This window comes from Stegastes partitus, unplaced genomic scaffold, assembly GCF_000690725.1.
Source record: "Stegastes partitus isolate 25-593 unplaced genomic scaffold, Stegastes_partitus-1.0.2 Scaffold1125, whole genome shotgun sequence".
Taxonomy (NCBI): Eukaryota; Metazoa; Chordata; class Actinopteri; family Pomacentridae; genus Stegastes; species Stegastes partitus.
The window spans coordinates 145,865-217,953 of NW_007578856.1; the positions used below are offsets into that span (position 1 = coordinate 145,865).

Below are 72,089 nucleotides of genomic sequence, written 5' to 3' on the forward strand. Positions count from 1 at the left end.
AGTAAAACAGAAACGAGGGGCACGAAGGAGAGCTTCTTCAGAGGGAAAGAAACCTCTGATTATGACGTTGAATTTAAGTGGACTCTGGTACCAAGAGGAACAATCAGGACTTCTACTCAGGAGAAATGCCTCAGTGAAACTAATGATTCAGTTTCTTCCACAAAAACACACTGCAAAAAAAATAAATAAAAAAAGAGGAGACAAAAGTGGATCACAAAAGAACTCTCCCTCTGTTATGAAAACAGTGATTCAACAGATCAAATTTAATCCTTTACGCTCTGTTGGGAACATCAGGAGGCCTGCAATGGCGTGACACGTTGCTCAAAGCAGCATATCCTGCACTGGATGGTAAAGAAAACAACAAATCTATAAACATATTCTCCATAATCCAACATCCACAGTCTACTGGGCTTCAGTAAACCTGCAGAAAACTGGGTGTCAGCGTGTGTTTTCACCAGATTGGCTGAAATAAACAGAGGCCAAAAGGTTTCCAGTGCAAGTCTATTTATGGCAACGTTAGGAAATCATATTAGCGTTACAGTTAAGTGTGGATGAATGTTGATTCAGTGATAATAACAAAGATTGCGTCATGGTTTCTGCTGATGCTCCTTCAGTGATGCTGCTGCAGGTTGGACACTTTGTTCAACACAATTTATATATTTTGAAAAAGAGCCACGAATAAAAACTAAACACCGACATTTGAGATCTTCCTGTGGCTGTAAACACGTCTTATTCTGATCCTGCTGCGAGGAGCTGCTCGTCGCTTTTTTTTTTTTTTTTTCCTGCCAGCATTCATCTCTGAGGACAAACGTCCGTCGACAAACAGACGATCAGATGTGAAATGAGGATTGAATTGAAAAAGTCTCGTACCGTTTGGAGAAAAGAAGCGATGGTTTCTTCTCGTAATGATGCGCATCCTGGTTTCATCGACGATGCCTGCAGTCAAGACTCGCCCTGACTCCCTCTGACACATCCAGACGTAATAAAGCCTCCACCGCGTGCAGATCCTCCTCCGGCCGCAGGGGGGCGCCGCCGGCCCGGTCTGTGATAAAAACACATGCTGCTGGAGGTGGAGGGAGGATGGAGGGAGGCATTGGTTCACCTGGAAAATTAAAAAAAACAAACAAACAAACAAAAAAAACCCCAAAAAAACAGATGAAAAGTTAGATTTAAAAAAATAATAGAAAACTCAAGGAAAATCCAAATTATGGGATGTAAAATCTAAATTTTGACTTTGCATGTCATTTTGAAGTCAAGATTTATGAGTCAATAAAAAAAAGTCATGTTAGAATTAATGCCATACTAATTAAAAAGTAAGTAAAAGTGATTGAAATAAAATTACACTCTAAAAAAATAATGTTTCGGTTAAAATAATTCATGCAACGGTTTGAATCAATCTTTTTGTGATAGTTTCTACTGACATTACATTCAACCAACAAACCACGTTGAATCATACAAACTAGCTTTTCCACTACAATAAAAAAAAATCTCAATTGCAACTTATTTTATGATTAATGACATAAACACAAGTTTTTTTTTTACATTGAATACTCTTAAAAGTTTTGTTGTTCCAGCTACTGTTTCTACTATTTTATTTTTAATGTTTGTTTTTTTTTAAAAGTGCTATGTACTTAATTACCTTAATTACAAACACAAGATGCCAAACATTTTAAAAATCAAGTCGCTCCAATTTTATTTTTTTTAGTAGTTTGTGTCTTTTTTGTATCTTTAATCATGCAGTAGCTTTTAAGAAATTAATCAATTCAACAACAAAAATTAATCTTATTGACGTTATTTTTTGAACTGCACGTTTGAGCTAGCGATCTTGTTTTTAAAGTAGCAAAATTAAGTTTGAATGACATTCAATATTACTAATGATGCAATGACCAAACTACTATGTCAAGCCAATTTGTTTGAAACGTCAAAGTTTTATCTATATCCGTACATTTAAATCTTTATCTTGCAACCATTTTATTTAAGTAAGTGGTGGGAATAATTACTTTTTGGAGTTTATTTAAAATAATATTATTAAAATAAATGATTGTGTCTGATTTGCAAAATCTTAACACATACAATACAATACAAAGAAAAAATAAAATATGAAAAGTAGACAATCAAATACAGGTAAAAACAATAATCAAACTTTAGAAAAGACATAAACATGAACTTTTCTAACTGTTAGAGGAAGCTTATTCCACAGCATTGGGACTAAAGTTGTTTTAAACTCAGATTGCAGAGCTTCTAACAGATTCTCTGATCTGAAGGTCTAAGTGTAGAATAAGGGGTTAAATGTTCCAAGATGGAAAGCCAAGTCAGGCCATGTAGAGATTTAGATTTAAAATGTAATCAAATCCAATTCTGTAATGAATGTGGAGCCAGTGCAATTCACTGGAGCAGCGTGTTCCCTGTGTCTGGGGTTTGTGAGCAGTGAAACAGTAAAAGAGACGAGCACACAAAACATTCACAGCTACTGAAACAGGGCGTGTCCAGACCGCTGTACATGTGTATCCAGCTAAAGCCAAATAATAGAATGACATGTTTGGCTGCTATTTCAAATCTGTGTTGTAAAGAAATAAAACCAGAGCAGCCACTTAAAATAAAATAAAACTAAACAATAACCATTAACACAAACTCATACACACAAATAATAACTACAATTGTTCACATGTTTGTCTCCAGGTTCTGTTTATTTCAACCTGTTAGTGAAAAATGTGTTCAGCTGAAGCATTTTCAGATGCCTGAATAAGAAAGCACATTCAATAGTGCATACAAAACCATAGATTAAAGCAAAATCTGAAAATGTAAGCAACAATTTGTGTAGCCAATGTGCTACACAATATGCAATATGTTTCCTCCTGTGCTGTTCCTCCTGTGGCACCTCAGATTTATCTGGAAACCCCTTGATGGGCCTCCAATGGTTAATGGTAGAAGTTTCATACCACACAGCCAGTCATCACAGACAGAAATCAGAAGGTAAAGATACACAAACAAATATTTAGACACACAATCAGTGTCGATAAAGTTCCCGGCTAGGAGTGCATTTTATTACTGTGAAGTTCAAAGGAAACAAACTTCTTTGAGTTCATGCAGTGAAAGTCCATGTTGTTGTTGTTAGTGCTTCACTTTTGGTTTGCTCTTCTTCTAGTGGCATTTTATTTTTAGTTTGTGCTATGAAACAGGAGAAGAAAACTCCTGATGTTGCTGCAAAGAAGCTCTGGAAGCCTGCCATCATTTTCAGCTGCACTGCGCTGCGACTCCACATGGAGATCCAGATGTGATGGAGGCTGAGGGGCAAAACATGCGCAGGGCATCCATGAATATGAGTCTCCTGCGTCCCCCTGCTGTGCACATCCAAAACATCCCAATTTATCCTCTCTCATGCTGTTAATAAAACATGTTTCATAAGGTCTTGTGTTTTTAGTGCTGCATGTGAATATTGTAGAGTCTTGACTACAGTCGGCTTTCTCTTCAGGAGATTTTGTATCTCAAGAGGTATTCAATGATTTATTAATAAAAATACATTTTGTATATCACGTTTCATCTGTTTCTAGGTGTAATGGGGCTTCAACTCTAAAAATAAAAGAATACTGAGAAGAACGGATTTAACCAGCTGTCCGGTAACGCTGTAAAAACATCTGCTTGTTGGCATAACTAACTTTTAATGATGTCATCAGTATTGGATTTACATGATTGAATCTTTAAGAAACGTTTTCAAATGAGCATGAGCCATTAAAAAAAATTGAAAAATAAATAAAAAATCCCACATTTTTGTTATGTGTTCTGTCATGACCAGACTGTCCATGAACCTTTCACAAACAAGTTTATCACATGTAATCCAATCCAATTTAAAACAACCTGAGCTGACCAAAGTGTTGCACAAGTTAACAGTCAGGCAGCAAAAAGTTATGCATGAACATCAAGACAGGATTAAACTTGTAAAATCAATTAGTAAAACAATAAAATACTGCAGCAGGCATAAGAGGATAGCAGCTTGTATGATTATTGTCTAAAATAAAAATAAATATCAAATATCAAGACACATAAGAGCAGCCAAAAGCTGTTGTTTAGACAACTCAAGGAAATGAAAACTGAGCTGAAACTGCTGTCGTTTGGTAGCTCATGTCACCGAAACTCCACAGCAGCCCCTGAATGGCGCACAAACACCTTGTCCCACCCTTTTTTATCAGCCTCAGGTGACACCCAATCAGAGCAGGGCTCGGGGCCGCGCCCAGCCAGTATCGGAACTCACGGACGCGCCGCAGGTAAACCACAGGTGAGTTGTGCCGCAGTTTGAAGGAGACTCATCCGGATCAGCTGTTAAAGTGCACCGAGGGTTATGGCACCGCATTTGGAGAATTCAGTAAGGATGAGGACGCAAAATTAACTAGTTTTTTTATTTTTTTGGAAGAGAAGCAGAGTTTCTTCTCACTTCGGTTGATTCTTTTCTCTCTTGTTTGTGAAGTTGGATGGAGTGATTGAACCTTAACGACGTGGACATTCATCGGTTTCGGATAACTGTCCGTGATATTTGTGCGCAATGGATTTAAGCATTTCCAGACGCGCAGGAGTTTTCCTTGTTATTTGCACAGTTTTAAGTCTCCTGTATGGCTGCAGAGGAGAAATCCCTCCTAAACCAACCGGCGGTGTCACGATTGTTCCCCCTATTAAGCCTGACAATGTACCCCAGGCCTATCCAGACGCTGAAAAAGCAAATCTACCAGTGTTTACAATGGATTACCCAAGAATACAAATACCCTTTGAGATCACTCTGTGGATGCTGCTGGCTTCATTCGCAAAAATTGGTGAGTAACAATATCATATGTTCAATTCTAGGTGATTATATTGACATTAATAGGTGTGGCCCTTGTGTGAATGATGCATGCAGGTTCCTTTTTACCTTACCTCTTTCTGATTCTATTTTCTTAGGTTTCCATGTGTACCATAAGATCACCATCTGGGTGCCGGAGTCGTGCCTCCTGGTCAGCATCGGTCTGATAGTGGGTGCCATCATGCACTCTGTCCACGAGGAGCCCCCCGCCGTGCTCACCAGCAATGTCTTCTTCCTCTACATGCTGCCTCCGATTGTCCTCGACTCTGGCTACTTCATGCCCACCAGGCCTTTCTTTGAGAACATCGGCACGGTCTGTTAAAAGTCAGCCACAGTTTGCTTGATTAATGCAAAAATCCTGCTCTGATTCAACAACAATTTCACATTTTCTCTCTGTTTGTGCAGGTGCTGTGGTTCGCAGTGGTGGGGACTCTGTGGAACAGCATCGGCATTGGCATGTCTCTGTTTGCCATATGCCAGATTGAGGCGTTCGGTGTGCAGGACATCAACCTGCAGGAGAACCTGCTGTTTGCCAGCATCATCTCGGCCGTGGACCCCGTGGCTGTGCTCAATGTGTTTGAGGACGTGAGCGTGAACGAGCAGCTCTACATCGTGGTGTTTGGGGAATGCCTCTTCAATGATGCGGTCACTGTGGTGAGTTGGCGCTGGCAGGGGTTACCAAAGTGTGTTTGAATTTGCACTTCAAAATGCTCTTTTCACTGAGCTGAGACTTGCTGCAACATGCTGGCCTTCTGAGAATGCCTCAGGGCTAGTATTTGTCATGAAAACAAGAGACAGGTGCCATTACATACCGATCTTGTGTGTTAATTGTGTTGTTCAGGATTGTGGGGTGTATGTCAGGGACTAATATAAAATATCGGGCACGCTCATAGGCCTGGTTGGCCCTCATATTTGGAGAGAGTAGATAAAAACTAAATGCAACAGATGTGAATAAAACAACCAAATACAAACAACCTTAAAAGCAAACGTGCTGGTCACCGTGTCCAATAAAGAGCACGCATTTCAGCATTTTCCTCTTTACCTCACAATCATTGACACTTAATTCATTATGAACCCCACCTACCATTTAAGGCTATGTTTGAGCCTCTTAATGTCAAAACTATGAATACATGTCCACTGTTGTGTTGTCTGAAGCTTTTCCATTCTTCCCCGCTCAAAAGGCTCAGCTCAGATTTCATCAGATACTGTACGATTTGTTATTTCTCCTCTCTGGACTAACATGCATGTATGAGAACATAATGTGTGGGAGAGAATCGTCTGTGCGCTGGCAGGATTTTCCGAACAGATAACAAACATGAATCTTAGAGAATGTCAGAGACATCAAACAAATGTGTCCACGACTCAGAGCCATGTACCATTCAGGGTCTGTTTGCTCAGATGCTGTCAAACCAGTTTCTGAGGTCACTGTTACATTTGGTTTTAGAGGAGGAGTTAACGCATACTCGTGCTCAAATATCCCCCCACCTTGTCCTCTTTCCATTGTGCTCAAACTCGCCAACCGTCCCGCCCGCCTGCATAAACCTGCCCTTAGCATTTGTGTGGTGACCCTTTTGTTTAGTACGCAGCAGTGGAAGACTCTAAAGCAGAGAGTAAAGATAAACACCTATCCAGGAGACTGGAAAAGCCCACGAGGAGATTTTGTGTTTTTTACAAAAGCACAAATATTTCTGATTTACGAGTTGACCAGCATCGTCACTAGTGAAGCCAAAGATGGTGACAGAACAATTATTTGATGAACAAGTGGGTTTCAGGTGACCCAAGTTCTTCTGACTCAATGAGCCCGGTTGATCCGACGTATAACTGGTGTCGATATGCAAATTAAAACTGGGAACTGGTACTGTCTCACTACACACAGATCTGCTTTAAATAGATGTAAAAAGGCTGTTTGTTTGTTTTGATCTTTCCTGTCTTTGGCAAGCTTGTCCCAGAGCAAAGAAAAAAGTTTAAGCTTTTAAGTGTTAAAATAACCTGGTAGATTTAGGACCTAGTTGAGATTTTTGCAGGGAGGATTTCATTTCAGTGGAGAAGAAATTTGCTAACAAACATAAAGGCACTACCTTGAACCAAATTGCATCTCACACTATGATATGTGTGTGTGACCAAATGATCAAACTAGTCAGGGATAAACCGAGTAAAAGTCTATATTTTTTGCTATTTTCTGGAAACAACCAAAACTAAGAATGCATTGTAGATTACGCGTTACATATTTTAATATTTAAAGAAATGACAAATCAGGTCTTAAAACAGCTGGGTACTGCAGTTTTTTTTAAAGAAAATGTTACTCATCCAGACAGAGCCCAACTGATGCTGGATTATTCAAGCTAATGCTGATACCAATTTTAGCGGTGTAATATAATTTTGATATATCAGCTGATGTATTTGATGTTTTATGAAAAAATAAATATATATCCACATAGCTTTATGTTTGAGTTATATTTAAAATGGAAAATAACGGGGTCATTGACTATTAACTCGCTGGTGATGTATTTCATAAACTAGTTAGCTACCTGACATGACGACACCGCTAGACTCCGCACCACTATCTGCTTAGCTAATTCATGAGCTCTGCTGCATGTGCTGCAGACAGTGCTGAAAGTGCAAGTAATGGTTTTGGAGGGACCCTGCTGTGCAATTTACACAATGATACTATTTCTAAATTACCCCAAGCATCATTTTCTGCCTTATGCCAAATAGAAATAAGTTTTCATCTTAGACAGCATACTGATATCAGTATATCTGTAATAAGTCTACTCATTGATCAGTTGAGCTCCATGTATAGGAGTAAATTGCACACATGTTTGAGACTAGTTTTGGCTACAGATTTAGTGCAGCAGTGCGTATTTACAGCATGATGGTGTGTGTAGGAGTCACGCTAAATGATATCCAGTGTTTCTTGGGGTTTTTCCACATAAATTCCACTATCTACAAATGAACCTAAAAGTGCTATACGCTCATGTCAGTGGATTTGTGCAGTCTAGTTTCCTCAATCAGCAGCAGCAAGATTTTAAAAAAAAAAGCCGACTTTATTCAGCAGCAGAATAAAACAGGAGTAAAAAGCCGGTTACTAACAGCTTCTTTTCTGTGACTCATTCAGGGTGCTTGGTGAAATGAGATTATCAAATTGCAAACAGTGCAGAGTAAATATTTAAATAAATCACTCTTATCTGGAACAGTCTCATTACAGGCCACAGCCGCTGACACCACCCATGACCTCTGACTGGGATGTGTGGGGGTTTGTGTGCATGCATGCCAACGTATGTGTGTCCGTTTCCAGGTGTTGTACAACATGTTCAGCTTCGTGGCGGAAATGCCGGTGGTGGAGCCAGTGGATGTGTTCCTGGGAGTGGCGAGGTTCTTCGTGGTCGGCCTCGGCGGGATGGGCTTCGGCATCCTGTTCGGCTTTGTGGCCGCCTTCACCACAAGATTCACCTCCAAGGTTCGGGAAATCGAGCCGCTGTTCATTTTCATGTACAGCTATCTGGCTTATCTGGTTGCCGAGCTCTTTGCCATCTCATCCATCATGGCGTGAGTAGACTGAAACAATTGTTTACGAGCTCAAATATTTGAGTAGCAGACAGTTAAGTCGCAGCACCAAAAAAAAAAAAAAAAAAAAAACTGGCTGTGCTCATGTGCTCCCTGCAGCATTGTAACCTGTGCCCTCACCATGAAGTACTATGTGGAGGAAAACGTTTCCCAGCGTTCCTGCACGACCATCCGACATGTTGTCAAGATGCTCGGCTCCATCTCGGAGACCCTCATCTTCTTCTTCCTGGGAGTCGTCACCATAACAACAGAGCACGAGTGGAACTGGGGCTACATCCTCTTCACGCTGCTGTTTGCCTTTGTTTGGAGAGGTCTGGGTAAGCAGAGGGCAGAGGGTATCTGGTTAACCTTAACCTTTAGAACCAGCAGATTCTGGACATTTCTTTGCTCCTGCCACAATTTTTACTCACTATGGGCTGATAGGGAGTACTCAAATATGTCTTTTGTGCAGTATAACATAGTTAGAATGCCATAAATCACAAAAAAAGGGGGAAAAAAGGAAATTCCTCTAAGTAATTACTTTTCAAAAATTAAATCAACATGTTCAACATTTTTTCCAAGTGCAGCAACACTGTAAAAAATGATGACTACATACTATAGATATTTTACTACTTATATTTTAAATTTATTTCATACTTGTCTCCTATTTGCACTGTGTGAACACAGCCAGCAGTTCAACCCTGTTTAGCCGAATAGTCCCTGAATTTTTTTTTATCGTGACTGTTGGTTGTAGCTGAGTCACTAATACCTACTCAGCCAATGAGGGGAGAATTTTGTAATTATTTTATTTTATTTATTTGTTTATTTTTTACATAATCCTGCTATTGCCAGCACTACTTTTCTAGCATTAAAAAAAAAAAAAAGACATGTAGAATAACAGGATTTTAATGGGGTATCAAGATTTTAAGCTTAGATTTGGCTGATTTTTTTTCCAGGTGGAACTACAGGGAGCACATCATTTGTTTACTGACCATCGGGAACTTAATAATCTGAGGATTCTTTCTGTTTTTACAGCTTCAGACTCTGATGAATTATGTAATTTGGTTTAAAAGATAACATGCCTTTCAAACCCATCGGTTGTTTTTTGAGTTCAGAGGGTTAACCGTTCACCTCTGTAGCTGTGAGCTGATCGTCTGCGATATCATAAATCACGTTTTAAATTTGCATTCATTGACTATATGAGCTGTCAACACAACATTGACATATTTTCACTATATGAAGCTGCTGAGCACCAACATCAACTCACCTGCTAGCTCTGTTTTGGTTTTTACTGAGTCCTGGCTAAACAAAGCTAAATGTTAAGTTAAGCTGTGAATTATGTGTAGCATCTTAATATATCAGCTGTTCGGTGTAGGGCAGTGCACATTTGGCTTTTAGAGCCTTTTTTTGCAGAAAATATCTACCTACTGCTGTTAGACACAAAATCAGTGAAGCTGCAGGCCACAAAAACAAAGCAATGAACTTCAAGTCGCTAAAAAGCCTGTTTTAGTTGAGAAGAATAGCAAAGTTGGATTATAATTCTCTGTTGGTTCAGTACTGTAAGTGCACCTCTGCAAGTTACTCTTTGCCATTTGATTTATTTTTTATATAAAATACTGATTAGTGCAGCTTTAAATTTGATAACAATTAAACATATTTTTCTGCTCCATCCTTCCAGGTGTCTTGGTGCTGACTCAAATCATTAACCCTTTCCGCACCATCCCATTCAACTTGAAAGATCAGTTTGGTCTGGCCTACGGAGGTCTGCGAGGGGCAATTTCATTCGCTTTGGCCTTTACACTTCCTGATAACATTGGTCGCAAGCAGCTCTTCGTCACAGCAACTATTGCTATTATCCTCTTCACTGTTTTTCTTCAGGTAAGAAACTGTCTGTGGGGTTATATTTGCATCACTGACAATATTTTGTCATTCTAACTTGAATTGGTATGATTATACACAATCAGGCACAACCTTAAAACCAGCTGCCTAATATTGTGTCGGACTCAGTTGCACCACCAGAAAAGCTTATTTGTCTCAAGAGCGTGAACATGGGACCTCTGGAGATGCTGATTGGATGGATTTCTGGGGAGTTTAGAGGCAGAGTCTTAAGCTCCTTGTCTTGTTCCTCTTGCTGTTCCTGAGCAATTTTTGCAGTGTGGCAGGGTTCTTCTGTCTACGTACGTGTCTATGTAACACCGTCATGAATGCAGGATCCAAGGTTTCCAAGAAGAACATTGCATTATGAGAACATGATCAGTGTTATTTACTTCTGTCTATCAGGGGTTGTTTTAATGCTGTGGCTGATAGGTGGTGCATATTGAATCCTGCAGAATAGTCAGAAGTCAGACAGAATCAGTGGTCTTGAAACAGATTGATGACCTGTGTTGTGTCATGATTTCCTTGAACCTCCAGGACACCACATGATGTAAAGAACAGATCAGAACTGATTTCATTATCCTGTAGGTCATGCGGGCTTTGAATTTAATGTTCTTACATTCCAGCTCAATGTCAAAGCAGTCTGAGGTGTCATAAGGATATACAAGCAGGTCTTTGTCCACCTTAACAACCTGGTTTGAAAACAAATTTACTGAATTAGGAACTGAAAATTCTGTCTCTTCATTTCAACTGTCCATGTGAAGAGAGAAAGAATATCTCCACTTAGAGAAAGAATATTACTATGAGAATGAATATTTATTGTGTGATGTATCTGTTTGTATGTTGTAGTGCTCACACGGTGTGACTGAACATTTTTTACAACAACTAACTGATCAGATTTCCATTATAGTGAAGTCAAGTGAAACGTAACTGAGCCTAAACGTGTTTGTTGTCTACATCTCCAGTCTGTTGTGAAGCAGAATTCACCAAACGTTTGATTGTTCACTCACAAATAGGGAACATGAGCTGGATTTAGAGTTATGACACCGGCTAGCTTTACCTTACTGACACTTACAATATTATTAGTATTAACGTAATATTAAACGTTGTGCTTTCTCCACAGGGCATCAGTATCCGACCTCTGATTGAGTTCATCAACGTCCGCAGAACCAACCGCAACCTCAGCACCATCAATGTGGAGATTCACTGCAGGGTACGACACCGACTCCGACTGGTCTAAATGTGGTGGATAGTATGTTTCTGCACACAGTGCTAACAGATCTCACTTTGCTCTCAGCTCATGGAACACACCATAGCGGGAATAGAGGATCTCTGTGGACAGTGGAGCCACTTCTACTGGAAGGACAAGTAAGGAATTTTCTCCTCCTTTTGTCGGCTCATTCGGCTCAACAATAAGTCAGTCTGTTAACAAATATTACCTACTGACACCCATGAGCAACCTGGAAATTGTATACTTCAGTCTTTACGTCTCCATCTGCTTATACAAACAAAACAGAAAAAGCGGCTGCAGTGGAACTGGAAGAGAAGTGGAGGTTTTAGTTTACCTGCCCTCTGTTTCCTCCTTTGAGGTCTTGCTTGACGCTGCTATTGTTCACAGTGGGACTGTGTGGGAATGTTGACAGCCAATCAGACTTTGGTGTCATGTTCAGCTTCCGCAGTCAACAGCAACACTCAAGTTTTTCTCTTCAAAGCTGTGAAATGTTTTGCTTTCGCAGTTCCTCATTGTCTCTTCTGACTCGCCAACCAGATTTCATTCCAGTGACATTGTTTCAGTGCTTTAAATTTAACTCCAGTTTTATTCTAAACGCTTTGACGTATAATATTTTTAATTTTAAAATACGTTTGCCACCACATGGTCTGACAGAATCATAGATCTCGAAGGATATTCTTCTCCTCCAGCTATGATCAAATCAATAACTTTGAAATATTATTATTTTTTAGTTATAAGTTCAAGTAAAATGCTAATATTACAACTTTTTTGTGGGGTTTTGCCACCATGGGATTAGTTGTGTCGTGAACATCTCCAGTCAGTCATGCCATGTTGGTTTGCAAACGTTTTCCTGCTGCTCCACACAGAAAGATAAAGAGGTTTTCTAACTCTAATGATTGTTTGTGAAACCTGTGATGGCCACATTATATTTCGTATTCACAATGAAAGCATCCAGTGGTTTACGGGTACAAAGCAGCAAGAGCAGAGGAGTTTCAGATTACAACGAAGCTGTGATATTGTTGAAAACAATGAGAATATCACAATATAATAGGGCAAATGGGCAAACAGGGATACATGAGTCAAAGTATAAACTCTAAACATGCAGATAGAAGCTACACAAACACTGAGAGCTGAACACAGAGACTTTACAAACACATAATTCACTCTAGTCACCAGCACAGTTCAGACATCCACTCTGCAAGTCATCACGGTTTGCTGTGACTAATACCTGCGTAAATGGGTTAGTAGGAAAAAAATGTTTCATGTTCTTAATTAGCTTTAGCTCCAAATTGAATTTTCCAAAAGACTATTTTTGACCATTTGCTATAATGGAAAATTAACATTACTTCCACAGTCGACAACAAACATTATTTGGTTCACTTAATGCTCATTTTCTTTGAGCATTATAAACACACATTCTTTTCATATAACCTGTGATATGCTATTCAGTCAGTGTTTATTTCATTGCAGGTTAAATCAAGAAATCAGTGTTTTGTTGTTCCATTTTTTTTTTACATTTTGCATTTCTAATCAGAAGCAATGTCAATTTTGCAGAATTATGTCATCCGCTTCCTTAACAGTCATGTGTTCCCAAATGTAGAAATTAAACATTTTCATTTTGTCCATATAACATGACATGAGAGATACTGTATGCTTCATGTGCTACAGGATGTACTAGTTTAGTATCATATACAATGTTTAAAAATACATACAGTATATGGAATACAAAATAAGCACAGAGAGAACATACTTTAATGTATTCTTGCTCGGAATGTGCATTACAGCAACAATAGTCATGTGAGATTGAAACACTTAGAAAAACATATGTTTGCACACAAAGCTTATACATTGTACCATTTTACTGTTATATTTACTTTCATATTTTATCTGTAACTTTTGCCTTTAATCTAGACTCCCTCATGTCTCCCTGTATCCCAGGCCTCTTCCCTCTTCCTTCACCTCCTCCCGGTTTTATTGACACTCGTCATGACTGTCTTGTGAGACGGGTTCCTCAAGTTTTTAACTGTGTTTTAAGTTTGATTTAACTAGTCAAAACATGCTGAGAATATGAACACATCATACAGAGGAACTGTTAGGAATGTTTGGTTTGATATGAGTGAAGGAGCTGTCACTATTAGGTTTTCTGACTTTAGGCTTCACATTTTTTTCCCTCAATTTTAGAATATTCCTGCAGGATGCTGATCTTAAACTTACAAACAGCGAAACAGTAGAATATATGTCTTTTATAGTTTTGTTATTCTTGTGATTCAGCGCCAAACCAAGCAAACATGACACAATCAGACTGAAACCAAAAAGCCTCGTAAACAAGCAGGAAGTGCAGATGGCTGCATTACAGACCGATCAGATCATCATCAGGGAACATTTCAGGTGTCTGCGATGTCTTTAGGACAGAGATATTATCCAGTCACCAACTGCAAAAGATTAAAAATACCTCAAACTTACTGACTACATGTTGGGGAGGTGAAGTAAATGCAGCTGTACAGTGCAAAATGCACAACATACAGTAGAAAATACCTTAAATAAAATACTAACAAATATGTTTGTTCCTCCTCCCATGATTGTCAATGCATCAATTCCCTTTTATTTTTGATTATTTTTCATTTTTTAAGAAAAGCCTAAGTGTGGGATTTTGCAAAAACCTTAATACACCTGCTGAAGTCCTGTTTGTTGCACACAACTTGCTGGGTGTCACAGTTTTTTCTTAACTTTAACAATTACCTGCAGCTTCACACAGCAGTAGAAACAATAAGTACTTCTTTAAACAGAGAGTGGCACAGCATCGATAACTTCATTAACAGGTTCAGAAGGTAATTCATGTTCTTTGCTCCTCTACATATCCACCATGTGAGCTGTTCCACACAGATTTCAGGTTTAAACAGTGCAGTTATCCGTATTAAAGCTTCTCTGGATGAATCCTGAGCTCCATCACACCTGTCAGGACATTTTTATTAAGATAAATTCATTATGTACAAAATTACACATTTCAGTGTTTTAGTTGCGTTCGGAGCTGCAGTTGAGGAGATGAACTTTTCAGCATCTCATATAAACCTGGGGCAGCCCCAGTATCTGACTGAAGGTTATAACTTTGACCTCAACTCTGAAATTAAAGTTGAACATCAGCACCTTTGTTAAAGCTGGTAACCGCTCACAAATACCATTAAAACACAAAAAACAACTGTAGAATGTAAACATGTATGACATGTTTTATCTCAGTAGAAGTGAATGGGGGGAGATGAGTGCCACAGACAGGTTAGGAAATATTTAAAGTAGTGAAAGATTGATATATTGTTTTATTTGTGGTTTCACATGATTTGTGTAATGTGTTTGCCTTTGTTTTGATATTTTTTAGACTGCATTGTTTGTGTCTGCAAAGTTGTGAGGACATAAGATGGCTCGATAAAGAAGTTCTTCCTTGTTTCACACAAACTGTCAGCCTTAATCAGTGTAATCTCCTGTCTCTCAATCTCAGGTTTATGAAGTTCAACAATCGCATCCTGCGTAGGATCCTCATCAGAGACAGCAGGGCTGAGTCCAGCATTGTGGCGCTGTACAAGAAGCTGGAGCTGCAGAACGCCATGGAGATCCTGGACACGGTGTCTGGAGACATCAGTGCTGCTCCGTCCATCGTCTCTCTCTAGTATGAAACCTCGGCTCTGTCTCTGTCTGACTCAGACTATCACACAACCTCTTTAATGTCTGTTCAGGTCAACAGGAGAGTAACGAAACAAATCTGCTTTGTTTTCAGTGAGGAGAAGAAAAGCTCTGCTAAACCTAAGAAGAAGTTCTTGGCTGCTGATCTAAGGAACATGCACGACATCTTGTCCAAGAACATGTACAAGATCAGGCAACGGGTGAGATGAAGGATACATTTCCATTTCGTGCTACCTTATATTTCACTACAGTTTAGAAGCAAATAAAGTACGTTTATGTGATTTTACATAAAAACCAAAAAGCCTATAAAATACCATCGACTGTAACAGATAAAACCACACCTTTGGCTCGTGACTAACGCTTATAAAAACACAGTGTCTACTTGGAAGTGCTCGTCATGTTTCAGATCCTATTTATAGTTTCACCAAAGAGAAATTTACCCTCAAAACTTCCCAGATGATTCCATTTCAGTAACTATTTGACGCCAAAGAGATAATTTGTCAAAAAAAAAAAAAAAAAAAAAAAAAAAAAAAAGGTTAGAAAGTAAAGTTTTTTTCCCCTGTAAAAAAAAAAAAAAAATGTAGGAAAACTTGTCTTTTCTTTTTCCCTGTCCAATTAATCATCTCACAGCCCCTCGGATTCATCAGAGGACCCTTTAGAGGGGCCCGGACCCTAGATTTAGAACCTCTAAACTAGTTCCCCCTCAAACTGCTGCAGTTGTAAATTGCTGCCTGTGGATCGATGCATAAACATTACCAATCTAATAGTGACGTAGTACATTGTGCTAATACTTAAGTACTTTTACTAAAGTAGGATTTTCAATGTAGGATTTTAACTTGTAATTGGATACTTTACAATATTGAATCAGTGTCTTGTGCTTCTTCCGTGACTGATGCGGAAGTTTTCCCTACAGAGCAAACAGTACATAAACTCTGCAGCCTCAGTGAGGAAACACGGACGCTAGAACCAGTTTTTTATGCATTTGCATTTTAAATGTTGTTGTGGTAAACATTCAGGAGCTAAAAGTACACTTAAAGTGAAATTTGAACTTGTGTTTGTGTTGTGTGGATGGTTCAGCCTCACCAAGTCGCACACGTGCTCAGTGACTTTAAAGTTTATCAAAAGCTGGTAAAAGCGTAAAAAAGCACAGTACCTAATTCTTCTACATAAAGAAATCTAACAAACTAAATAAATCCATTTTCATCCTAATTTGACACAAAAATCAAATCAGTGCACATTTCAGCGATGTGTTATTCAAACCTGCCAACCCAAAGCTCTGCGGCTCGGTGCTGTTTTGCATAGCCACAGACCGGCTGTACTTTTCCATTAGTGGCATGACATCACCCTTTAGAAAGGCCTTCAGAGACGCTTTAATGTGTAGACAAATAGGGAGCATGTGCTTCTGTGCTCAGGCTGACAGTTTATCTGATTATCTTAATAACCCCCCTTTCAAGTCTCTCTTCACATATTTACAGTTCCGTCTTTCACACTCAAAGCCAGCGTCAGCGACCGTCTGTGATGTTATTTGGTTTTCACTCGAGCTTCTGCTGAAACTCAGAGAACTTAATGAGCCCAACTGGTCAGATGTGACCTCATTAAACTCACATTATCACATTTATCAACAGCTTGCCTTGAGGCTTCTTTAATTTATTTGATGCCATAATAAATAAAAATACAAACTGTGATACAGTTTTGGCGCCTTGTGAAATAGACAGAAGCATTTTAATGTCATGAGACGTCTTTCTACAGAACAGTGGTGACCTTCAGAGTGCTGGAAAGGCGGTTGTATTTGTTTTAGGTCCAACTAATAGCAGCAGGATAGAAACGGCGGCGGTAAGAGGTGGCAGCTTGTAAAGCCCAAACACAGACACCTGCCCCTGTGGCTCAAACAGGTGTGGCCAGTTTTGGTTGAGTAATATGAGCTTTAAAGAATGCTGTCTCCTCTCAAAGCATCTTATAGCGTCTGTTGTCTCCAGTGGGGTCGCTGGATGGTGCTAATATTAAAGTTGTAGTGATAAATTACATCAGGTAGCTTTGAACTCTCTGAACAGCTGAAGGTGAACTGTTTATGAGTAAGAAGACAGAAACGAAATGCTGCACCAAACTCCATTCAGATTTTTATTGTTTTTATTACACAGAGGACTTCCATGTTGTGATTCCTGGTTACTTTCAACCTCTAAAAGTAAATTCAATCACTTTGAGATGAGGAGTGTCAAGATAAAAGTGATGCAGCCTGACAAAAACTGAAAATTACAACACAGTAGTCAAAATGGTAAAATGTTCTGTCTGCATCTAAAGTGTGATTTTGTCTGTATAACACCTCTTTTTGTTTTTGGTATTTAGACGGTGGCATACACAAATAAGCATGCACTGCCCAACGACAGCCAGACGAAAGAGATACTGATCAGACGCCACGCCAGCATCCGTCGAAGCCTCCGACCGGGCAGCTTTCAGTCAAACGTAAGCAGAAAAACACCAACTAAACCCGACTTTTTTTTGGTTGTGAAATGAATCTCTGTTAGAACATTTTCAGACTGTTTGCTAAAGGTGCTGTAGGTAAGTGAGAGTCACATTAAACACCTTGTGAGAAGCAGGTTGGTTATCTTCTTACCACACTGAGATGACGGCATTCCAAGTTAAACATAAGGTTAAATGTCTTTTTAATTCTGCTGTTTTCTTGTTATTCTCAGATGGTGCCCAAGTCGCACAAATACTTCTCCCTTCCTGCTGGACAGAGTTTGGATTTAAAATTTCCTCCTTCAAGGCTGAGCTACACAGGTAAGCTTCTGAAACTACATTTAAAACACCCACTTTCTCCATTTTTTTTGACTTAATTAAAAGTTGGAAAAATATATAATTACACACTAAATGACAATATCCCAACATGACGGTGTCTGACAGCCTCTTACAGTCAGTACAATCTGCCCACTTGTGTATTTAAGTATCAGATTGAGGAAAATGGTCAAAGCTAAGACAAGCTGGCCACTTTTGTCCAGACTGAATTATCTCAGCAACAATCGGAGAGGTTTTTTAAAACAAATTGTCCAGACATTTTTCTTTTTTCGTAATCTCATAAGGGTGTGCCTCCTTGCCAGGCCGTCCTCTGAAAAGAAACTAATCTCAGGAGACTTCCTGGTTAAATAACCTTTGTGTTCCTTGTGGGATGAGGCCTGTGGAATTTAGTGAACCACCAACTTTTTGTCTGCCGCTGTGAGGTTGCCATTTCTGTTTTTAGTGAGATGTCTCAGCAATGATTAAATGTATTTGTATGACATTTAGTCCATGTTATATTCTCCACAGGATGAATTTTTTTTTTATAACTTTGAATTACTGGAGCACCTCCATGAGGTCAAAAATGTACCTGCAAAATGAATGACATTAGCCTCTGCTGTACCCTGTGACTGGTTCTAATAGCAAATATTGTCATGTTAACATACTAAACTAAGATAGTAAACATATTTGGTAACATCACATTATTAGTAGTTTGTTTCGCTCAAAGCTGTGTTTAAGTACAGCCTTGGAAATCAGCACTTTTCATTAAATATTAATTTTGTAGATGTCCTGTGTATCATTTTTCTTCACTAAAATTCAAATAGTAAGTACTTTTGCATAATGTTGCACAGCACAAATTTGTGGCTTCATGTCACTGAAGCTGAACAGTTGAAGGTTAAACTCTGTGACCACATTCATCTCCTCCTTCATTGAAGTCCTCTCAGTGTTGTTTACGCGCATTCTTATAAAATCTAATTATTACTCAACCTTTCCTAGATGATCACGAAACCATGTCAGAGGTCGCCTACCCAAGTCGACGCTCTCGGTTCGGCCAGCCCACGCGCTCCTCCTCCAGAGCCATGATGCCTATGCGCCGGCTGGACACCCTGAAAGAAGCTCCGTCTGTAGACGCTGTGGATGAAGGCAGGAGTGACGGTGGACGGACTGGTCACGGCATGTCCAGAACAAACTCCTCCTACAGTGACTCCCATGTTGTACCCGCTCCCCGTCGTCACCACCCCGGTGATAATAACAGCGGCTCAGCGGATAACTTAAGAAACAGCCATCATGAAACACAAGAGGAAGAGGAGGAGCAGTCGCAGCCTTCTTCTCCATCTCCAGTGTGGGCTGCTGAACCCAGAGACAGCACCACTAGAAACCCTCTGCTCAGGCGGCCTCAGTGGAACCCGAAGAAGATGTAAAAAGGCTTCCTGGGCTTCGGCAGCAGCTGGACTGCGACGCACTGAGTCTCTAGTTGTCAAGCAGTTGCAGGTCTCAGATATGAGTGTGTCTTCATACCACTGAGTGAGTTAACTGTGGAAGTCCATTCATTTCTTATTAGAAGTGAACCAAACTTCAAAATGAGCCACATAGGACAGGAAGAAAAAGTCAGAGGCACATCAGAAGCACAGTGCACTACTGCGAAGGTACTGCACATGAACTCTCAGCAGTGAGTTATTTCACATGAATTTGATTTTAAATGCCTTTTACCTTCCTGTAGGACTTTCTTAAAAACAGAACTGAAACTGTTTTATTGTGAAATTGTACTGTTTTGTTGCTTACATGTTAATATTTTAGTTTTTCTGTATTTTATTGCCCATCACGTGTGACAGTTATAAGATCAAGGATATCATTTTGTACTTAGGTCATTTTAGGTGAACATGCTATCGCTGTGCAGCACAAAGGACAGTTAGAACCAACTGGGGGCTTTTTGAATGTCTGGGACACTGATGGACCCTCTGGTCAACTCTGTTATTGTTTTCCGTTTCTGTAATAAATTTTCTATGTTGTTCAAAACTGTTACTGATTATTCTGGGTTAGACAATGAATATAACTTAAGAAATGTCAGTTTACAGAAGAGGCCATCTACAGAGAAAGTAGAAAGTGGATATGTAGTTATAGGATCATTTAATCTCAAATCATCAGATTTGTTGAACAATTTGTCTTCTCTTTCATCTCTAATCAGGGCGGCTGTGGCTCAGGTGGTAGAGCGAGTCGGTCAACAATCGGAAGGCGGTTCAATTCTGCCCTGTAACCTGAGTCATGGTCATTGTGTCCTTAGGCGAGACACTTCACCCACCTTGCCTGGCGTGAATGCATATGAATGGATTGTTTGAGGTGGTGGTCGGAGGGGCTGTAAGCGCAGAATGGCAGCCACGCCTCTGTCAGTCTGCCCCAGGGCAGTCGTAGCTACCACCACCAGAATGAATGTGATCAATTATTATTAATTAGCCTGAATTTTTTTTTTTTTTATATAAAATATTTGCGAAATTTTATTTTGACATATCAAATAGTTTCAGAGATAAGTTGACCTTCAACCCACTTTCGACACATTTTTTTCACGCATTGAAAAACACTATCTCAGGAACCATTAAAAGGCAAAAGCTTTATTTATTTTATACTAATAAGTATTCTATATGTTTTGTATTATTGTGAATGTGGTGCAGCAAATACAACCAGTTTAATTTACTGTTAACGTGTGGTAAGATGGGACTTTTCATGATGCCGTCAATCTTTTTCATATTTCAACCTACCCATGATCAGAGATTGTTTGATCTAGTAGTTCAACAGCATGATAAGGAATAACTGTGAAAGTTTCAGGCAAGTATATCTAAAAGAGCCCCAAAGATACTCACACAAAAACAGACTCAAACACTCAAAAAGCAAAAAAAAAAGCGAAAAAAGGGGCGACACAGAGAGACAAAAAAAAAAAATATCACAAAAAATATCACATAAACCAAAAAAAAAACAAATACCATTTTAAATATCCATAGTTGATGCTGGCCCCTAATGATTTGAAACTGAATAACCCAATGTAGTGTTGGATGTTAACATACAAACTGAAGTACTGATTTCAGTGTTTCATACACAGTTCAAAAGACCACAGACTCAAACATACAAACTGTTGTTTATTCCTTGTGACTTTTTTGGCATTAATTGTACTTTCTAGGATTCAGTAAGGTCTTTACACAAATGTAAAAGACAAATCTTCCTTCTTATCACAGTAGTGTTTGGGCTGTTAAAAAATAAACAATACAAAGATTTACTACTTTAAGTATACATTAAACAGCTCCTCAGATAAATAAAATCTCTATAACTGTAAAACCAAAGAGTCAAAAACTAGAGCAAACATTCACTTACATACCACCATAAGAACCATTTCTGATATTGGAAGAAACACCTGAGGAGTGTACTATGATGCAATGTTACACAGCCAGGCTTTCTATGAATTAGCTGGCTGGACAAAGCTTTTCTTTATCAGACTCTGCGTGCACTTTTGTTAAAGAGGGCGTTGGAGGCCGTCATTTGCCTCCTTTTCTGCACAAAATGTACAGATTGTGCAACACCAGTGTCAGTAAAAAGGAACATGTCTAAAGAGAGCTATGAATAATATTAACTTTTGTTATGGTAAAAAAAAAAAAAAAGTGCTGTTACTGCAAATGATGCAAGAGAGGAATGCTGGTAGAACATTGTTAATCGTGTAATAATATATTTTCTGCTCTCTCAAAGCAGCGGCTAATTGCTAACTTAACAGTTGTACATTAGCGCTGTAAACTTCAAACATTTTAACATGATGCTAAAAAAAAGTGTATTTAGGTCTGATGATGTCTTGTCCAGAACAATACTGACAGAATATTCTCTATGCTAAAACCAACTATTTTCTAATCTGTGTTCTATTGAACACAATATTAACTGTGTAAAACGGATGTGAAAAACCTGTTTATGAATTTTCTGCATCACCATCTGAATGCTGTAGGTCCTCATGACAACATGCAATGCATACAGTGTGTGATACTATAACTGCACGGCTTGCTTCAGTGGAATTACCAACGTACAGCTCAACAGGTTTGCAGAAGCAACTTCTTACTTCAGCTGAGAGTCAATATCGCTGATTGAGAATCAGCAGGAAACAAATTCGGAAAAAGGATGGCACGACTATCAGCCGCTTTAAACCCCAAACTCTGAACATAACCTTCCCTAGAGCAGGTTAGCTTTGCAGCATCAGTTACCACGGTGATCTAGCAGGTTAAAAGAAGCCCATCTTTCTGACATTGAAAACTCTCAACATATTTTGCTAACCCATTAGTCTCGCTTCGTAGTACACCCTTCAGGGATTGAGGTAAAATATGTACAAACCAAGTGTACATTGTTGCCAATCAAGTGGTCACAAGTAGTATGTGCCAAGACAAAGCTCATATATGTTTCTGTCTGGTCAAACTTCAGCATGTTGGGAAGCACATGAAACTTAAACAGTCCTGTCCTCACCACAACACCGCTTTGATTTCTGATTCCACTGTCCCTGAGAGAGGGACTGCAGTGCTGGTTCTCCTGTGATGTCACATCTACAGATGCATTTGGTGGAGGCCTCCTGTTAATAAACACCTCTACCACTGTGAGTATGCTGTTCGCCCTCACAGCTGGCCTCCTTCAAATAAGAGCACTTCTCAGAGCATTGGTTTTTCAACATTTAAAAATTCAGCTAGCGAGAGGTTCAGAGTTTGGCTGCTTTGTTCATCCCTCTCCCGTCCCATTTGGGGATTCTGATGAGCAATAAACCAACGGCTGCCAGAGCCAGCACCACTCCCAGACTCGGGGGGCCGCAAGGGCTGAACTCTTGGGCCAGACCGGACAGTAGAGGGGCCAGGACTCGACCCACAGCTGTGACTGACTGCCCGGCTCCAATCAGAGTCCCGCTGGCCTGGACCCCTCCCCTCTGCAGCTCCAGGTCTGTGATACACGTCCGTCCAATAGTGGTAGAAATGGCAAAGAAGGTGGAGGTGAGCAGCACCTGCCACACGCTCGGCGCAGTGGCGTAAAGGAAAATAAGCGAGCAGGTGAGCACCGTGGAATGAAGCAGCAGGGCAGGCATGTTGTTCCCATAGAGCTGGGTGACTGGCCCCACCAGGAACCCGGCCAGGGCCCCTAAGGTGCTGCTGTAGCTGATCAGATAACCCGTCACTTTTGGCTTAAGTAAGAAACGCTCCTCCATGGCCAGAGAGAAGTTACTGTAGTAGAGCATGATCGCTATGGCCATCAGAAGACGCACCAGAAAGAGGTCCCACATGTCAGAGGAGGCCACCGTGTGGATCTTGGAGCCTACTGAGGACAGCTGTCTCCAGGCAGGCTTGGACAGAGACACGTCCCTCCACCTGAAACCACCATGATGCTGCCCAGGAGCTCTGGAATCAGTTTCAGTCTTTGCTGTCAACTCTGGGTGGTGGTTATTTGCATGAGAACCATTGTGTACAGACTTGCTAAAGTGGTTGTCAGGACAACCTTTACTCAGGTGGTTGCTGGAGTTAGTGCCGTTACGGATGGCTGGCGTCTCACTCCACGGTAGCATCGACACCAGCCCTGAAATGATAAACACACCGTATTAGAGATACAGGAGATTTCAAATACAGACTCTGTGTTATCAGCTACTTCTCTCAGTTTGTCACCTACCGGCATTGATGAGGAAGATGATTGCACAAGTAAATGAAGAGGTATAAAAGCCTCCTTCGTGCTCAGTGAGGTATCCTCCAACCACAGGACCCAGGATGAAACCCACGCTGGAGGCTGCGTTAAAATGTCCCATCACCAGAGGGCGCTCCGACTCCGACACCAGGTCAGACAGCAGGGCTCTGCAGATGGACAGGGAGTGCTTGAACAGCCCTGAAACAGAAAACAAGCAGGAAATTGGTAACTGATTTTCTGTACACCGTATCCTGTCTTTAGGGGAAATGTGTAAAGAAAAACAATTCTCTTCATTGAGATGAATTCTCAGAATCAAAGAACCTTCCCTTCCACACTAGTTCGCTCAGTTTTTATTAGTTTCTTTTAAATTAGAAATGAGATATTCCAATATAAATTGTGATGCTGAGCAGGAGCAGTGTGCAGGATCTTCCTCTCTGAAGTGTAGAGACATGACAAAAATGACTTGAGGTCACTTAGCTGCATGTAGTAGCATATATGTGTGAGTTCCCCTGGGCCCTGGGAACGTGTTAAAGTGAAAATTATCCAAGCAGATTTTTAAATTTTAGATGTTTTTATAGGACGAAAAAAAAGAAAGAAAGAAATGATTTCAGGTTAACAGCATCTTTTATAGAAAGAGTATAAAAAGATACATGTCAGTGTGTTTAGCAAAAAAAAAAAGCATTGTCATTGTATAAAATATAAATACACTGTACTGCTATAGTAGTACCGTGTGCTATTATTATGCTATCAAGAATTATAATGGTAATGCCTCTACATGAATTAATCATTAGTGGATAATAATTAATTAATAATGAATTAAGTAATTGATAAGGACGCTGGCTTGGCTGGCAGTCCCGACAGTTCCTGTATCCCCCAGTTATTGTCTTTATGTTTCTTGGACGGATGTAACTGTGAATGGAATTTCTCTGTAAGGGATCAATAAAGTATTATTATTATTACTATTAATAATAATAACCTGATAAAACGCATTTGTTCCTTGAGTTTGTTCTTGAGACACCACTTCTCCCAAAGCCTGGTGCATTTTATGAATAGAATTTTAGATGTGGTACATTTATTGACCGGGTGGAGCTTTAACAGATAACTTTATCAGGCAGAAGTGGAAAGGATTTGGTAAACTTGTGTTTTCCCCTCAAAAAGCACTGAAATGAGGTAAAATTGTGCAATTCCCCCTCATTAGGTTAGTAGAGGCCTTGTGATAGATTCTATGCTTGATCGAGGTCCCTTTAAAGATCACCAACCGTGCAGTTTCAGGTGAAACTAAACACTAAGGAGGAACACAATGAAATAAAAAACTATTTACATCTACATTTAAACTGGTATTAGATTCTGTGTTGTGTATTGAAATAATTTTTACCCATTTTATTTTTAACCTTTTAACACCATTTGTCTTTTTAGCCTTGTTAAATCAAGATTTTGCACATTTAGCATATTTTAGAATTTGTAACAGGACACCATAGTATTACCTTTTAACCTGCCACATAGTCTCAGGCAAATTAAGCAGAACTTGTCATCTTGATTTGTTTCTCGTGCCACCAAAAGTGTTGTAGTGCCTTTTTCACAACGCCTTTCGGAGTGTTAGAATCACAATGAGACAGGAAATGTCATCCGTCTCATTCTTCCTGAAGAGTGCAGTCAGAGCAAGATGTGCAAGATATGCAGTGATACATATCTGTGGCTATTTTAGGTAAGAAAGCTTCAGAGGTGAGTACACACTACATAACATAGTACAACGCTAGTCGAGATTTAATATGAGCTAATTTCAACAGTGGCTTTCTCTTTGCCCATAAACCTTTGACTGATAAAGAACAGGCTGTTGTGTGCACAGTCTCTCCTGTCTTAGCTGCTTAACTTGTAACTCTGTCAAAGGAGTCATAGGTGTCCTGGTGGCTCCTTCACTAGTTCCTTTCTTGCACGGTCACTCAGTTCTTAAGGACAACCTGCCCGAGGCAAATTATATGTGTCATATTTCTCCATTTCATTTACATCAGTTTGTAGAAAGCTCTTTCTTCTTTTTTTTTGTTTTGTTTTGTAAATTCTTGCCCAAAAAAAGCCTAAATAAATTAAGCAGGGATTTAATGTTGAAAAGCAATGAAGGGGAAAAATTCCCAACGGGGGTGAATACTTTTTATAGACACTCTAAATATCTTCTGTGAAAAAGACCAATTAGGCTTCAGGGTTGCCATATGCTTTTGCATAGCTGTCCAACTTACCCACAGGTATCCGTGCGAGGACAAATAAAGCTATGCTAGTGGACATTCCCAGGAGACCGTAACCCAGAGCACTGAGCAGCAGACAGGTCAGCAGAGAGTACCGCCGTCCCACCACGTCGCTCCAGCTGCCCTGTCGATCACAGAGAAAACGACACACAACCACAAATAGAAGTTGAAACTAAATTTCTATTCTCTGAAAGTTATTTAGAGATGAGATTATGGACATTTTACAGTCCTATGAAACATCTTAAAAGGTGAAGCTGATGTTAAATTCCATAATTAATTAATGACAAATCACAATAAATGAAGTAGAAGCTCAAAGATCACTTGATTCAAAAAAAGTGAACCACAAATTTCCAAACCCTGCATTTCGTCTTGACAAAGCAGCTCAGGCTGTTATACAAGCCTTTATTAGATTGTCGCCCTCTCTCTCACACACATAGCACAAAACCATCTGACGAAATAATGAAATTAGAACCAATTGGGTTTGCTGTGTTCTGGATGTAGCCTTGTGGGATTATCATAATGACCCAGCTGTTCACGTACGTCTACATTTGTCAGGATTCAGCCGGTCTGCACACGGGAACTAACAGATGACTCCTTATCTGTTTAATTTGTCGCATGACCCCTGAGAATTACGCTAATTTCAGGACCTCAGGGCGGCAGGAAAGAGATGTGAAAAGCTGAGAATCCTAATTCAAGTGCTACGCTTATTGTCGGGTGGAGTTTGTGCATGAATCATCAAGGTCTGTATGCTGATACAACTAAATCATCCCAGTGTCGAGTCAGAGGTGGTGTCAAAGGGTGAGAATCAATTTCTGTGTAAAAAAGAGTAAATTTAAGTAGCTGTGGCTCACTAGGAGTCTCTTGTGTGTGTAAAAGTGTGGAGACTGGGTGCATCGTGTGACCACAATCAACCTAAAACAGCCAGTGTTTATTGTTTTCATGAAATACCAGGGATGGCATGGAATGCAACCATTTTGGCCACTAACTCTGAGCACGTCCTGTCAGGGAGGACAGCCTGAATAGGGGGTTGGACACAGAGAAGCAAAGTCAATACTTACAACCACTGTGCTTGAGAAAAGCTGCAAGATGCCGTATGTGGATCCTGAAACAATTGAATGTTGGTTTGAATTCATATTTGACAGACAAAGCAAAGAGCAGACATCATGTGAGTCTAATGCTGAAATGATACCGAGAAATAAGCACTTCAGTCTTTAAACAATACAAGACGCTGACATACTGTTAATTTTTACCACTATTCAAGTGATGTGAAAGCAGAAAAATAACAATTACAGCACAGGACAGTAAGGTATCAATGTGTATTGCAGACACAATCCAGTAAAGTTAATTATAGCTTGGGATAAAATTCATTTTCAACTTTACATTTACGTGCATCACAAAAAACACTATTTTCAATCATTTATTGTTTTCTCTGCCGCTGCTTACTAAGCCCAAGTGACATTCAATTTGCTTGTTTTATCCATCCAACAGTCCAAATCTACAGGAGCAGAGTAAAAAAAGATGCAAATACTACCTAGAGGCAAATGAAGAAAGCGCCACCATACTCTTAGCTTTCCTGTATTTGACTATGTTTTGTATATTTAAAGTATGTCTTTGCTCGCTAAAGGATTCAGTGTTTTGTTTTGTTTTTTTTCCTCAGTTGATTTGTTGATTTATCAACCTATTTTTTCTGCACTAATGTTAATTAAAAAGACAGATATCTCTTGTTCTGCTTTATCAGTTTGAGCCTTTTTTTTAACTTTACAGTGTTAATATGGCGATGTAACAGAAGTGCTGCACTAAATCTTAGGATTTTCTTTAAACTCTGGCAACCAGAAAATTATCTGGCCAGTTGTTTTGCTCTAAGACTGTCCAAAGTTAGTGAACTTGCCTTCTAATTACACATTAACTGTTACGTAACTGTGGGGGCTGACCCTCAGTACATCTGCAATGTAGCCTAAATAGATTACTACACATTACGGACACAACTTACCTACTATACCAGCCACAGTGGGACTTGCCCCAAGAGCCTTCACGTGATGGCTCAGCAACGGGATGATCATGCTCACCCCAAACAAGTCCTAAAGAAAATAAGGGAAGCGGATGAAAATATATCACATTAGAAACCTGAACAACTGGAAACGTGAAATAATCAAACAAATGATCAAACCAATTAGCCAACCCAATGTGATCCAGCACAGACAGTTTGAAGGTAGATTCAGTGGCCACAGAAACACAACCTGTTTTTCTGCATTGCTGAGATCAGAGCGGCCCTTGCCAAAGTCTTAATTGGAGTCACACAGCAACTCATACAGTGTTCTGACACTGCCTATTACAGGAATCGCTTCAGCAGCATTACTCTCCTAGCGGTGTCTGTCTTTTCTCACAAAAATCTGAGCTTCATGGATTCTTTTGGTGACCTTTAATTGGTTAATCGCTTCTGCAGATTGAAATGTGAAAGTTCATTCTCTGAAGCATGACTGCAGGCCGGCTCTAAAAAAACATAAACATTTGGATTTTCAGCTGTTTTTTGTTGTAGGTTACCCACAATACAACTTGCATCAGTGTGTTTCAACATGTCCTTAAAGTCAAGGAAGTCTACCTTGCAGCATGTGTTACTGACAGTGATGCTGTGAAGAGGCGACTCTCAACAGACTCACAAGTGTGGCTGCATTTGTGAAGATTCATGTGAGCTATGGTGAGGGAGGAATTCTAAAATATCACAGGAGGGCTGTGCCAATAATTCTCCATGCTGAGTTTATATTAACCTAGCAACTGATACATTAGTGTTTAGTTGTTTGGATTTTTTTCTGCAATCCCAATGAAGGCTTTAGAAGCTAAAACAGTTGAACATTGCAGTGGCTCTTTATATCTTTGCACATGTAAAGATTGAGTGTTAGATTAAAGCCTATTCAGGAATACATTATGTATAATTATGCTACAAAGGTCTGCAGATAAGCATGACATTATTAAAAATGTTTAATACTTAAGAAACTTCATGGGATTCCTATTTGCACGTTTTAAAATTTACTCTAAGAGGCAGTTTCTGCTTTTTCTTTCTTTATTATTATAAATATTTTTTTTAAAAACTGAAGCTGTTTCAATTACTTGCATACACCCTAAATATAACCAAAAACAGCGCAAGTTTTGCACAGTTTAAACAGAAAGCACAACTCAAAATAACATCTGAAGGAGATTTTATTTTATTTTTTTTGGTTTTACATCACACCTGAGTTGTGAAAGCATGGCAGCTCATCACACAGCCTAAACCAGCAGGTTCAGGCTCTCTTCAACTTACTCACCATGAAGCCCACCACATAGATGCACTGTATAATCCTCGTCCGTCCTTTTGGTTTCAGGAATAAAGTGCTACATCTCTGGTTGTTCATCCTCCCGCTGTGAACGCTCCGGCCAAGGAGGAAGCGCTCATCCGCTCCACCGTAAACTGTCCAAACACAAAACACGGATCCGTCCCGGCGGTGGTCTCACAAGCAGGGGGGAAGCCGACACACTGCCGGGTTTTATCTCTGGGTGAAAATGCGGACAGGGTGAAAGCTGATGGATCTTACAGAAAAGCGTCAAGTCTGTGTCCGGCGAAAATGTTGACTGTCCGAGTCATGGCCGGTTTATGAGGCGTTGAACAGTCGCGTTGTCTGGTTGGACACCCCCGCGACTGCGCTGCAAGATGGTATCGTCCATTGACGTCACAGGATAGCAGAGATTTTTGTCTTTTTATTTCATTTTTATTTTTTTCCTCTTCGTAGTTGTTTTTTTTTTAAAAAAAACGCTAGCTTTCATTTTATACGTTTTCAAAAAATAAAAAAAGTATTAATATGTTTATTTTAATTTTTTAGTATAAGACTTTACCAGCACTCCTTGCACACCTCGCTAATTTATTACAGTTAATAGCAACATTTGTCTTTCTATTGACTGCACATTAAACAGTTTTTACCAATTTCCTAGTATGTTCTCTGTTCTCTAAACAGGCCTTTAGATTTTCTGAGACTGCGGTTACTTGTCCACCACCTGCTGGGGCATCCAAAGCATTACAAAAGGCACACTCCTTTATTCAAGTGCACTTTTTCTCTGTGTAAACAGTAGCAATGCTGCCATCGACTGTATTCATATAGACATGACAGGATTCTAAGGATGCAACAAGTAAAATAAATGAAAAATAAACATTATCATTATGTTATCTTCAGCAGTAGAATTTGCTGTCTCATGGTTATATGCCTCTGTCAACCAATCAAGTTGCAGTTTACAACCATATCTGTCAAGACTTGACCTTTGACCTTACTGGATAATAAATGTCATCACTTGATAATTTTATATGAGACATTTTGTCATAATCAGTGTGGTGAGGTGCTGTAAGTGGCTTGAACTTTGATCTCTGACCACCAAAATCACCAGTTCATCCTGGAGTCTGTAGCCAGAGAACACTTAATAGACAGACTCCAGTCAGTGTGAAGAAAGTAACCTTAAAAATGCATTCTAATAAAATATCAGTAAAGGTACTAAACATGAGCATCTGTAGCTTTCTTCTAAGTGACTGTATAAGGTTAGTTAACCTAATGTAGCAGTATGAAACTAGCAACAACAAAAATATTAATCAATGCTTATCAATTGTTCGTCACACTTAGTGTTGCTGGAAACCAACACTTTGGACTATGGACCCATAGACTCTATGACAAAGCGCTATTCAAATACAGCTTGTACTGTTACAAATACTACATACATATCTGGTACAATGTAGACTTATATTAGATGTATAATTTAAAAAAATCAGAAGAGTCACATTTGCATATTTACAAAATATGTCGACATCTGAGCTTTGAGGCCAAGAATCTAAATGGATTGTAGAACAAGCAATTCCTTATCGACAAATGAAACTGAAAATGTTCTTTATTTATGCTTCAGACGAGACATAAGTGATATTTGATAAGCCACTGATCTGAAGTTTTGGTCTTTTACACACACACACACACACACACACACACACACACACACACACACACACACACACAACAGTGGATGTGGGTGGAGTGCCTCAGGCAGACTGAGGGTAGCCTGGGTCACATTAGTGTGTAAATTAGACAGTGTCTACATATAGGTTCGCTGTTAAATATTCCCCTTAGATGCTAATAAACAAGAAGCTCTTCTCAGCTCACACTTACTGTGATTGATCACAAAATCTGGTTTCTGAAAGCAGTTGTTGATGGAAGACAAATTACAACTTGATGCATATCAACTAACAAAACCATCTACATCTAAAACTGACTAAATTATTACTGGCTTTTTTTTTTTTTTGCCAAAAGAATCAAACTTGAAACTGCTGTGCTATTTCAAATATATTTTTTAGAGCAGTCTTCAGAACTTGCTAAATGGTAAGCTTTGTTTATTTTATGTGATTTCTTTCTTTCTTTCTTTTTTTTTTTTTTAAACACATATATGTATTTTGTCTGTATAGTACATGTCTCCATCTGTGTTCATGGTGTCTGAAACAACTGAAAGTCCCATTGAAGTCACACAAAGGGCTGCATTTACTGTAAATTTCATCACCCTCTTTACGGGAAATGGCAGCTACTGGCGTGTGCAGCTGTTTATGTGTATGTTGTCCTGTTGGGGCAAAGGTTTTCGAGCAGGGTGTAGGGGGATACTTTACCCCTCTTCTGTCCTTTCGGTCTCACCCTACCCTGACATTCCCGTGCAGATGCTGGGTGTCCAGTTGCCACCGGTTATTTCTGCGTTGATCCCCTCCCTTCCCTCACACTCTTCGAATGCTCTACACACTCAGCTCTACATTGGAGAGGAGCAGCCGCCTTCAATCAGAAACCAAAAATAGCCCGGGGGGGTGAGCAGGGGGTGGTGCAGGGTGGGCTTGCTGCAGACCCCAGTGGAGGGTCCAGAGGAGTCATGTGCATAACTTTGTCCTCCCATAACACAGACAAGACAGACAGGAGAGGAGCGAAGATCCAGTAACCCAACAGAAACCAGCTGGACAGAGTCAACATCTCACCCAGTGGATATAACACAGCGCGAGAGGAGTGACTGGTTCTGCCTCAGCTTGTCACATGCACTTGTTTTAGTCGGACGTGGAAAGTCAGACAGAGCGTGGGCATTCAGTAGCCGAGCGGCTGGTCAAACTTGGACCATGAAGCTTAGCGTGGCGTTGTTTTTTGCAGGGCTCTTTGGGGCGTTGGCAGCTGTGTTCATCCTTCTTTCTTTTGGAACCGATTACTGGCTGCTGGCCTCAGAGAGCTGCCACCCGAACCCTGAAGGATCCGTTGGCCCCGTCACTGTGATCACAGAGGTGAGTGTTTTCACTGCTAACACCTGCAGATCAGAGGACAGAAATCAGTTATCTGTCAGTAGCATAAAAAATGTTCACATGTGTAACCCCCTGAAACTAAAGTGAGATGAATTGTTCTTGATGCTTTAATGATGTTATTTTACATTGTATTTAAGCTTTGTTATAAAGTTGCAGTCTAGACAATCCCAAATACTGATACTGAAACATATAATAATCTATTATGAAGTGAAAAACCAAAGTTGTTTCTTCTAATCTGGAAACTGTTGCTCCAGTCAGTCTTTCAGTAGGTGAGCTGCAGGGCGGAGAGGCATCCCTGCAGGACCTCTCCATGTAATGAGACACTGTTTAATGTAGCGTGTGTGCAGCTATGCAGTGATTGAGACATAGCTTGTACCATGTGCCCCAATGATAGAAATACAAATACCAGAAGTCTAAGTGGTATGATACTGGATTAAATATCACAGACTCGGACATACTTAGCTGTTGAGAGTGGACACTGATACTAACATTGAGACACGATAGCAGCACAATAAAACCAATGTCGCACTAAGGATATACTGTATGTTGTAATGCAACGTGATCTCAGTCTAATCGCTTATAAATGATTATTTTTGTACCAGTGTGGAGTGAAAGGATATCAGGATCCAATCAGAAAACAGCATGTTAAGTTTTTTATTGCACTATTTCAACTTTTTGGGGTTGGTTTTCCCTTTCAAACAAACCCAAATCCCAATATGACTGTCAGTTAGCTATTTAAAATAATGAAAGTTGTTAGAATTGTTGGGGAGAAGTTAATATATTTTGTGGGGAAGAAATGTGTTTGTGCTTTGATTTGTCTTGTGACCCTTTGGATTTGTCTTAAAACCTCTTTGGATGATCTGACCTTTCAAACAGAAAGTGAAAATGTTTGAAAAGGTGTTCATTTCACACCCTCCCTGGACAGAGCACAACTAAGCGATGCTCCAGGATTCATCACAGCCTGCACCTTAATGCTTTCATTTCTCTGAGATACATCCTATGAGTTACACAACAGGCAACTTAGGAATTGCTTTTATTTTCTCACATGCAAAAAATAGTGCCCACCAATGATAGACGGTTCCTAAATGAGAACATCCTCGACCTGCACGCTCACTTGGCACCAGATTGGAGCAGCCGGAGGTGAAAGGTGCTGGCTCAGCTCAACCCCTGACCTGCCTGAGCAGCTGCTCTGTGACACTGTGGCAGAAAACTGTACACCTGCCTCACTTCACTTTGAGGCAGCTCTCCTAGACTTCAATAGCATCAACTGATTACATAGAGCGCATCAATAACTGTATTTACATGAACCATATTCTGCTGTCTTTATAGAGTGAGAAAATGTTTGCGAATCATTCTGTCTTTTTTCTTTTTCTCTTATTGTAGCGTGGCGATGTGGTGGTGCAAGAGGGCAGTAGTGGTGTCACCCTGTACCATGAGGGTTTCTTCTGGAGATGCTCCTTTGGGGGCAACGCTGGTGATGAAAACCTGCTGTTGAAGCTCTGGTTCAGTAAGTGACACATGACATTAGTTTTATTTTCTCAGTGTTGGCTGTAAATATGTTATATGATATATGTTTAATAGAATATATTTTCATGTTGTGTCATCTGCAGACATAAATGTGTAATAGATTAGTTGTAATGCTTATGTTTGGGATTATTTAGACCCCAGAGAGCTCTGACTACCTGTTAGATCCTGTTAGGAGAATTTAGAAGGGCAGCTACAAAACAGACTAAATCCCCTTACATTTCATCAGCTGGTGTTGCTGAAACCCCAACCAGAAGAAATACATATTTTTCTGAAGTGGATTTCTGAAACATGCTATAAACTCAGAACCTCATTTAGAAGCAATTCTCAGGAAATTCTGAGAAGTCACGAAGTGTGTCGGTGATAAAACAGTTAATTGTGCCTTAAAGCTGTTACAGGGAGCCTGTTGTCTCCAGGCAATAGTGGACAATAACTAAATTGATTTACTCAAACACTATACTTCAGTCCAGGTTTTATTTACTTGTACTTTACTTACATTTTTCCATTTTATGCCTCTTAATCCTTAGAGGGAAACAGAATTTTATTTTACACTACATTTAAATATTGCTTTAGTTACTTTACAGAAAAAGAAATACACAATATGAGTCTTTCCAAACTCTTTGGCTTCTGATCTGTCAGAAGTCTTCTAAGCTGACTTAAAACTTCTCGCTTGGTTTCACTTCAATAAACATTCAAGTGCTCTGATATCTTATCAAAAATCAAGAGTCCAAAACTTGAAAACAGATTTGTGTATCAGAATTTAGTTTTTTCTTTTTTCTAAGCTCATTAATCATCTGATAAACCCTCAGAATTATCTGCTGTCCTTGTTTATGAAATTGTATATAAAGTAGTTTAAACTGGATCCAATTGCAGCAGCTACAACAGCAACATGCTGCTGACACACTGATGCTTCACTATTAATGATCTAGTGATGTTAAACATAATAATACATCAGTCAGAGGGGTCAAACAGTACTTTACTTTTATACTTGAACTATAATTTGTTGCCACTGCTGATATGTAGGATTTTTAATGCAGGACTTTTACTTGTATTAGAATATATTGACATGGCTCTGTTGGTATTTTTATTTAGGCAAATGATCTGAATACCTCTTCCACCACAGTCTCTAGCAAACCCAACAGAATATTAGAGATAAATTAGCCCTGCTGAGTGAAAACAATGTTTTAGAACACATAGAAGTCGAAGCATGATACGGCTCTGCTGCAGGATAAATGTCAGTTTTTAATTTGCTGCACTCATGTTTGATAAACTGTCTGACGTCATCGCAGCAGAATCGCCTCCCATGTGACTGTTTTAAGGCGGCACCATGTGATGTTATTCTGTCTGTTTGTCAGGTGATTGTGTGTCATCTATTTTCTGATGGGGACTTTGAATGGGTGGCCATTGTCAGAAACAGCCTCTAGCAATGAAAGGACCTTGTGAGGGTCTGTGGAATTTCACATGTTAGAAGAAGAGACAGAGAAAAGAGTAGAGAGAGGATAAAGAAACAAAAAACTAAAGAGAAAGAGTACACATTTATCACATCATTTGTCAGTTTAGTTAAGTTTAGCCCCATGAAAGACTTGTTGCCAAGTAAAACATGATTGTGGTTAGAGTCTCCAACAGAGAAAATAAACAACAAAAATCCCAGCGGTAGTTTTGCAATATTTCATGAGTCCATCTTTCTTTTGCAGGCTGTATCCAGACCATTCTTGTTTGCATGTATTGTAGTGCAAAAATACATTTTGTCTTTCTCTCTGCAGCAAACCAGGCTCACTCAAAAGTATGCATGCCTGCCTACCTCTTCCCATTCCCCGTGTCCCATCAGACCCACAATGCCACAGAGTATGATTCTGCCATAAGTGAGTATTTGCCTACATTTGTCTTTTAATACAATCATTTCATTATTTACCTCTCTGATCCAATGACTCTGTGTACAACATCTCTGTTGTCCAGTCTACAGGGGATTCTGGAGCATCTTTATGCTCATCGGAGTGGCAGCTGTGGCTCTCGGTGGCTTCTTCATCATCTGTGCTGCTCCGTTTGCCAGCCACCGCTTGTATAAAACAGGGGGAGGACTTTTCCTGACATCTGGTGAGTAAAAACCAGCAGTAGAGAGGAAAAAAATACACGTTCTTACATGAAAGTGCACATCAGACTTTTCTTCCATTAAATTTCGTATGGAAACCTTGTACTCCGCTGCATTGATTTGACAGCTGTAGTTACTGGCAACCTTTCAGAATATCATTTTACCTTCAAAACATATAATAAGCCTTTAAAATGCAATCTATTGGATCATTTGAGAGTAAATGTGTAAAGTTCTGCTTACCGACTGATGCAAAAGCAACCTAATAATGCCATTTGTGGTAATATGTCAGTTACAGGGAACAGTTTTCTGAAGAAAAAGTACCTTTAATGGTGATTTGCAAGCATATTTACCTGATTATACAATTCATTTTTAATTTTTATTGCACTGTTAATGGTAACCTACACCCTTTGATCTGAATACTTCTCCCAAAACTTTGTGTGTTTTCAATACATTGGGTCAGATCAAAAGTATTTGAATGAGTTTCAAGCACCACAGTCTCTTCTCTTTACTTAAATTGCATTTTTCTTCCACCACCAGGTCTCTTCCTGCTGTGTGTGGTGATCATGTACGTACTGTGGGTGCAGGTGTTGGACGTGGTAGACGTCTACATAGACCACCAGCGATCTTCAGTGTGTCCAGACTTCAATCTGTCCCTCACCTACGGTCTGTCCTTTATGTTTGCCCCCGTTGGTATCTTCTTCTGCTTCCTGGCCGGCCTTCTTTTCCTCCTCATTGGCCGAACCATCCAGATTAGCTACCACTGATCTAAAGCAGCAGCAGGTTAGAGGATGGAGATTAAAATGTCTGGAATACGAGCATCTTTTACAGTCAGATTGTACTGTTTACTGCTGTGTAAAAGCAGGACTCTGTAGATTCTGTTTGGCAGCTCTGTGGTATAAATGATCTGACAAGCTTGAACACGTTTCGTCCATTGCTGGGCTCAGAAATGGCGTCATGATGACTTCAACCTGAGCTAGTTTCAATGTAGTTACACACAGCAGTGAAACAGCACTCTGACCTGATTTTATATAAATACCTGTGGAGCAAATATTTATTTGAATCTCGCGTTTCGGCGGTTACAAGAGTTCAGAATGTATGTACATTAAATTTAAAGTTACCAGAAGTAAAATGTTGGTGAAGAAATTGTTGTTAATTGAATTACCTTGTTTGCTTTTGGGATATGACGTAAAAAGACTGCAAACGCTTTGAAGGAATGATTTAAATATATATTCTGTTTTGTATAGAGTTTGTAAAAAAAAATCTAAAAAAAGAAGTGTATAATGAAAAGCCTGCAAGGTGGCATGATTATTTTTATATTCTGTATATACAGTAATGGAAGTAAGTGACTTTGGAAAGAACGCCTGGACAGTTGTCTTTTCTGCATTCAGTTTAACACGTAGGCCGAATATGTTCTGTATTTGTGCTATTGCCCATAAATGTAACAACAACAACAAAAAACAAAAAAACTAAACCCGAACATCTTGACTCTCTCAATGTCACAACTTTTTCTGTGGCATACTAATGTATAATGATGCTGTGATTGTTTTAAACAGGTCACAAATACATCATTTCAATTTTTAAAATAATTTCATCTGGGGTTTGGATTATTGGCTGTGTATTAATACACATTTGGCATTCTGGTGAGTATTTACAACAGCAGGGCAGCATATGTGTATCAACTCAAACTAAACCACAGTGCACATGTTCATTATAATAACTGAATGTCAGCCAATAAACCTGTGTTGCTCTTTTTTTTGGTGTTTTTAAATGGGCTTTGGATACACAGAAAACATTTATTAGATCGGTCAATTCGTTTTTGATTTGAATCTTTTTTGCTAACAATAACAAGAATGCAGAATATCATCAATTGGTCCCACAATATAACCTAATATTCATATTTCCTGAGTGTATCATGTATATTTTCTGCTTTTTTTTCTGCAGTATTACTTTGCTGTTTGTGTACATAGCTGAAAACTGTACAGTTTCTTGGTCATATTGCTCCACTTTGACCAGATTAGTGGTTCAGTTCAGGCTGCTATGTTTCTAAATAAAGCAACAATTTCGTAATAATGCTGTAACATTTGTGTTGTATGCATTTCTATTATCGCTCTCTTCAAGTGTGTTGTGAGTACATAACATCATGTCTGTCAAATAAATGACAATTTTTTTTTTTTTTGTTGGTGTTTGCCATTAAAAGGACGAGGTGAAGGCTTTTAATGTGTGAAATAAATTATGCTGTCATTGCAACAAGGCATTGTGATCAGGTTTGTGCCCTTGAAACCAGGCTTGTCTCAAGATAGCGTCACCTGTCAAAATTAACAGTCCCATTTTTCAAGAAAAGACGAGGTAGAGGAGGAACTTAAGATGCAAAAAGAATCAATTGATATCCCTTTCATGTAGAAGGTGACCCAATGCAAAAAAAACATTGGGAAAAAGGGCCATTGAGATCACAAGTTACTGTACATGCTATAATGTAAGACACATAAAAAAGCTATGAGACTAAAAGCACTGACCAATCAGGACAAACCCTGTGCAGGGGGAATAAATTGATCCTTTTTGCATCTCAGGAGCCTCTCATTCTTTTATTTTGTGATACTGTAGGGACAGTTTTTCTGTGAAATAGCATCAAATGTCTGGAAAAATATAAAATATTCAGTTCAAGTACCACAAGATGGCACTGCTGTCTCACTCGATTTCCACGTCAACCTGCAGCCTGAGAGGAAGAAATCCCATTTTTGCTTATCTTGAGTCTATGTGGAGTGTATGTGGCGTTATGCATTTAATCACAACTTCAGAGGTAGGATCTGTAGATGAAAGAATTCACACCTTGGCTGACAGACGGATGGTAATTTCACTCATGAATGGAGCATTTGATCAGGATCTGAATGGACTCTTGTGTTGATTCTCATGTGTCGGCATCAACTCCGTGCCTTTCAAGATTTATAATGTACTTATCATACATAGGGAAATGCATCTGCGGTTTGACTCAGAATGCAGGAGAGAGGGGGACACAGTGTAAGGCATTGATTATTTTCTGTGATTGACTTTGCCTTCACAGGAAAATCTAATGATGGAGATTCACACTTCCAAATTTCTGAATTTTCAATTTACTGTGCTCACACTGAGCCACGTCAGAAGCTACACCGAGGCAAAAAAAAAAGAAGAAAAAAAAAAGCTGCAGGTCACAGGAGGAGGCCACATAGGTGGGAAGATGCTAATAAATCGTAAGATAAGATCGCAGGATTTGTCCTGTTTGAGGTCGGAGCGGCCCTTTCAGCCAAGTCTCCCCTAGGAAAGAGATTTCTTATCGGGTGGACTTCCTGGTTTAAATGAAATCCTAATAAGATAAAAAAAAATGTTTAATCATTTCTCTATCCATATCCAAGAGAGAGCGTGTGACGAAGAGAGAGAGAGAGAGGGGGAAAAAAGAGAGAGAGAGGTATAATGCAGGTGTGGAGAAGGCTACCTCCAGCAGAAGATGGGCCTTGCAGTCAGTAATGTCATCAGAGTGGGAGTCCCAGCTGAATTCAGCACTGTTCTGCATGATTGCCCATGATAATTGTGTGTTGATAGGGAGCGCCGGAGATGGAGTATAATTTCCACTGAGAGATTCCTAAACAAATACCTGTGCTCAGCAGAGGGATGGAGTGCAGCAGGAGGTGAGGAGGAGAATAGCGGATGAGGAGAGATGGAGGATGAGAGGGTAACACTTCCAGAGGAGGGGGAGGAGGAGGAGGAGGAGGAGGAGGAGGAGGAGGAAGGGGAAGAAGTGGTCTCGCTGCAAGTCCTGCACATAATGCAACCAATGACAGAGGCCACGCATTAAAAAAATCTGAATGGAAAACTTCTGACAGAACAGAACAAAGAATAATACAAAGACGAAGGCAAAGATTCCTTTTCAGATATGTTTTGAGAGGTATAAAATATTCTGCTTTGAATATTAGTTTGTATCTTTTTGCTCAAAAAATGAATTCCCCCATTAAAATCATTTGTCTGCTCAGCTGAAACCTTTCAGTTAACTATTAGACGCATACAAGTCCTCTACTGTATTTCACTGTAATGCTCATTCTCTATGTATTTACACTGGAGGCTTCAGCTTTCCACATCACAAGTTACACATGGCAGCACAACTCGCTCTTTGCTAGTTGAGCTGTTAATTAGATGTTGCAAAATCCTACTTACATGTCTTAAACTAAGATTCAAGGTGAGAACAGAGACAGAAACAGTCTTCCAGTATCAACTCTGGATGTGCGTCATTCTGCACTGCAAAGCTGCAAACAGCACAGTCAGGGAACAATAAGAAAAGAAAAAAAAATCTCTGGAGAAAAGTGTAAAAGAGCAATTAATGCAAAGATACACGTGCATAAAAATTAAAGTAGGGACTTAAAGGAAGTCACTGAGGTGGAAGAATGAATTTAAAAAACAAAGCGCTTGTTTCAAAGTTAGGGGCCTCCTGACGGAAAACGCATTTTAAGTTCAGGGTAGGTGACTGCTGGCTCTGAGTTTGGTTACGTTTAAGGCCCAGAATACGCTGGAACTGATCCATATGCCAGATGCTTCAAACAATTTTCAGCTTATTTAATCAGAAAGGGGAGAATAACTCTGCTTCTTTCTGTTTTGCATAATTTTAAAATCTTAGGCTCACAGAAATATCACCTGCGTACTGTAACTTTAAAGTTTTTCTAATCTGGGGCGCCGGTATAGCTCACCTGGTTGGGCTGTCGTCCCATGTGCAGGGCTACAGTCCCGATGTGGAGGTCATGAGTCTGAATCCTGCTCATGGCCCTTTCCCACATGTCCTCCCCCCATTCTTCTCCCCCACTTTCCTGTCTCTCTCTCACTTCATTATTAAATCAAGGTGCAAAAAAAAAAGTTTTTCTAATCTGAAATTTAAAGTGGTGTAATGAAATGCTCAAAACAATCTGATACAATGAGCTTATCTTTCAAATTCATGCAGCTTATCTTTTGAGTCTTATGTTGTGACACTGATACAGTGTTTTCCTGCTGGGAAAAGTGCAGCTTTCCAAGCAAATCTGCACAATGCATCATGTCCTGTTCGTCAGCCTTTTACGGATGACTTCAAACGCCAAAATATCAAATAAATCAGCAAAGAAATAAAATGATAAAACAACACAGATGTACGTATTTCCTTGTATATGCGTCACAAGTGAATGTTACGAAAACTGATTTTAAAAATTTATGTAATGAAAACAATAGTAGCTTTGGCATCTTTGGAAGTATACAATATGTGTTTTTAAGATATGTGTGGGAAGGGATCAAAAAAGAAAGTCCAGAGAGAAGCAGAAAGAGACACGTTGAAGTCCGTCACTCATCTGGTCAAGAAAAGAAGACACAGTAAGTTCAGCTCTTAGTCAACACTTGTATATTTAACCTTGAGGGAGGTTTGAGTTAATTGGAAAACACTCTTTGCCCGAGTGCTCTCACCTCATGGCGCGTAGTGTAGTTATCATAGCTTATCTTCCAAATGTATCATAATCCCGCATGGCATGCAAGTCAGATTTCATTTAAATCTGATTACTTTCAACTCTCAGAAAAAGCAAAGTATTTGAATTGCATGAACAATATGGCAAGTCATATTACACGCTGCTTTCCTCTTTAGAGATAGTTTTACATAATTTCCCATTCGTTTTGAAATAATGAATAGACAATGGGCTGTATAATTGTCAGAATTTACAATTCAGAGGACTACGTCGTATAATCACCATGCATAATTCAGAGAGTGGAGCACATAGGTCACCGGTGGCAGTGGCACAAAAAAGTAACTCGGGTCGTCAAACAAACAGTTGAGAATCTACACATTTATCGACGCCGAGCTCCAAGCATTAAAACAAAAATCTCTTTGATGAGGCGACGTATTCCTTAAAGATCACAGAGGAGATACAAAAAAGTACAAGCGCAGCATCCAATTATCTATATGCCTCGTCTTTCTCTGCGCTCAGATTGTTTCCAATGAAGTCTGCAAGTTCAGAGGAACCCACTGATGTGCAAAGAGGCGCTGGCAGTAGAAAAACTGTTATTACATTGTTGGCCAGTGAAAGCTACACCTGTATTGAGTGGATCCTTTCTGCCCCTCTAACATCCTCTGGCCTCACACCTCAGTTTGTGCATATAAATTACATTCCAAAGTGTGTATGGATAGCCCTTGTTCGTACACAAGGTCTCTTGTTTCAAAGGCATGCTAATGTCTCTCACAGTGAAACTCCTCTCAGCGGCTCTCTTTTAACTGCCAGAGCAACTGTGTAGGAGATGATTGGGACTCTTTAGCCATCTTCCCTCCTGAATATTCATACATTTTTAACGGCACATATGTATCCGTGGAATCCTAAACAAAGAGAGAGTTTGGTTCAAGACAGCGATACAGAATCTGAGACTTTATTTCAGCCTCAGAAGTCTAAAGCAGTGTTGCGGGTGTCTGTTAATTGTTAGATAAATTTGTAAAAATCCTTCCCTGCCGTGCCATTTGAAAGATTCGTACTGTGTTAGCACTCGCTGGTTACACATTTCTCACTTTATAATTCTTTCTTTGGGATTGCTGCGTTTCAGCACCGAGCGCTTCAGCTCCGTATTTGGGTTCGGCTTCCCCTCAAGCAATTAATTAATGCTACAGTACAAACAGCCGATGGATTTGGTCATGAATATTCAAATACACCTCTTGCATATAATTTCTTATGCAGTGTTGTAACACCAGGCGCCGGTGAGGGAGCCATCAGGGCTTCAAAGTCGCTGGGGGTTTTGTGAATCATATCTATCTGTCCCAATGTGAACAGTGAATCCGTCTCTGCTTTTATTTGACAGACTTAACAAGACGTCACGCTGAAATGTGACATTACATTCTTCTGATGTGATTATTTTCACATTTTGTTATTTCTCACACCTTCGTCTCATATTTTTCTATTTAATGATTGTATTTTTTTTTTTAAATATTTGCATTACTTTTATATTAATTTATTACCTAATAATCTATCACCCATGTGTGATACACAACTCTTAAATGCCTTCCATTAAAAAAAAAAATTTAAATACAGAGGGATAGTAGAACACTGTAAAAAGCCTTTTTTAAACATATGTTTTGAAAAAAGTTAAATATATATAGGAAATTGGTTGCTGTTTTTGCATTTTTAAAAAAAACATTGGGGTTATTTTTCCTCCAGTAAATTTATCCTTAGCTTAAACTAAATTTACTTTTCCTGCTCAACTTCAGTTTTCAAAAACTAAAGTCACCAACATTTTCCTCTTCACATCCTCGCTCACAGGTTTAAACCTCTCACCCTCCAAACTGTCTGAACGGGACAGTAAAAATGTTCGCTGTTCCGTTCTGCTGAACCAGAGTCTGCTCTAATGTTACACATGTTTATTAATGCCATTTTTTTTTTTCCAAGAGGGGACTGTCATATCTGCTAGTCTTAAGCATGTCACCGTGTGTAAATGCATTCAAAAATAAACAGGCACAAGCACTATTTACCATATTTAATAGAAAATAAATATACAATTCTAATGTAACTATTCAAATGATTTCTACTCTCTTTGTTTCGCTCTTCATGTGTATTCATAAGAGTTGCTTCGTATGCAACCTCATTTCATTAGGAGCAACATTTATGAAAATGATGTATTGAAATTACAGCAAACGCTAACACAGGCCTATTATTAACACTTGAGCTACATCTGTACGGACATTAGAGTCACATCGCCTTGATATTACCAACGGTGACGTCTCGCTTGAAGTTCCAGTGGAGTAACCAGACTTCTCGGGATCAGATTTCTAAAGAACAACGTGACAACAATAGAAATTCTTTCTGCTGCTTGCGGTAAATGTGTCTCCTACTTCAGAAAAAAGTTACCAAGAGAGTGGTTAAAGTTGTCAATAAAGCGTTAATTCTACAGTGTTTTGCTTTAAGTAGTGAAACAAAGTCAATGAAAACACTGAATTCAATTGTAAATCTAAACAATACAGTTTTCAGGAGTTCAGCAAAAATGATAATACGTGAAATTATACAAAGTAAAAGACACACAACAGAAGGCAGTAAACAAGAAACTACAGCTCAGTAGAGGCTGAATACTTTACCTCCAGATTTCCTTTTTTGCAGTGCCTTAGACAAAAAACAATCCTTTTTTGTAGTGCTGAAGTTTCAAACTAAAGTAAGCACGACTAACGTTGCAATCCTTTTACTTCACCACTGCAACCAACAGGGTTCACGTATGTCCTCGTCCCGTGGCTGCTGCTGTGCTTTTATACCGGCTTCAACTTGCAAAATTATACCTTTGACCCCGAGTAAGACTGACATTCCTTGAAAGTAAAATCTTGTGCAGAGAGTAGGGTGCTTTGGTTTTGCAATGGTAAAAGTAGACTTTGTATTAATTCAAGTATAATGACATCCCTAGCTTGGATGTTGGGGAAAGAAGAAAAGCAGTGAATAATGTATCTCCATGCAGATGATTAATGAATATGTTCATATATTCATTTATTAATTTATACATTTGAATTGCAATTTAGCTTGCCCTTATACTTGCCATTACTTAAAACATATTTTTTTAAGTCTGTCATTAAATCTGCTCTCTGCAACGCTTATTTGGTTGCAGGATTGTGATCGTTTAAAGTTCGGGAACACATTGAAGCTCTTATTGTTTCTGTCCCACCATAAGACAAACACAATGTTATACTTTTTACATGTTGTGTAAATCTTGCACCACATTATGTGATCTCCAGTACGTTCTCCTCCATCTTTACATCTTTCTCATATCTGCAGATGAATGCAAGAAGCCGGATAAACAGAGCGCCAAGTTCAGCGAAGTTTTACAAAGTAAGAAGGAAATGCCAGCTGAGGAGGAACTGCCGGGCTTGAGGCAGTTGAAGTCACATGCCAGAGGGACCATATGACGGCTGAAAAATGTTACCGTTGATAAATAAACATTATTTAAAAGATCTGTCAGCTCCTGTTAGAACGTAGCCGTGCTTCATTTGTTTCGCTGCTCTGGGGGCATAAGGAATATTTAATCACTCTTCTGAAAGACATGAATAATCACAGATACCTTTTTCTGGAAGCCACACACACACACACACACACACAGATGACAACTTGGGCAATGATGTTTAAGATTTACATACCAACGATTTAAATTTGTGCGCATTTGAAAAACAATGTGAAGTTTAAATGTTACATGCTAATACAAAGCATAACAGTTGTAGTTCACAAGGAGCTTTAACCAGATCACGTTAACCACCACTCCTCAGTGACCTATTAATTTATACCTAGCGTTTTAAGAGAAGATCTTTTTTTCATAAATAAAAGAAAAGGATCTTAATAAAAAAGAACTACATTGTTGACTCTTTTAACATATTTCAACAGGAAAACATTTGATCCTCTTTGAAACAGTGCCTATTAATAAAGGTGACATACTTAAAGAAATCACACATAAAATGGTTATTTTGTAGTCATTTGCATAATTTAAATGAATAAAAATAACATTTATCACACCTTTAAATCCATAAAATTAGAACCCATGATTCTAATTAAGAAGAATTAAGATTAGGTGCCAATAATTAGAACCTGCGTAGAGACGAACAGATAAAATCTGTCTTATTTAAACCTCTGACATGGAGGGTCTGCCATTGTCTTTAATGTTGAAGTGTGTGGTGTCATTATGTCTTCCTAAGACATTCAGAAAAAAAGTTGTGGATGCCTATGAGTCTGGAAAAGTGTTTAAACTCCAAAAACCCGCATTATTTGAAATAAATCACTCCCCCCATGAGGAAAATCATTTACAAGTGGTGTGGTTTTTAAACTACTGCCAGTTTGTCCAGAGCTGGCAACCACCGCAAAATACAACGAGAAGTCTCCAAGAACCCCCAAAATATAATCACAGGATCTGCAGGTAACTCTGTCAGCGCGAAATAGTCAAAGTGAACGTCTACAATCAGAAAGAGACGACAAAATATGAGCTGCACTGGAGGTGTGCTGAGAAAGAAAAAACATGAGAGCAAAACAACAGTTTTTCAGTAGACATACAGGCAGAGAGCACGCCTTTTGGAATAATATGATCTAGACAGGCGATAGTCAAAGATAGAGTTGTTTGGCCACCGTAACAGTGTATGTTTGGCTCAGACCAAAAGGCAGCTTTTCAGGAGAAGAACCTCACATCAGCTGTGAAGCGTGGTGGTGGAAATGTTATGGTTTTGAGGTTGCTTCGCCGCCTCGGGCTCTGAGCAGCTTGCAGTCATTGATTCAACGATGAATTCTGCATCATATAAAAGAGCGCATGAAGATATTGTGAGGCCATCTGTCTGAATGGTGAAGTTGGACTGGAAGTGGGCCTTTCAGCAGAATAATGATCTTTAGAACACGAACAAACCCGCTGAGGAACGGCTCAAAAAATGGCTGTGAAACGGCTTAGTCAAGAAAAAAAAGATTTGAATCCCACTGAAATGTTGACGGGGGATTTGTAATGCGAAGTACATGCAAGAAAGCCCATCAAACATCTTTCAACTGTTGGAATTTTGCAGAGAAGAGATGTCAGAAATTTCAGCAAGCCGATTTCAGAGACTGGTGGACAATTATGTAAAACACCTGCAAGAAGTTATTTCTGCTAGAGGCGACTATAGCAGCTTCTGAGGCCAAGGGTGTAGTTACTTTTTCCACTGAATAATTTTACATGTATTTTGCTTAAAAAAATAACTGAAAAAGCTAATTTTCCTCGTGGTGTATAAGCATACTACCACAAGTACACCACCTTTATCTGTAGACTTATACGTCTGCTCGTCAAAATGTGTCAGAAAAGCCAATAATTTTCCTACTTGTTCACATGGCTGTAGATCATGTGACCTACTATGTTTTGATAATGTGGCATTTTTCAGAAAGATTTCAAAAAATCTGAGCAGAAAACGTATAAATTGCTAACACTGCAAGAAGCAATATAATAAACAGGAAAAATACAAAATAAGTCAAGTTTTTACCAAGAATTACTGAACTCCTGACATGGATGTGCATTGAAAAGAAATCTGTAACAAATGAAAAACCTATACTGGTGAGTTATAATATTTTTATGATTAATGTAATTTATGCATTTAACAAACCAAGAGCTCAAATAATTGTAGTAAAGATAATTCCAGAATTAATTATTAGATGTTGGTCGGCGCTTTGACATCTCTCTGCTGTTGTTGTGGTTCTGCAGACTTCTGCTGGACTTCTTTAGTCTGATGCTGCCAGAAACCACAGCAGTAGAAAAGTTCAGCAGAGGATGTTTCTCCTAAGACCCATGAAACACCAGGATTACATTCAGCCTTGCCAAAAAGAACAAAAGCAGTCCGTCGTTTAACAGTGATTTTTGCTGCTGCAGTGTCCTGCTGCAAGTTGTGGTTCTCTGACGACAGTGTAGCTCTGAGCATACTGCGCTGTATGGATCTGGTGTGGACAGCTTTCCTCGCTGCATTAGGGTTTACTCGAGGATCTTTTCAGTTTTTCCCTCCAACAAACACGCTTAAACCGAGCGCACAGATCGGCCCGCAGACACCAACGATTCAATCAAAGGGCTGGTGGTTATGTAAAAGGACTGGACGCTGAGAATCAACACCCAATCTGCAACTTTGGCAACAACGTAGAGAAAAACAACAAACTCTGTGGGGTAATAAACACACTTTGTGACTTATCCACTCAGTTTGTATCAGCCTTTTTGGGCTAGCCTGTGTGTAATCCCTGTCCAGTTCCCTGCTCTGCCCGTTCGCACTCTGCAGAAGATGTCATGCTAGCCCCATGCCCGTTGGCACACAAGACACCTGCTCGTTGGCATGGTGACATCTGAGCCTCTGGGACGACCAAAGGGGCATCTGTTCAGCAGACAGAGGGGCCGAACGGGTTGCCCTTAGCAACAGGCTTCTGAGCAGGCCTTGGCATCTGCACACATGCTGGATAAATGAGGAGGATTTTCACAGTATGGCTGGGAAATGATTGGCCTCGTTATGTAACAGACTATCTATCTATCTATCTATCTATCTATCTATCTATCTATCTATCTATCTATCTATCTATCTATCTATCTATCTATCTATCTATCTATCTATCTATCTATCTATCTATCAGGTGTTGATATGATACTGTTGGTCACCGTGCTAACTCACATGAATACAGTGAATTTCCCCTCATCTTGCATCCCATCTTGTCGCCCGTCCTGTGCACCAACACAAATGTGCATGAGCTTGAATGTGCACACAAAAAGCTAGAGCAGAGTTGTCTGGAGCCACTTTGTTTGTTTCCCATTTTAAAAAACACCAGGGTCATGTACCAACACAGTTTCTTTTTTCAGTGCGCTGGCGGAAATATACACTGAATTTCATTTAAAAAAAATGCACTGGATTAGAATCACTGACTCTACCTTTAATACAGATTTAGACAACAAAAAAGATCAGATTACAATAAAGGTGATAAGTATTAGCATATGTTGACAGCGTCTGACTAAAAATGTAGTGTTTTTTTTCCCCATATATCGGTTTTGGTCCAATGAACAAATTCTGCCGATGTGAAAAACCTATGATTGTCTGACATTAATGCCTGCATCTCTACATTTGATATTGCTGCTATTTCACAGATGTTTTTACTTAAATGTTCCTGGACTTGAACGTTAAATATGTTAAAATATGTTTAAATATGTTTTACTTTAGTTACGTAATAAAGAAGACTATGTGGTCTAATTAGGTATGGGCTTCTTTTGAATGGTTATCACGTTCTCACAGTGCTTACAGTACTTATACTCATTTTAATTGAATGTCAACATCGGTAATATCAGTTATCAGCGATATCAGAAATCTTAATATCGGATATCGCTATCGACCAGAAATTTTAATATCGCGCATCACTACTAAAAATCCATTTAAAACCAGCTTTTCTCTGCTATTGTCTGCACTTACCAGCATTTTATGCATTAAAGGTTCTCACTTTGCATCCACTTAGTGTCCATTCTAGTGTGAACTTTTTCTTTTTTGCCTCTCTATCTGTCCCTTCACATGCTCTTTGTTGATTACTTTGGGAGCCTTTAACTTTGCAAAACACATTATTGCTCCTTCTCTCTTGTTTTGTTTTTCTTCTTACCTATATGACTTTATTTTGGAATTAAAGCAGCAGAAATTGATGTGAATTATGATGAGTTGCTATGGGTTGCTCAAGTTGATCTTGACACTGAGATGCAGATTGAAATTTATAATGACTGCCTCCCTCATCTGTCACATTTTTGAAAGCGGTGCACAGTGAAGCTGACATTCTTACTTTAATATTCTCCAGCTTTATTACAATAATAATTTGCATGTCATTCGCTTATTGCAACTCTTTTTCGACAAATTCATGTGCGGCCAATTTCAGTAAATAAAATGTGCATCTGCTTCTGATGAAGTTGAGAATATGATAATATGAATGAATGTAATAATAATATGGATGAATAATTCCGACGTCAGGTTTAAAGGTGCGTCACCTGCAGCCTTCTCCCTTTTTAACCTTCACCAAATGCTTAAGCAGCATTTTATTCTCATTCCAGTCCCTGGGAATACATTTTCTCACAGGGAGTTTAATATCTTTTTTTTTTGCATTATGTGCCACAATGATGGATTATCTTGATTGTAGATCCGAGCGTTGACAAGCAGGAGGTGGAGGGAAGGGAAGGAGGATAAACCATCTTTTGGTGGCGTTTGTCCAACTTCACAGACCTATCAACGCAGGACAATAAATCTTCTAAATGCATATTTAACACTGAATCAATGTACAGTGTAGCTTGAAGGTTAACCTGCTTTTTTGTTTAAATTTGTTATTCAAATACCGCGAGCCTGGTGTGGCAGCATTTGTCCATCCACAGCACTTATTCATGGTTCACTGATGGTCCGTGAGTAAGAAGGGGATAATAAATAAAACAGGGCTCCCATCTCAATGTACGTATCTTTTTAAACCAAATTGATTTGCTTAGTTATAATAATGTCCGCAAGCCAAAGCTCAGCTGATTATCAGGACAACAACAACTGATCTCAAACCTCAGTGCTGCCTCTTGTATCTGGAGTGTCTCTGGTCCCTGACAGTAATACTAAGAGCCTCATTTTGCATCAAAACACAGTTGGAGAATCTTCAGACCTAAAGACAAATTCTTTATGTTTTTATGACTTTAAATTCATTTTTATATGACTCTAGATCAGCTGAGAGTGACTGACTGTACAGTAAAGAGCTATGAAGGTGTATTTATTTCTCAGTAGGGTAACATAGCGCCCAAAAATGCCTAATTCATTATGTTATGTTCTCTCAACAGCTAAAAATAGGTTGTTGCACCTTGTTGATGCAGCAGAATTTGATATTGTCTCCTTTTTGCCACAGCGTAGCACCTAAATTAGCCACAATGCAACTTAACCATGGATGGTTTGTTTGGTATTTCAGGTGTACAATGTTGATTGTGACTAATTTAGCATCCAGCTGTTTGCCACAGTCAGAAATGAGGGGTGGCCTCTCCTCATTATAACTCCACTTCCCCACATTGTTGCTTTTTAAAAATTTGCAGCCTTCATCCCCGACTGATGTGAAGTAAAGGGATGCCAGTCAAAACACATTCTCTTGCAATTCCCTCTGGAGCCACAAAAGAAGCTTTTCAAAAATATTCAAATTCCCCTTCATGTTTAAGGGTGAGATTTTTGATCATATATCCTGTAACACACAGTTTTAAACAGCAATTTATAACTTTATGTCGGTTGCTTTTTAAGACTTTGGTTTAAAACTCACTGTAGGAGTCTAATAATGAGGACCAAGCAGAATTGTGATTTACTTAATGCACATGTGGGGTCGCTGGGTTGACAACTGGGGCTCAGGTGTGCAGGGACGTATCCCATTGTTGTCGTCAGGTGACCCCGGAAGAGTTTTTGACCACTATGGTGCCAAGAGGTACCACAGCGTCTAGGCTATGTTTTGTAGCCGCCGCTGTCAGAACTACATCCCACAATGATTCAATAATCCAATCCTAACTTGCCCGCGTAGTTTGAAAACAACCTCGAAGTAACCCAGTCAGGTTTACCTCGGCATCCGATCGTGCGTAAAAGTCGTGCGTTATTGTCGCCGCTCGGGTTCAATAATTAGCTTCTCATGCCGTCAGTGTCAGCAGCAGGAACAGACGTGGACTGAATATTTCCTTGTCGGATTTTACCAGAAATTGCCAGCCTCAGTGGAGATAAGGTGATGCTGCATTTTTGCATTTTTGACTGACGGATCCATGGTACCGTGAGTAACCAGTCTAAACAATGTACATACTTTCACTGTTATACTGCGCAAAGAGACGCTGTGTGAGTTTGTTCATAATTTGGTTTCCTGTTCTGGATTTAGTTTTTTAAAGATCCCAAGTGGCTTTTTTGAATTGTTAGTTGAGTTGTGATTGGATTGAACTGAAGTGTGTGGGACTTTAATCTGGATTAGATTTACACTACAATACACACACTCAGGCAGGTGTGTACTGTTAGTTTGCTGTTTTGTTTCTTTGGCTGAATTTATTTACTGTCTGATTTAGTTTTGTATGGTTTGACAAACTGTTTTGTTCTGGTTTTCTTATTTGTCAGACTTGACTGTGACTGACAACCCTCATTAATAATCAGTGTCTAACCTGCTACAGTTTGTCCTGTGGATTGAAGGAGGCATGTCTTTGTTCACATTTATGCATGGGTGAACCAACAGCAGTACTCTTTACTGAACATAGCAAATAGCAACGCAAAACACACATACATTAAAGAGGCTGAGCCTTTACACCCACAGTGAACTTCAGTGTTGCTTACCACATCCTTCATGTTGCATGTAAACGATTTTTGCTTTTTGAACATGTGTTATTTTCTTTCGTTTTTCAACCCGGCAAAACAAAACAAACCCGCCCCCTTAAAACAAGGGCAAGACTGTATTGGTGTCATCGCACAAAAAAAAAATGAAACTAACAAAACAGCATTTCAAGTCGTCTGAGAGGAAACTGAACTTCTGCACCTCCTCTTGGCTCTGCTTTGAGGCTTCAGAACATGTAACCCCTAACAGGAGACTGACACTGTGGCCACACTGAACCTATAAGTTGTGTAGACTGTTCTCGGGGCCTTTTAAGCGGGTACACCTGCAGTGCATGTTATGTGTAAGGCTGCTACAAAACAAGACCTTAAGCTTTCATTTTGGGATTGTTGTGTCAGTGTTCACTTTCTGAAACCAATACAGTACTGTGAAAGTTTTTCACTGAGTTTGTGTACCAAGGGCAAGTTGACATTTACAATCTACAGTGGACTCCGTAAGGGATCAAGTTTCTAAGCAACTGTCAGATAGGATTTGTCAAGACTCTAAAATCCCTTTGTAATAGAGGGTAGTTATTTCCCATATACTGGTACTTTATGGCACATGTCTGCATAAAAGAGCTGTAAACACACCTAGTATTAGAGAAAGTACAGTGAGAATAATCAATTTTTACATGTGCAGTGCGGATCTCTTCAGTCCATTTGCACCATTTACGAGCAGCTCATTGATTAAAATGCAAGCAAAGTGTTGCAGCACTCACTCTGTGTATGGCCTGCATACATTACACAATTAGTGTAGCTCCAGCAACTTTTCACACTTGGTCAGGTGAGCTAGTAGAAAACAGTCCCTCTTGTAAGTATTATTATAGAATGGGTAAAACAGGGGACTGTTTTGTTCCCATTTAGATCGCATGCCTTTGGACGAATAGGGGTGAGCTGCAGGAGGAAGTGCTGTATTTTCAAGTTCTGGGTGTTTATTTCCCCCCGTTTTACACAAACTATATACCTCACGTTTCATCAGAAAACACACTAAGGGTTTCCCGCCATAACCAACTAAACTATTGTAATTATTATCATTACTGCTATATTTAAATGCAAATCTAAAACATCCATACCTTGAGACATTCAGATTCCCAGGTTCACACTGTCATACTTGATAACCTGCATCTCAGGAGACAGCAGGACAAATATAAGAGCCCCAGTTAACCAAGCCCATAAATCTAACAGATAAAAAACTTTTAAAAGCATAATTGGTACAAAAAATGTTTTTGGTGGGGCCAGGATGGAAAATTACACTGGAAAGGCTTTTTGTTTTTATAGACCAAGTGCAGTGCATTTACAAAAACACTGATTACATGAATCAAGGTAAAAGCCACTTTCTTCTATTGATTTTCCTTTTTTTATAAAAAGAAAAAAAAAAAAAACCTGATATGTCGTAGATGAACACAAAGAAAATCTAAGTCAGAGGTTTGCATCCAACAAATATTTAACAAATTCAGTACATGCTGCTGGTTATAAATGATACACATATACAGTTTGGGGATTCAAGGTGAATGTTTAAACTGCATCTCTTGAAGAGGAGAATCTGCTCTTATGTTCTCAAAGCACGCCGTGGTCGACACACTCATTAGACGGTGCAAGCAGAGGCTGACCTCATAGATTTTGATCCAGTGATGCCTAGTGAAGCCCTTTTTCTCAGCTGTTTTATAGATATACATTGAACAACGTACTTGTAGATTGTCATTATAACGTTACTGTTAGCCTATAGTAACTACAAACTTAACAGAAGACACCGGTTTCCTGATTTGGACAGGAGAAACTGATCCATGAGCGTTCGAGCACCTTGTTGTGGGATTATGATGCCCTGCTCAGTTAACAAGGTGCTGTTGCTGCGAATCAGAGCTGCTAATGACTTAAGGAGCATATTAGCTATGGCTCGTTTGCTGAACGACAGAGGAGCACGCTGCTTGGAGGTTTGACTTTAATTAGGGATTGGCTAAAACACTGGTCCCTGCGGTCCTCACGCATTACCAATACTCATGTGCTCGGGCCTATTAGCGTTTAAAACACCTTCATGCAGACCACAACTGTCTGGTGAGTAATGTACAGGAGAGTAATGATTCTGAATTCTGATGACATGACCCATCCACACACATGCTTTTCCTGCATTTTGCATTCAGCGTGTGCAGGTACAGACCGAGTTCTGCATGTAGGTCACAAGTTCACCTTCATTTGTGAGCAGACGTTCATATTTTTACACAAGGGAACAACCCAGTCACAGCTCCTCTCAATCAAGCCCTGATCAAGCACAAAGTCAGGTTTAACTCTAAATAATACATGACTTGCCTTCTTATATACACTCCCCACTGGGACACTGAAAAGAGGGAGCAGGTTCAAACATCCTTCCTCATCTTCAAAAGTCCTGCCTTCATCTTAGCTGCTGCCAGATTTTCTGACACTGCTTAGACCCGGAAATATCAGGAAGGAATGACTGTTAAAGGGCAATGCCACTCATTTCAGAGCATGTTTGTCCTTGTTCTGAAAGACTCACTTTGATTTGAAGATTATTCAGTAATGATGTTCCAGACATTAGATATGCAGGACCGGCTAGCTGAAGCATGTTTAGATAATTTTAGGGGATGGTTTTATTTTCAAATCCACATTTGATAATGATTTGATACAAAAGGCCAATAGAGGACAACCAAATTAAAATTCCTCCGTACATGTAACTTTGCAGTAACCTTGAGTTATTAAATGAATACTGGGTTATTGTGAGCCACCAGGAACTGTGTTGAGCAAATGGGATTTCCCCATAGAGACTGGAGTAAACCTACAGGTTCTGTTCATCACATCACACAATCACACAAACATCATAGATATTACTAAATAAACATCGTTTGATCATAAACATACTTTCTCTAGACAATGGGTTTTCTTTTATTTCTTTTATTTAGGAAAACATGGTATTGATGTTGATTTATCATGTTGGTTTTCAGTGATCTTCTCCAATTGAATGGGAAGAAAAGGCGAACCTTATGTTATTTGGACATTCATGCATTTGTTGAAGGTTGCTCTCACTGTTTGCTCTGTCGTCATATATTTTAAGTAACCTGAATTAGCTTTGTTATTTTTGTGTGTGCAAGAAGTAAAAAAAAAAAAACATACAAAAATACCCCAGACACTAATAAATTGCAGCTCTTTTTATAAGCTGACTTAACTGCATTGTTATAATAATTATTATTTTTATTGGATTTTAGTTTCACTACCAGTGATGGTGGCTTTCTAGCAATCTTACCAACTGGTTGTTGACACGTGTAGTTTTTTTTTTTTGCAAAGTGGGATACACTCTCGCTATCAGAAATTCCAAACATAGAAGAAACTAATCAGTGAGAGTGGTGAGTTTTTCAGATGAGTAATAGCAGGACAGACAGAAAGGAATCAAGTAGATGGTTTCAGATAACAATACTGCTAAAAAATATATAAAATAAACTGAAAACAGAATGTCTATGGATGCTATGAATAGAAATAAAGTAAGTTGTCTGTCTGCTGCTATACTTTTTACACAGGAACTATTCTATTTTCAACAAATTTATCTTTAATCGGCGATGTTAGGAATTTTCTTCTGATATTCAGTACTGATGTGAGAAGTATAGAAGTAAATCACTTTCTCCAGATTTTGAAAGTTAGAAGTTTTTGAATTTCTAACACTGAATTTTATTTAAATGAAATTCAGTATCAGATTTTTTATGTCTGTATTTAAATCGTCATACTTTCAATGGCTCATTTGCACTTTTGTTTTTTTAATGCTCACAAATTCAGAATCAAAAAAATCAAGTATGACATAAAATAGATGGAAGTTTATGTTAGAACATGAATGCAAAAAAACCTGAGAACATATTTAACGTTTTCAAAAAAGTAGATAAAAATGCTCATCAAGAGACCAAACCTAGTGAACAGCAGCTAACACACAGCTCGTGTCAGACTCACTATTATTCTCATATATTGTCATTCTGTAGCTATTAGATGATAGTGTTGAATTTAACAGAGTTGTATTCAATCATCATCTCAGCCCTGTCAGTGAAGTCGAAGGAGGCCTGTGACAACTTTTCTTGTCTGAATCCTGCTCATTTGATTGGAATAAAATAATATTCCCTTTTCTTTGACTGGGAACGGAGACACGAGCACAGAAGGCAGGCGGCTCAGTAGGAGTCACAGTGCTGCTGCTCTTTGGCTGGTGATAAAGATTCAGCCTGTTCCTTTAGCTCCAAGTGTAGTCATGTGTATAATTGCTCTGGGACTGGAAATGCACCATGTGTGAATATAAAGGAAGAGCCATTTAATAGGAAACACTGTCCAAACAACATAGCTTCAGTTTGTCTAAATGTCCCACGTCACAGAGAAGCTGCAGAGGATGGAGAAAGGGTTCATGATAGCAGCGACAAATGGTGAGAGTGAAGGGGAGCTGACGGGGGGAGAGAAGAGCAAGAAACTTGATAAAAAGTGATGGAGGAAAGCTAATCACCACAGACTGTTCAAACACAAACAAACAAACAAAAGAATCTGGATTTCCAATCTTAGGAATACATTGTTAGACTTTGGCCCTGTTTGGACGGGATTAACAGTACAGGGTGAGATGGAGAATAAAGCATTTCAAATATTCACACTGTATTTGATAATTTAACGCATCACACTGGATCACAATATATTCTGTAATCACAGGATGAGATCTTCGGTAGATATGATAAGCCAAAAGAGAACACATATTTAATTTATTTATTCCATTTACTAAATTGTATTTTTTTTCTTTTTTTCCTACTTGAAATCACACCATCCTGATATTCATGCCAAGACAGTGTGTTCAATTGTTGTACCTGACATTACAACAGTCCACTTGATGAATTCTTACTGGCTTTTTTTTTTTTTTTTAGATTTTTGGGTTTAAGGCAGTTCCCACATAGATTAATACGTTGTCAATTACATGTTTTCATCTATCAGAGATCCACTTTAAAGTACAAAGATGCTGCTTGTGAAAATCAACTCTTAGACCATGATCCCTTAACATGTCAGTTGGGTGTTTTTTTATACAGTGAGTGACATATTTTGGCTGAAATTAGCAGTCAGCACCATGGATAAAGATTTCCACTTCGAAACTGCACTGTATCGATGACCATCTTATGAACTTCAATTCATGCTTTTAGGGATTTCATACGTAACAAAACGCAGAAATCCATCCTGGTTGGAACTTTCTGTATCATTATTCTTCTTCAGAATCAGTTTTAGCTTCGCACTTCACACAAATTTACAAGTTGCCACTGTGTACTGTGGTGTAGTTGGAGCAGAGTCGTAGGTGAGCTGGTGTGCTTGAGCTGTAGCGAGCAGGAAGTGGGCTGCAGAGGCTTTGTAGATCTTCACATTCCAAAGGAAAAAAAATTGTTGAATGAGTAGTACAGTCGTGATTTGTTAAACCGACCCCTAACAATCCAAAAACCTTGCTATCCGTAAAGTATTTAGGAAAAATGAACGGAACCCATTAAAAATAGCCTTAACATACTGACAGCCTTGGATTCCGACTCCGACGTGACATTTTATGTCACAAATAAGGATAACAGCGTATTATCTGACTGAACAATCCGACAGATTGGCTACGTTCAGACTGCAGGACTTAATGCTCAATTCAGATGTTTTTTGTGAAATCTGATTTTTTGCGAGTTTGTTCACATTTCCAATTAAATATGACTTGTATGTGATCGGCTGTGTGAACTTCATGCGACCTAAAAGTGTCCTACATGTGCAGAAGAGGACACAACAATCTTACACGCAGTGAGCATGCTCAGTATTTGTGGAAGCAAACATGGATGGTAACAGTGGAGCGTATCTTGCCCGCCACACCCCCATCGCCACCAATGGTGGAAACAGAAGTGTGACTGCTAACAATAATACTGCCTGTGACACTTCCACCCCGAGGGTTCGCTCCGATGAGGTGGAATTGGCCGGAACATGCACAATCGCACCGGTCAATTAGGCGTGAAATCCAGCGATGCGTAGTGTTCTAACAATACTCTAGTTATTATAACAACTATAAACAATAAATATCAACAACAAATGACCCTTCAAGCATCAGTCCCTCCTTGTATCTCGACCTCTGTCTTGACAATCCGACAACCTTGCTATCCAACATAAAAAAAGGTTTTACATGTAGTGTCAGATTATCGAGTCACAACTGTATTATTGTTTCATTTTAATCAGTTACCAGAGAGAGACTTTAAATAACAGGAAGACCCCTGAGTTTGATGACAAATGGTAGATATTTGCAGCTGTAACTATAACTCGGGTGGGGGGTGAATAATGATGCGCTCTGAATGGGATTAAACTGAGGCCCTGTTTACACAAAGCAAAAACGGTGATATTTCAATGCGTCTGGCGTTTGCATGTAGACAGGAGGAGACGGAGTTCGACATCACAGTATGCAACAACAGCGTCATCAGCGTCATATGTGTGCGACCCATGTTTCTACTCTAACACCACATTTAGGAGTAGCTCCACTTCTCTGTCGGTCAAAACAAACGACCCTTGCGCCATTATCGTTGAATCAACAGGAAGTAATTCGTGCCATTCGTTGTTGTGTTTTTTTTCCAAGATTCTGATTGACTAGCATGGCTTTATGCTTCTCGTTACACTGCCCCCTATTGGTGTGGCATGCTCAAAGCATAACAACGTGTTCATGCAGGTTTGTGTAAACGGAGACTTTTTTGAAAACGATCTGGTGTGAACAAGTTATTTTTGAAAACGTAGATCCGTTTATATAAATACGCAGCTATGTGTAAACATGGCCTTACTGTCATGGCCTTTGAGTTTGTAGTTTATTCCCCTTTCCTCATATGGTTCATGTGGTTCCACTTCGTCCCTTCATATGTTTTCCTTCCTCTTTGATTGTCCGTCCCACACCTGATAGGTTTCACCTTTGTCTTATCAAATCAGTCTCTAGTTCTATATATATATGGTCCTTTCTCTCCCTGTTTCAGTTGCCAGTTTGTCAGTTTACTTTCTGAGTTCTCCTCTCTATCCTTGGCGCTCTTTCGCTCTGTGCATTTAGAGTTTTTAAATCCTTTTGTTTTTGCATTGTTTGTCAGTTCAGTTTGTTCCCTATGCTTATGTTGCCTTTTTGGATTTTTGGTTAACCTTTGCCGGCTCCTAGAGTTTTGCGATTAACCTTTTGCTCTTTAGTTATTTTGGTATCAGCTAGAGATGAAGTTTTTCCCTCTCCTGATACCTCGCATAACCAGAGTAGGACGTATTAAAATCATCTCGCATCCTGTAGTGAAATAAGCCCGATTCAAATTGTGGTAGCACAAACAAGTTGTCAACTAAATACTGACAGATTTCCATCTTTAAAATGTATTTCTCTAGTTTAAACAGGCTTATATTTATACATCTACCTGATGTGCAGCACCTTTAGCATTCTTTTTAAAATCATGTTTCTGATCATCTTGAAAAAGTCTAACATTTGCATTCATTGTAGCCCTGTTCTGGTCTTTGCTTAGCCCTTTAGGAAATAGGTTCTTTAGCTGCTAATTGTTCACCTTGTTTACCTGCTAACATTGTGGGCAGTTTGGTGCATAGTATACAGTTAGTCTGTTAGGTCTATGTCACTAAAAAATGATGCTTTCTGCAAAGAGTGACAAAACAGTGAAGTTGTCAGTCGTAAGTCATGATCTGTGGATAATAAAAGAAATAGATGGATGGCAGCAATGAGCAGAATTAGCCATTAAAAGAGGCTCAGTAGCAGAGAATAATAACAACCTACAGCACCATCCGCCCAGCGAACAGACATCCACTTGACATCAGTCATATTTTAGAGATGCTGGTTTGTTTCATCACTTAAAAAAAAAAAAAAAAAAAAGTTAAACATTGAAGATGAAGAGCTGAAGGAAGAGGTGCAGCTATTGTTAAAAGGTGCTGACTTGCAGGCTGATATCAAAGAAATGAAAAGGAGGAAAAAGCCACACACTCATAACTCAATCTATATCTGGAGGAGGGCAGCGCACCAAAATGTTGATCTCTAAAACTTAAAATAAATACGACTGCATCGGCGTCTTGAATGATAAAACCGGTAAATGAAGGGAAATATCTTCAGTGAGGATGCTGTGGACAGCAGATAGCAGGGGTGGGGAAATGTTGGGGATATTGGGATATGTGTCGGGTGACGGGGCTAAATGTAAATGTCTCATTGATCGTTTGACCGAGGCAAACACAGAACCTGCTCTTATTGATCTGCTCAAGGCCAAGGGCAGGATCAGGCTAAAACTGAGACACTGACCTCTGCCGCCTTGACCTTGGCCTAAAGCCAGAAATCTGCCCTTTAACCTCCATCATGTGACCTCTGGCCTCTCCAGATGTGACCCGGGTGTTTTGGTGACTGCTCCCTTTCTCCCAGATGAACTACCTGAGCCAAAGGAACATCTCCAGAGGAAGGAAGGAGGAACGTTAAAAAAAAAAAAGAAATAGAAAGGGTGTTAAAGCAAGTAAAGAGTTTTCGCTTGACTGCAACTTCACCTGCAAGATGTGATGATAGCCGTGGAGCTGAGACACAAAGGAGGGGGGAAAAGAGTGAGAGCACATGGAAGCAACAATCATTTCTGCACACTTAAGAAGCAGTTGTGAGGTTACCAGCAGCTCAGTGGTATTGATTTGGTAATTTAATTACACGAGCATGCATTAAACACACATACACAAGCACAGACACTGTGATGGATCACCATATCAGGCTGCTTTTACTTTCTTTGTGTTCATTTACCACAGAGGAGGATTCTTTAAAAACGGCTGAATATTGCCCTCAGTTAGTGGCAGGATACTAATTCTTGCAGCTGTGACACTACAGTTTGTCATCTGACTATTTTTTCTCAGCTTTTCTATTTCTGGAGATTGTAAAGCCGCTTCAGGCGAATTCATGATTTGTGGGGCTGTATAAATAAAATTGACTTTACTGGAGTAGTTCAAATAAGAATAAACAGACAAGGACAAATAAACAGACACACAGATGCTTGAAGTGCTCTGCGAGTGTCCATATTTCAGTCTGGACACAATCAGATGGTTACTTGATGTCAAAGTACAGTGCAAGATCGTTCGTTATTGTGCCCTTGTGTCATATCTTCATTTCGGTTACTGACTGTTTTAAATTGGGTGAATAAATCAGAGGATGTATCAAAATCCATGGTGAGTAAGGTCATTTAGTTCACTGAAGCACCTGTTTTGGAGTATTTTGTCATTCATTAAGGACGGTGTTATCTAATATCCAATATTTTGGAAACATTCCTGGTGAACTTATTCCTTTTTCTGCTGAGCAAAGACAGTCAAACAGCTTCATGTATCTGCTCAGGAGAGAGTTCCTCAGCACAAGCTGCTGCAGGTATTTTATTGATATTTGAACGCCCATTATCTGATTGTTCAAATGTGTCTAACGACCGTATCCACCTTGTCTTTTCCAGCTGGTTTGGCCATATTTCTCAATTTGTGTATGGTAGCTGTGGTGTTGTTGTTGTTGTTGTGTTGCAGCATCCAAGTGTCCAAACATTTAGAAACCATAAAAACCCTAATACAGCCTTTGGACCCCTGTGCTCCCTTTAACCTCAAATTTCCTTAAAACGATTCAGTTTTTTAAATTTAAAAATTTTTTTTTTACATATACTGTACAAAAAAAAAAGTGTCAAATCAACTAATTTTTTCCAGTTTACTTAAGCAAAAATAATAAATATATTTCTAGTTATTCAAAGTGAGCTTGTCACATTTTTGCTTTCAGACCACTTTAGAAATAAAATAAATAAATAAATAAAGAACTTATCAGGAGACTTTCCATGATGCACTTTCAGAGAGATAAAACTCCTGAGAAAAGTCTTGTTTTTTGTGGTTTGAGAAAGCAGACACGTTGGAAACTTGCTGTGTGTCTTTAATACATGTTGAATTAGGTTCCGGTTGTTTCCTTTCATAATAATCATGGCAAAGGTTAGCACTGTATCCGTAGACATTTATCCCACAGTGGTCAGGAGCAGCCTCACAGACTGTCTTTGTACTGACTTAGGTCAAAAAGGTTGAACAGCTGAGGCTGTGAGTTCGCCGTGTGAACTGACTGTAGTCTGACTATAGTCTGTGTAACTAGTTTGTTGTTTATTGTTCAGTCAGTTCAGTCATATCACCCAGCTAGTTTAATGCTTTCACAACTCATAAGGTGGCTTTGAACTAATTAAACAATCAAAGTGCAGTTAACTCAGATTTTTAAGGCAGCAGGGAAGCTTATAATAAGATTTTTATGTCTATATGCAAGCTACAGCCAAGATTCAGCCTGCCAGGACCTTTAAAACTCTCATTATAGAGTTTGTTTATGGGTCTGTACTAAAAACCAAAGTATAGACACCAAAAGCTGTCATTTTACACCAGTTTGTGCTGGTGGGCTATTGCTATTTCTTGCATAGGTCCAGTCACTTCCTGGACTGGTTGACAACAAGACACCAGGACTGTTAACTCCTCCCTGGACAATAAACAATTTGTGTTGTTGTTGTGCCACATTAACCAGCTGCTGGCTGTACATAGCTTCAAGTTTAACCCATGAGATTAGCATCATCATCAGCAACTCTTGTCAAAAAAGCAAATATACATTTACTAAAATGTCAAACTGTTTCTTCAATGTTGGGTTTGCGATGATCGTCAGCACGAGAATAACAAATCTTTTTTGTGTATTGTTCGTCACTCAGACACAATCAATAGATCATCAGTGTCACAAAAAGTGTAAAGGTAGGAGGACACAGCCATTGCCAGTGTGTGTGTGTGTGTGTGTGTGTGTGTGTGTGTGTGTGTGTGTGTGTACATACATACAGCATACATTATGTGATTATATATCAGGTCAGCTCCATTGTTGAGTCAGGGCACCAAAGACAAAGCAAGCTTTTCCCCTGAAATTCAGCAAATATTGGTTCTCTTAAAGAACGGGATGAGATTGTGTGTGTTCGTGTGTGTGTGTATGTGTGTGTGTGTCTGGGGGGGGGTTTGCTGCGCTGGGAGCTTATTGATCACTATCACCACCCACCTTGGTCAATTGGAAGACACACCTGAGCCTTTTTCAAATCACTTTGACACCAGATGAATCTGTGAGGGGGGAAAAAATAGATGATAGCAACATTACAACAGGAAATTTGCTTCAGTTAGTGGAATTATGCACTAACAGTCTGCACTTTGATTACGCCCAGGCTCCCTGCATGTGGTATAAGGCAATAATGACTGAAGCAATTAACTCAACTGATCTTTTCAGTAACACCTGCAGCACAGGGGGCTCAATCACATTTTTTTCCAGCACAAAACAAGGAACAATTTCCATACTACTAATTGTCTTGTTATGAGGTCCTGGTGTGTTTAAGTCTTCATACTGTAAGTTCACAGTCCCGTCCCATCTCCAGTCACTCCACATTGTGTGCTTATTGCCTTTATCAATCTACTGGAGCCCAGAACAAAGACCTTCGTGTTCAAACAGCAATTACTCTCTCATCTCCTGAGGCATCAGCACAGGCCTAATTGGATTTAAATGAACCCCCAAATTTCCCTTTGTTACAGAAAATAATATGCAAGGCTTTTTAATTAAGATCCGATACAAGCCCACGTGGAGGGTCTGCAGTTGCTTTCATGTCCTGCTCTTCAAATAGAGGCTTGGGCTTGTGTGGCGGACAGTTTGGTGCAGAATTTGGCTCAGCGGGAGGTTGCATGTAGTGGTAGTGTCTGTGTGTTGGGAGGTCTATCAACAGAGGTGGACAAGTTAATTAAAAGAGCTCTAATGGGATTGATCAACTTCCTGCAGAACTGTGGAGACAAGTTGTTGTGTGTCGGACCACAACTTTTGATTGCAGCTTTAGAAAACATGATAGGTGCATTTTAAAGGACACTCTGGATGTGAAATGGAGACAAATCATTTATTGAAAATTTCTTTAATATTGGCTTTATATTGAGGAATATCTCACATGCAGGATCCCTGTCATCTGAACAGGACATGCTGGGTTTTTGTTGTTGAGTAGCAAATCAGTGTGTAATCAAAGCATGAACTTTAATTGGTTTATCTATCATTAGCATTGTTTTTTTTTATTTAACTGAGTCTTTCTTGGTGGAATTATGGGATTAAAGCAGATTTATTCCCCCATGTTAGACAGCTCTGGACTTCAGTTTATCATCTTTGAATTAATCATGCATGACGTTCAGTTCTGTCACAAAAATGAACCAAATCAAAGATTAAAAATGTGAGATTTCATCAAAATCTCCTTATTCTCCTTTTCTCTTTTTAAAAATAAAAATATATTTGCACAGGCTCTTGTATAAAACAAAACATTCTGCGGTTGTCGGCACAAGTCAGTGACTCAGCTGCAACTAATCAAGTCACCTGACAAAAATTCCAAGACGATTCGACTGAACTGCAGGCAGTGCTTACACAGAGTAGTGAGGAGAAGATGTATAGAAACAAATTTTAGAGATTAAGACCAAAGTTAAACATATTTGATCAATACAATAAACACGGCTTTGCTCAAAAATGGTATACAGAGGAACAAGATGTCAGTAAGGTGCTGGAAGATCCATTCAGCATGGTGAAACATCTTTAGAATTGAGGTGGAGAATAATTTGAAAAAAGAATATGTAGAGTCTTATGTAAAGGTGTTTTTCCTCCCCAGTATGAATATCATACTGCACAAAATACAGCTTTGAGTGCTCTCTACTTTTAACCATGGTCTCCATAGAGGTACAAAACTGTATATTTCCTTAAAACATGAGCCCACAGTGAGTGAAAACATGAGGATGTGATGAAGAAATGAACACAAAATTCTTGGGGTTCAGAAGGTTAACGCCAACAAATCCGGTGAAAAGAGCAAAACCAGCAATGTGCCAATCTGTCGCTCAGTAATTCCTGACTTCTTGTCACTTTCTTTGATACCCTGAAGCCACTGGTTCCTACTGAAGACATACATGTTAAAAAATGGGTCAAAGATACGTTGTTTAATTAGAAAAAGCCTCATCAATTTTGTAAATGGCTCTACTTTTTTGTAAGTATTACGCTAGCAAAACTAAATAGTGGAAATATTTTCAGTTGAGGATTAACTTAGATTTGGTGGGCAGGTTTTTGCAGCAGCAGGACAGTTTTTGTTGGACATTTGTCATTTTTATTTGAAAAAAACCCACAACTTTAGCCAGTCTGGCTCATTGATATAGTTCTTAAAGTTCCTTCTGGACAACAATTTTAACAGAGGGTATCTAGATTTGGCTAAACAGGCATTGCTGGTTTTGTTTCATGGACAAAAAATGGAAACCGAAAGAACAATAAACTATCCCAATGACATCTGTGATCTCTTGATGGCAAATGTGTCTCGTTCTTTCTTGCTGAAAAGTAGTGTTCGGCCCAGCCAGCCTGTGTACCTCAGGCATGTTTTAAAGTCGCGACATGTGCTTAACAGATGCTCCGGCGCACAAGGAATCCGTCGCCTTTGGCATAGGTGTTCAGACAGACACATTGAAATGTGCTGAGTCTGAACAGAGCTGTCAGCTCTTACACTTGAACCCCCCAATGACAGTGTTCATTTGTTGCTTCAAAAGTGATTAGGCTGCAACTAAAGAAAGTTCTCTCAGTGGATCACTATTGTCAGGAGGCGATATGATTGATTGATTTATTGATCTGCCGCCTGTGTCCTCTTACAGCTCTAACAACGGCCGAAACGAGAAGCCATCAGTCAGCCAATTGCTGTCATGAATCATTCAAACTTTCTTTACTTTGTTGAGTCAGCTTTGGGCAGTCACGATGGAAGATTCGGGGGGGGGAAGGTGACACTCCATCCAGAAGATGAAATGACAATCTTTCTTTAGCTGTTATTATTGTGCGATCTCCAGTTTTGTTGTAGAATTACGTCCGGAACGCTGCTATAAAACCACACAAAGTTCGCACAATCCATCACAGCGCTGCGGCTAAAAGAATGGATTAAATTCTCACATGCCTCGGTGAATTAGCAGAGGAAATAATAGTAGGTGATTGAAGAGCAGGGAAATCATCTTTTTCGTTCGCTGATAGCAGAACCGTCTTTCTCGGTAACTCTGCACACAGTTTAGGTCATTTCCATTACCTCAGCTGAGACTTTGGAAGATAATGATAAAGCGGTGAATGGAATACATATTCACACTCCACTTTCCTAATGTGTAATTCTCCCTTTTCATTGAAAAAGAGAGAAGGAGAAAAGAGAGGCAATATTGTGTTAAGCTAGGAAAATATTAGCCAGGCGGCACATGGCGAGAAGTGTCAGGAAAGACTGTTTTTTTTCTTCCCCCCCTATACAGTGGAGCTACTTCATTATAATCAAATTTACATTCACAGTTCAAATCTGTGTTAACATTATAGGTTTTAACTGCAAACCCAATTACAAGTACGACTCTATAATAACACTCCACGGCGGTGTTTCTCTAAAGTGTTTGTGGAGAAAGTGATGGAGCTGTAGGTTTTGTGGCTGCAGTGCCGCCGCACAGAAGACGGGAGCCGGAGCTGCAGCTGAAAAGTGCATATTGAGAGTCTGATCAAGAGTGAATGGAGCTGTGAGACTTTCTATAGTTCTCATTTCTCTCCCTTTTCAAGTCTGCAGAATCTGCCTCTCGTTCCATAAGGTAAAGGCGAACAGTTCCATGCGGTTTGTGAGTGAATTAATCATGATGATTAATTGGCTTTCAAGTTAAATATCCAGTGAGCGATGTCAGGCTGCCAGACATCAGGGCTAAATTGACAGGCCTTTAAGAAGAAGCAGATTGATTTACACAGCAGCTAATGAATCCCCCTCCACCCAGAAGGGGAGGAAAGGTAAACAAGTCCTTTCTTTTCCGTCCTCCCATCTGCTTTGTTCAAGTACACTTTGCTCTTTGCATTGAACTCTAACCTGGCTGTGAGACTCAGAAGCTATGGATAAATTCCCTCTTTTTTTTAGTGCATTTCTGCAAATGTCAGCTGTTGTTGTGCTGCGAAGATGCAGATTTCTAAACACCTCTTCTATTAAATTAGCGCAAAACAGATGCGGTGCAGAGATTTAAGACCTATTTGGTGTCCCTGGAGTTGGAGTGGCAGAGCAGTTGCTGACTTTGATCAGTTGGAGCTTTAATCTAGTTTTAAATCAGTGGTAGCAGAGCTCGATGCTGCACTGCTGGGAACAGTATGCATGTACTGCGTCCTCTGCGCGCTGCAACTAACATGTTAGGAACATGTTCTCTCAGGCTCTAAAAGTTAACTCCCCACCTCCCTGATATTTTGCTCTCAAGACTGGACATCATTTATTCAACAGAGTTATTGAAGCTCTCAGAGGTGCAGAGTTTGCAAACAGAACATTAAGCTCTCACAATTTATTCACAAGCTGTTTTTGTACTGCCAACAATTCCTGTTTCATAACTAGCTTCAAACCAGTCCCACCTTTTTATGGAACATTTTGTGCACCAGCAGAAATAAAGATAGATTTTGTTCATCAACTTGGTAAAAAAGCACAAATTAGGAAAGTGGTCACAGCAGACAGACTTACATTTGATAAAGCATTCATCCACAAAGCACATCTCATCAGAATCGTTCTTTTCTTGAATCTTTTATTCTGTCACTCTGTTATTGTCTGTTAAATGGCTGCTACAATTTGGGGCTTTGATATTTGGTGAGATAACTACACTTTGAACACTCATTCTTTATTGTTTCTGTGTTATTAAGATGCTTTTGGTGTCAGTGTCTGTAGTTCTAATATTCAAGTATGTGTAAAAGTCATTATTTTTGTATTTTTTGATAATACAGGGGGGAAAAAAACAAGCTATGATGACTCTCTCTGCTTTGGACTCTTTGGTTGTTTATAATGGTCAACAGTATGGAGATGACTTGTTACTAATCAGCAGTGTGAATTTATGTCAAAGCTGCTAAATATGCCACAAAAATGTGTGCAGATTCTGCCTTCAAATACAAACTCAGTAATTGTGATTCCCCCAGGAAGTGATTTTATTTTTAATGCTGCCATTGCACAAATGGCAATTCTGTTTATTTAAATTATTTAGTTTTATTTATTTCTATCTTAAGTTCTGGTTATTACTTCTCCTATATGTTTTCAAGCAAAACACTTTTTAACTTTGGTTTTAAAAGGTGTAGTGTAACTGAAGTTTTATTATTCTTACCACCTATTTCAGTCTTGAACAGTAACTGAATCGTTTTAAGTTAACACTTTGAACCCCAAAACCTTCTAGCCGCTTTAAAAAGCCTGTTGTCTTCAGAAAAAAATGCCTTGTACTATTTACCAGGACGAGACACTGTAAAAACAGAAAGAATCATCAGGTTTTCAGCTTTCTGTCACTTCATAAACATCATTTCTAGCATGCAGTTCTGTTGGGAAAATTAACCAGATCGAAGCTTAAAATTGCAGCATTTCATCCAAATCACTTTATTCTACGCGTCTGATTTAAAAACTTGCCAAAAAAATACACTGTTTGCTCCAATCAGGTCCTGTAAAAAACAAAATATTCTGCACTACTTAGCAAAACTGAGAAGCATTGACTGAGTCAGCAGTGACCAACTGTTACATAATAAAAGATCAGAGATTTTTCAGGTGACCTGCAGACAATGTTTACACAGCAGAGCACTTTAAGCATTAAAATATCTGTAGTATGTAGTGTCACATTTTTATTTTTATTACCAGTATTGGTAAAACATGTGGGCACTTGGAAAAGAATGTTGTACATGTTAATTCCAATTTTATTTAATTAAAAAAAACAAAAACATTCTGCTTTCGTTGTTTCTTTTTTCAAGGATTCAAGGAACTGTATTTGTCGTGCCAGCTTACATTCACATGTTTGTGGTACCAAATTAGTACTCAGGTCCCGTTTTTTTTTTTTTTTTTAAGAAAAAGCCTAATAAATAATAAGCACAACAGAACAAGAGCAAAATATGAGTAAAATATAAGTAAAAATACAGCAATACAAGTGTAGTAAAACATATAAACACTAGAGTAGAAAAGCCACAATGAGTTGTGTTTAACAAGAAATATTTGTGTAGCAGGTAGACTGTAATATTGCATATGGTTGGTTAACATTTTTGTGATTTATGGCATCATAAATGTGTTATGCTGCACACAAGACATTGTTTAGTTCTTGCTACTTGTAGTCATGGTTGTGCTGTTTCTGTCGATGTGCAGTTCTTTTTAAAAAAAATTAGCCCACAGTGAGTAAAACTGTGACAGGAGCTTAAAAACACCAAGAAACTGCTTGGGCTTTAGAGGGTTAATGGTAACCACAATAAATATCTCTTTGTCCTACATCTATATATATATTTTTTTAATCCACCTTCACTGAGTTTTATTCCTGTATTGTTGTTTTGCAGCACAAAGTCATGATATCCACGTTACATCTCCGAGCTGCACTGAAAGGTCATGGCTGGTGAAAAGCAGAAGCTGGAGTAGTAGCTGTGTTTTGATGTTCGGTGCTACCTATTCCCTCTCTGTAACACCCCGGAGCCCCTCTGATCTACTCTGCAGCTCATTAAAACACCCTCTCCACCTCCACATTAGCATCAGAGTCATGGTCAGACTGCTTTGTGTTATAAGGGTGGAAAACAATATCAATAACAACAACAAAAACAATAGTAGCCTTTGGTCCGGGGAGGAGAGGAGGAGAAAGGTCTTTGATAATGTACATCAAAGAGCGACGCTGAAGTAGGCTGTGTTTTCATTGCGTGCGTGCCAAGGTCGTCTCTGATCCCCGCTCGTGCGGTTTTTGCACTCGAGGCCAGTTTGATGGCACAAGGTGAGTTGCAGGTTCTGCAGGACGCGTCTTCAAGAAAAGGAAGTCAAACATTGCAACCAACAAAGCCCCTCTCGTAGGTGAACGCCGCGCTCCTCGTTTGACATTGATTTCCCCCGGCTGCCTCTGGGTGCGCAGAAGAGGTTCGTGTGCGTTTGAAAGGCTCGGGATCTAGACGTGTGTGTGCAGTCGCTCCACCGGTGGATCTTTATAGAATGTGAAACGTGTGAGCTCGGTGCTGAGGGAGGAACTGCTTAAATCAGCTGCTGTGAAAACGGCTCATGGAGGGTGAAAATGGACTGAAGCTTTGGTTCCGGTGACCGTCCACAGCACCGATCAGAGTCCTTTGAACTCAAGAGCTGCCTTTTGTCTAGTTAAACAGAAAATAAAATCAGTTTTGTTGGGTATGAAATGGTGATACAGGGGTACTCCTTTAAGATCAGTGTCTATTATTTTAAGTATGCTAACTGGATTTCTTTATAAGAATTGTTGACCTTGGAAATAAAGGATTGACCAAGAAATACCAAGTCAAGAGCCACCCAGTGGTTCTTCCTGTACCTTTTAACCAACACATAGTCCTTGTATGTCGGTGTGGACTTAACTCGCGTGACATCAAAATGTATTTGCCGACAAAACGGCTTATTTTTGATACTGGTGATAAAGATTTTGTTCTGTGTGAATAAACCACAATTCAATTGATACCAACTAAACAAAGAAAATCATTCCGTACAGCACGTTCCACTAAATCTGGGTTAATGGTCCATTTGCCACACATCCACTAACACATATAAGTGGCATTATCTTTCCCTTTCAAAACCTTCATCGCCACTCAAATTAATTGGTTAGTCCGCGTGTTGTCCTGCATGAAAAAAAAAAATCTGCACTGTAAATCATTTTAAGTACACTCAGCTTAGAAATGTGAGTTAATTGCATTTTGGTTGATAAATTTGTTCGATATCACCTCATGAGTTGTGAAAGTGTGAAAGTAGCAACGTTAAATTAACCAAACGTGAGAAAAGTAGTTCAATAAACTGAAGATATTAACTTGTCACAGTGAAAATGGTTATAGACCTGCTCTCCTTTTGCATTCTCTCTCTAACAATGCATAATGGAAACTCTCCTTATATGTTAGTTTTGTTTTTTTTTAATATCTGTAATTAAATGAGTTCTCATCTGTTCACTCATTCAGCTTATAACTTTCATCATGTTAGATTTTTCAAGTTCAGTTAACAAGAAAATAGCAAAACCCATGTATGTATATTAAAGAAACGATAAAAGATGAGCTGCTTTGACTCCTTTATGATGGTTTACAGTGTAAATGTATCACTTAACAGAAGTTAAAATTGCTTCAAGAAACTAAAAATATCTTGATTTTTCTCCCTGTCGGAGTATGTGACGAGAACTCCGGCTTGTTAATGTGAAACTCTGCTCACTGTGCGGTGAATAAGTGTTAATTCCAAAGCTGCATGCCATCATTAACCCGCTGCGGTTAAGGGTACTCGTCATATTTATCTAATTAGGTTCAGATGTGCGGCGTTTTGGTGGATGTCTCGGCCGATACGCACAGAACCGCTTGAAGCTGATACGTTCGCAAAAACACTGACGTCTACAGCAGCGGTCTTTTGCGATAATCTTCTCAAATTGCTCACATAACTGTAACATAATTATAAATTCACACACTTCTCATCTGGTGGAATAATCACAGGTTCATGAAGTTTTGTTGCCTTTAGTGCTGATGTACACTGATGAAAAACAAGACACAGAAGGTGATCATCCACAATTGAGGTAGCTAATAAATTAATGACAAACAGTTTAGCCTTTATGCTGGATTTGCAGCGCCGGTATGCAAAAGACGGTGAATCTAAACGCCACAAACGATTCTGCTTCTCGTATCAGAAGTCACTTAGCATTTCAGTATGTGATACTTCCTTCTTTCCCTTCGAAACCCACCTGAGAAATCATCTTAACTACAGAAAGCCTTTATAACCACGTGGACCTCGGTGGGAGCTTCAGAGAGAAATCTGTCCATTCATGAAAGGCGCAGGGCCAGCCAGACTCGGCCGGGCCGGGCCTTCAGGGACACCGGCTGTTTGACTTGGCTCGGGAACGGGCCTGGGTACAGGGCTACAGTTGTCCGTAGCCACAGGCTGCAGAGCTGCAGGTATTTCCTGACTAAATTTCTCTGTCATACTATTTGCAGTTGTATCCGAAGGACAGCGAGGAAACTTCAGAGACAGAACATGGATAAAAACTAGATGCCAGTATTGGAAGATATAAAAAAAAACAAACCCAACCACAATTGCAGTAACACTGTATTTTTCTTTATTTCTATTTCAGCTCATGAGCCTTGCTAAAAGCTAAAAGGAAATTAAAAACTTAAAGGCTTCCTTTCCCCTAACCCAGTTTACATGTCTTATATTTTTTGCAGCGATAGAAGCACCATATTTTTCATATAGGCCGTGACTTTATCTGAATACTCTAAACCCCAAGAGCCTCATCTTTTCTCAATTTCCTCTGTTTTTCCGCTGTGATGGCCCAGATGTTGCTCTTCTCTCCCATGTTTAGCTTAGCATAAACATTAATCACAGACTTCAATGCCATCATTCCGAGTACACCTTTCGCCATTATGTTAATGCATACAGACACTTAGGAAGAGGCACATTTCAGCCTCTGCACACACCTGCAAGCACCTGGGTACACAAACGGAAAAAAAAAAAAAAAACTC

The 72,089-nt window shown here is 39.3% G+C and overlaps 3 protein-coding genes across 3 annotated transcripts; 2 read left to right on the forward strand and 1 right to left on the reverse strand.

Annotated features, from left to right (window-relative positions):
- The first annotated feature begins 4,307 nt into the window (after window positions 1-4,307).
- On the forward strand, window positions 4,308-19,931 carry slc9a2 (solute carrier family 9 member 2). Its single transcript, XM_008296397.1, has 13 exons — window positions 4,308-4,802; window positions 4,927-5,141; window positions 5,234-5,482; window positions 8,124-8,374; window positions 8,492-8,709; window positions 10,050-10,249; window positions 11,370-11,459; window positions 11,544-11,614; window positions 14,968-15,135; window positions 15,244-15,349; window positions 17,493-17,609; window positions 17,840-17,927; window positions 18,918-19,931. The coding sequence occupies exons 1-13, from the start codon at window positions 4,538-4,540 to the stop codon at window positions 19,340-19,342; spliced, it is 2,463 nt and encodes an 820-aa protein (XP_008294619.1). The 5' UTR covers window positions 4,308-4,537; the 3' UTR covers window positions 19,343-19,931.
- A 1,098-nt stretch (window positions 19,932-21,029) lies between these two features.
- Window positions 21,030-29,358, reverse strand: mfsd9 (major facilitator superfamily domain containing 9). The gene is made up of 6 exons (XM_008296398.1): window positions 29,134-29,358; window positions 27,825-27,912; window positions 26,893-26,936; window positions 25,829-25,958; window positions 23,586-23,795; window positions 21,030-23,495 (listed from the first exon to the last, which is right to left on the reverse strand). The coding sequence occupies exons 1-6, from the start codon at window positions 29,218-29,220 to the stop codon at window positions 22,633-22,635; spliced, it is 1,422 nt and encodes a 473-aa protein (XP_008294620.1). The 5' UTR covers window positions 29,221-29,358; the 3' UTR covers window positions 21,030-22,632.
- A 2,386-nt stretch (window positions 29,359-31,744) lies between these two features.
- Window positions 31,745-38,016, forward strand: tmem182a (transmembrane protein 182a). The gene is made up of 5 exons (XM_008296399.1): window positions 31,745-32,141; window positions 33,543-33,666; window positions 35,447-35,545; window positions 35,640-35,777; window positions 36,310-38,016. The coding sequence occupies exons 1-5, from the start codon at window positions 31,983-31,985 to the stop codon at window positions 36,534-36,536; spliced, it is 747 nt and encodes a 248-aa protein (XP_008294621.1). The 5' UTR covers window positions 31,745-31,982; the 3' UTR covers window positions 36,537-38,016.
- Window positions 38,017-72,089: the final 34,073 nt, after the last annotated feature.

What these genes read in the sequence shown, in the direction of transcription:
- slc9a2 (XM_008296397.1), top strand. Translation starts at nt 4,538, where the DNA reads ATGGATTTAAGCATTTCCAGACGCGCAGGAGTTTTCCTTGTTATTTGC. An exon ending in TCTTTGAGAACATCGGCACG is followed by an intron (nt 5,142 to 5,233) that starts GTCTGTTAAAAG and finishes CTGTTTGTGCAG; the next exon opens with GTGCTGTGGTTCGCAGTGGT. An exon ending in CACTTCTACTGGAAGGACAA is followed by an intron (nt 11,615 to 14,967) that starts GTAAGGAATTTT and finishes TCTCAATCTCAG; the next exon opens with GTTTATGAAGTTCAACAATC.
- mfsd9 (XM_008296398.1), bottom strand. Translation starts at nt 29,220, where the DNA reads ATGAACAACCAGAGATGTAGCACTTTATTCCTGAAACCAAAAGGACGG. An exon ending in TTTTCTCAAGCACAGTGGTT is followed by an intron (nt 25,959 to 26,892) that starts GTAAGTATTGAC and finishes TGTGATCGACAG; the next exon opens with GGCAGCTGGAGCGACGTGGT. An exon ending in CCTCGCACGGATACCTGTGG is followed by an intron (nt 23,796 to 25,828) that starts GTAAGTTGGACA and finishes TTTCTGTTTCAG; the next exon opens with GGCTGTTCAAGCACTCCCTG.
- tmem182a (XM_008296399.1), top strand. Translation starts at nt 31,983, where the DNA reads ATGAAGCTTAGCGTGGCGTTGTTTTTTGCAGGGCTCTTTGGGGCGTTG. An exon ending in CCGTCACTGTGATCACAGAG is followed by an intron (nt 32,142 to 33,542) that starts GTGAGTGTTTTC and finishes CTCTTATTGTAG; the next exon opens with CGTGGCGATGTGGTGGTGCA. An exon ending in AGGACTTTTCCTGACATCTG is followed by an intron (nt 35,778 to 36,309) that starts GTGAGTAAAAAC and finishes TTCCACCACCAG; the next exon opens with GTCTCTTCCTGCTGTGTGTG.